General features: G+C 38.9%; 2 protein-coding genes and 2 pseudogenes across 3 annotated transcripts in view; 1 reads left to right on the top strand and 3 right to left on the bottom strand.

The window, feature by feature from the left end:
• Positions 1-21,217: 21,217 nt before the first annotated feature.
• LOC132152125 (protein Wiz-like) lies at positions 21,218-41,292 on the bottom strand. 2 transcript variants are annotated; one of them, XM_059560849.1, is made up of 18 exons: positions 41,034-41,292; positions 40,382-40,562; positions 39,376-39,553; positions 37,182-37,266; positions 36,893-37,047; positions 35,337-36,773; positions 33,363-33,824; positions 32,861-33,229; positions 30,497-30,640; positions 29,418-29,987; positions 28,794-29,255; positions 28,166-28,681; positions 27,660-28,066; positions 27,530-27,584; positions 26,964-27,175; positions 26,538-26,829; positions 26,279-26,441; positions 21,218-24,010 (listed from the first exon to the last, which is right to left on the bottom strand). In XM_059560849.1, the coding sequence occupies exons 2-18, from the start codon at positions 40,499-40,501 to the stop codon at positions 23,680-23,682; spliced, it is 5,958 nt and encodes a 1,985-aa protein (XP_059416832.1). In that variant the 5' UTR covers positions 40,502-40,562; positions 41,034-41,292; the 3' UTR covers positions 21,218-23,679. The 2 variants fall into 2 exon arrangements, with proteins under 2 accessions (XP_059416832.1, XP_059416823.1); XM_059560840.1 differs by having other exon boundaries at positions 27,530-28,066.
• An 856-nt stretch (positions 41,293-42,148) lies between these two features.
• Positions 42,149-44,806, bottom strand: LOC132141764 (N-acetylmuramoyl-L-alanine amidase-like; annotated as a pseudogene).
• A 16,925-nt stretch (positions 44,807-61,731) lies between these two features.
• Positions 61,732-63,614, top strand: LOC132152140 (N-acetylmuramoyl-L-alanine amidase-like; annotated as a pseudogene).
• A 4,272-nt stretch (positions 63,615-67,886) lies between these two features.
• LOC132152134 (N-acetylmuramoyl-L-alanine amidase-like) overlaps positions 67,887-72,089 on the bottom strand; it is a 5,567-nt gene continuing 1,364 nt past the window's right edge. Inside the window, exons 2-5 of the mRNA XM_059560864.1 lie at positions 71,302-72,089; positions 68,516-68,726; positions 68,140-68,434; positions 67,887-68,014 (exon numbers count right to left, since the gene is read on the bottom strand). The exon at positions 71,302-72,089 is cut by the window's right edge and continues 22 nt beyond it. Of these exons, the coding sequence (XP_059416847.1) occupies positions 68,000-68,014; positions 68,140-68,434; positions 68,516-68,726; positions 71,302-72,089 (1,309 nt within the window). The 3' untranslated portion in view covers positions 67,887-67,999. The remainder of the gene's footprint in view (positions 68,015-68,139; positions 68,435-68,515; positions 68,727-71,301) is intronic.

Raw genomic sequence — 72,089 nt, 5'->3', positions numbered from 1 at the left:
ATAACAATAATTTCCACACAATTCTATTACGCAGCAGCTGGAAACTTGGAAGGACAGGGCAATATTTGGATCAACTTTTGAACTAGATTTCCAAACAAACTCATAAGGCTTTATTTAGCATACGTCTAGAACACAGAAGTATTTCCTGTGATGTTCAGCTGTAGGTGTGTGGTGGAGTAGACAGACTGGGGTTTCTCTTAAACCAGGTCAAACCTGTTTGCATAGCTCTAGAGAGAGAAAGCAGATCTCTTATTACTCACTCAACACTCTAATTTTTCTACTCCCTGGAAACCAACATCAACACTGTGACTATTCAGCTGTGATTGAGATGACAGGCCAGATGTTGAAAGCATGAAAACAATGAAGTAGAGCTTTGGGAAAGATGTAATGATCTGAATTGCTTCGTTTTGCAATTTTTGCCTCTTATGTCAACCAAAAATAAATTCAATTTTCAAACAGGTTTTCCAAGTACTTCCCCATCTGCTAGGACTATCTGCAATCAGATAGTTCTGCCCTCAAACTCACATGATTGGTTAAGCTTTAAAAACAAATTTGAAAGCAGCACAGAGATGCAGATGTCTTTTTTTTATTTACGTTTTTAATGTTTTCACCAAGGCTGTATTAAAATACAGTAAAAACAGTAAAATTGAGAAATATTATTACAGTTTAAAATAACTGTTTTCTAATTTAATATATTTGAAAATGTAATTTATTCCTGTGATCAAAGCTGAATTTTCAGCATCATAACTCCAGTCTTCAGTGTCACATTATCCTTCAGAAATTATTTTAATATCCTGATTTGCTGCAATTATTATTGGAGCTCAAAATGTTAATAATGGTTCTTATTATTATAAAAAAAATAATAATTATTGCCTAATATTTTAGTAGAAACATGCTTTTTTTTTAGGATTGCTTGATAAATAGAAAGTTCAGTGAGCAGCATTTATTGAAAATAGCCATTTTTTGTAACATAAATGTTTTTACTCTGTCTTTTGATCAAGTTAATGTCCTAAATAGATAAATATGCATTCAGGACACCTAAAATTGATCTATATACAGATTATTTACCACAAATGTTTGAATGGTAGTATAATACATATATAGTATAACACTATTAAACAGCAAAAATTTTATTTTGTAACATTGGTTATAATATATCTTGAGTGAATCGAGTTAAACTGTTAACCATCAATTTCAAGATAAACAAAAGTTTTCAAAGCATGGAGACATTACATGATCCACCTAAACACTGAGCCGCTGGGGAAAGATTTTTTTTTTTTAGTTGCTGTTGCATCTTCTATTTTTGTCCTTATCTAGGGAACGTGCTTTATTGAGCACCACTCACATTAGTGCTTATCCTGAACATGAAGCACTCCAGTTCAAAAGCATCCCTGCTGTCCGGTCTGTTTCGGGTCGAGTACAGCTGATCCTCCCGTCTGCTGGTCTGCCAAACACAACAAATGCGCTCAATGTTAAGCTGTACAGAAATGAGCGTTTGTTATTATACTGTGGAATTATCACCCACCCTGCTAAATTCAGTCTTTGGTGTCTGCATACCAGGACTGGACATCTTCCTAAACAAACACAGTGGGATGGTCAACCTTATCTTGAAAGCTATCATCCCTATTTTCTCTTCTAGAAACAAGTAATTTTAGCTACAACCTTTCATTTACAACCATCTCAGTTCCTACAAAATCCCCTTTACCCAAGCGTCTGCCAACACAAACCTGGCAACACACTTGACCTTGGGATCACAAGAAGCCAGCCAACATCCTGAGCTTATTGTGACGCCTGCTATTGTATCTTGGTTCTTCCTCCCATGTTTGACTGTTCAGTTCAGTTTTGATGGCCTAATCGAAATAAAGCATCAGAGGTCATGTATTAAATAGATTTCACCACAGGCAAAAGCTAAAACACAACTGAGTCGCTAAAACCCCTGTTAACCGTGAGAAAATCACTGGAATGCACTGCATCAGGTGGCTTGTTGCATTTAAAAAAAATCAGCCATAGCAATATGTTTTGTTTTACATCACAGGATATAAGGTGATCACTTTTATATTACTATATTACTGTGCATATTTGACAGTCTGTATGTAGGTGAGACATGCATGACTCCCCGTTCCCCTTTCGTTTCCTAAAAAAATCACTGCACTTTCTTAATTTAACTAAAAAAAGAGACAAAAGCCTAAGAAATTTTATAAAAGATTAAATTACCTTAAAAAAAACCCCAAAAACTTTTGATCAAAAGAACTGAACTGATATCTGTTTCCAGCACAGAGATAAGTAGATAGATTTGATTAATTTAAAGGCCATTTTGTTTCCTATTTTGCCAAGTCATTGCAATCAGCCTTATAACACACACACACACACACACACACACACACACACACACACACACACACACACGCACACACACACACACACACACACACACACACACACACACACACACACACACACACACACACACACATATACACACACAGCTGGCTACATATCAACCCAACAGTTTGCACCGTGTTTTACCAGAAGCGAGAGAAAAAGGCCTGGTACATAAGAAAGTAAGATTCACTCACACCACCGCACACACAAATATCCTCAAGCCCACTCATTTAAGAGCTGCCAACACTTCCTGTAAAGCCTAATATAGTGGTTCCCAGTTTGGTTTGTAGAGCCTCGAGATGTCTGAGAGGAAACACCCGCGTGACTCTCTTTAATAAGCTAGTTTGAACTGTGCTCCCGTGTAATGAATTGAGCCAAGAGACGGTCCTTAAATTTAACCTGTCTCCCAAAAACCATATATTTAGAGGGAGACACGGTTCTTCAGGAACATTGGAGAATTTATGTTTTTGATCTTCTACTTTGGCTCCGGGATGAAGATGTGTCACTTCAGTCTGTTCGGAGGGAATTAATTGAGAGGTTCAGAAGAGAAAGTGCATTTTCCCTGTTATTATTTGTTTGTAATTTGATAGATGAAAGGTGGATATAGTAATGTGCAGAAACAAAGTCAGACTAGTTCCTTGCTTAGTGTTTCTTGTGAATTATACATTCTCCATTGGCGTTGCCCAACAGAATTGGAAGGGGTTTTTTTGTTTTTCTAGAGAAAAGATCAGTACTGTGATGCTTGGTTGGTTATCAGGTGTTACTGGGTTGTAAAGGTGTTCTGATTAGTCTAGCGTGTAAAGAACTGCATACAAAAGCTTGGTGAACTTTGACCTGTGAATCAGCATACCAAAAAAAGATGGCACTGTTGAGGTTTGTAGTGCAAAAAATTGGAAGACAACTAGCATTTTCAAGCCATGAGCCCTCTGGAAATTCCTGGATGTTTTTTTTTTTTTTTTTTTAAATGGGGATGTTCAATTTATGAGTTAAGATTATAATCATGGACACTTTGTTCTAAAACATAAATTACACATACCTCATATCTCAATCATGAGTTTTGAAGAGTTTGTCTTTTTTTTTTTTTTTACATCAACATCGTTCGGCCATCAAAATTTGCACAATGTTGTAGAATTTATGTTGTAGAACAAAACATCCATAAATCTGCAGGTAATGTCTACTAGACCTTATTTTAGTAATTAATTGAAAATGTCATTACAAAAACCCAAATTAAATTCCCTATGGATGCCAGTTGGATTTTACAAATTACCCTCAAGGCGTTAAAGCTCCACAGAGGATCTAAATGTTACAGACTGACCTATAGGCTCAAACAAAACAACAACAACAACACGTGTAACAGTAAAGCTGTGTTGTTTACAGTATCCAAAAAGCAAAGTGACTGCAACTGGGGTCATGATTATGGCCATGCACTTATATTACATTGCCTAAAAACATGTCTTAATAAAGTGCAGTATTGCTTGTCAAGAAAATCTAAAGAATGTTTAAATATATATTAGCTCAGAACGTATTTTAATAGTGATTAAAAACCAAGAGACAAAAATAATAATACAAATGATTTAAAGAAAAAAAAAAGACAATTTTCTTAATATGCTGTGCAAAAATTAATATATTTTGTAATACTACCATTAAAATTTTCTAGGAATGTTTAATCATGTGAAACTATTTTTCAGGTTAAAATATATTTACAGAAAAAAATTACACAATTTTTTTTTTAATAGTGTCTAAAAAAAGACAAAATAGAAGAAACCGCTGATTTAAATAATAATGATAATAAATAAATAGACAAAATACAGATTTTCCAGAAAAAAATAACAAAGAGACAAAATACCGATTAAAACAAAAAAATACAGAAAAACAATAAAAGATACTGGTTAAAATTTTCAATAACTATTACTTTGAATAATTAATTAATTCTTAAATATTTTTAATTAATAGTGGTTTAGTTTTTACAGAAACATGTAATAGTACACTTCAGGAGAGAGATTGAGGCTTTGAGTAGAGATAAATGCAAGTTTTATTCAGTCAGTCTGGTATATTACTCCACTACCTCTGTGTAAACATCCAAAAATACAGTGTTTCAGGCATTGAAACCGTAATCAAGCCTTTAGGCCTTTTGTTTGAATCTGTCCCTCCCTGTTTAAGGTCATGAAGCAGACATTTAGACTGGCAGTGGGTGTATTAGTTGTGATTATGTGTAAGCGATGCTTTAATATTCATAATCTCCACCATCTCTCGCCTCAGAGACTTGCAAATACAACTAGAGTTCATCTGCATGAGCGCACACTCTTTAAAGTGGTCTCATCACAGTATTAAATAAACATTAACCCATTTTACAAACATTAAACTCCTTTTTGGAAAGAGCTCTAAACCCTGAAGTGTCTCAGATCTTCTCTTATAAATCCCAGGTACCCATAACAATCCATACTGAGGATTTAAACAACACAGCAGGACTGAAACAGTAATGTAAAAATAAATAAGCATTCAATTATTAATGGCTATTTAAAAATACCCAGAGGAGAATTTTAATGCTCAAATATTGCTCTTTCAAATTAAACATCGATATGACAAAGCAACCTCTTTCTTAAAGTATATAAAGCTTTCCATATATGCAGTATATTGTTGTATATCTCATATCCACTATATTTTCTGCTGGCCCAAACAGTGCAGCCATGACACTGTCTTTCCCACGCAACATTTATGTCACTGGCTTCCAGTGCAAACATGCTGATTAAACTATAACTATAGCAGTAATATAGATTGACTCATTCAAAATGTGATGAGGAACAGATATTCATATGATATACTGATCTCTGCACTTAATGTCACAGATGCAATACAGGAAAAAAACTAGCGTGACAAGTGAGCTGTAACATACACATACATGAGAAGAGCCTTAGATGGACAGTGGCTGCTTGAGGAACTCAGATATCAGGAATGTTCTGCAGGAGGAATATGGAAATTGTGAATGTATCTGGCATCTGAACATGGAGTTCATTAACAGCAGACACACAGACAGAGGGAAAAAACACACATAAAGTGTAACCTGTCAAGAACAGGTCTGAGTCATATTTCACCCTATAATTGAAAGAAAGGTAAAGATATTTTGAACTTTTTAATTTATTACAATTAAACATTCTTAATACTGTATTGTTGACAAAAGTATTATAATAATAAAAATAAATAGAAAATAAAAATAATACAAAAATAAATATGAAATGAACATACAAAAAAATACAGATTAAATATGTATTTCTACATAAAAAGACAAAAGAGACAAAAATACTTATTCAAATTTATTTATGCAGAAAAAGACAAAATAGACAAAGTAAATAAAAAAATAGCTTTATTGGGGTTGAAAAATACAAAACATACAGATTAAAATGATTTTTAAAGAAAAAAGACAAAAATACTTAATTACTGATTAAAGTCAGAATTATGGTCATAATTTATATATTGCACTATGTATTATATAAACAAAAACACTAAAAATAAGTCAGTTAATAAAATAATACATATAACTTAAGAAATATAATGTGTAAATGTAAATAAATATAAAGACAATAATTTAAATGATTTTTTATTTATTGTGTAAGTACAATAATGACAAAATCTATTTAACTGTCTTTAAAATAATTTCATAGTTCTTTATAAAAAATCTAACAGGTCATTTCAATAAAAAAACCTTTTTTTCATTTGATCATGGGGTCTAATATGAACTTGACATGTTTTTGTCATATTCACTTGCATACAATGATACACACAAGGAATATATCTTCTTTTCTACCCCCCCCCCCCCCCCCCCCCTTGAAATCAAAGCTTTACAGATTACCTATGTTTAATTATTGCACATTTGTTAAGAATCTAAAACGCACTTTTACAGAACAGTAAACCTACTAGTAAAACTGCTAATCGCATATCTGCATATCCACAAATACCTGTGCTGACAGGTTCATAATTGAATCCATATTTAGCTCTGATGAGGAGGTTAGCAGATACGGGAATATTTCTGACGACACAATAGACACTAAAGTCTCCTAATGCACTAAACAAATCGATGCTCCATCAGAGCCAGGAAGAACGCTAGACTATAAATAAAAGATGCCACTTCATGCTTGTCTACCTCAGATGGCAATTAGACAGGATGCTGAACGGCAAAGGCAGAGGAAGGAAGGGTATTAGTGTCTAAGCCGGCATCACCAGGGGCTCTCAGAAAATCAAGAGAGGGGCTTTGTGACGTAATGGGGGCTGGATGTGGGGAGAAGGTCATACAGTGTTTGACATGCTTTTTTCTTTAGGATTGAACTCAGAATAGAAACAGAACATAAGCAGTACAGATACTTGACATTTGCCCCACTGACAGACACAAATTTTATTGTCAAAAACAACAAACAACTCTTTACTTTTGATCCTTAACATCTATAGATTATTGGAGTACACTTTACAATAAATTAATATTAAAATTTTTAGAGTTTTTTACTTCAAAATTTCATTTTGTTACTTTGCAATTGTATTGTGCTATGTGATATTGCATTTATACAACAGTTTGAAGGAAGAAGTGTGTAAATACATAAGAAAAGACAACGAAGTGTCTTTAATTTCCCTCTTTTGTGCAGACTACTTCCTTCCACCATGGATTCAAATCAAAATTTGACAGCTGAATAGCTGAGCCCAAGCCTCTGTTACTATTTCCAAAATGTCACTCAAGAACTAGAAATGAAGGAACATTGAGTTTCTTCATTAAAATCTTATTTTATCCATTTTAAAAGTAGTGTATTATGTACAATATTATGAGAAATAGATGGACTGAGAAAGTGTGATTACCTTCATCTGATGCAGCATTCATTCTTCAGATCAATCTCATATTCACAATAAAACATTAGTTTGCTGAGGAAAGCAATATCTTTGTCTTACTATCCTTTCATCTGTTAATGGTGATTTCTGATGACAGCACTGCTCAGTGGATTTGTTGGGTGCATCCTACAATATGTTGTTGAAACTAAAAATAACTTCCTTGTTAAAACCCTGTTTCAAGTCCCTTTCAAAATAAAAGTCTTTACTGCTGAGTCTATCATAACTCATCTCTTGTCACCATCTAACAGCAGAAATAATGTAACTAAAATTACCATCACAAACACACACTGTTTCCCAATACTGAATACTACCATTAATAAAATATCCATCCATCCATCATCTTCCGCTTATCCGGGGCCGGGTCACGAGGGCAACAGTCTAAGCAGAGACGCCCAGACTTCCCTCTCCCTAGCCACTTCTTCCAGCTCTTCCGGGGGGACCCCGAGGCGTTCCCAGGCCAGCCGGGAGACATAGTCCCTCCAGCGTGTCCTAGGTCTTCCCCGGGGCCTCCTCCCGGTGAGACGTGCCTGGAACTCCTACCTGGGAAGGCGTCCAGGAGGCATCCGAAATAGATGCCCAAGCCACCTCAGCTGGCTCCTCTCGATGTGGAGGAGCAACGGCTCTACTCTGAGCTCCTCACGAGTGACCGAGCTTCTCACCCTATCTCTATCTCTAAGGCCCAGCCACCCGACGGAGAAAGCTCATTTCGGCCACCTGTATCCGGGATCTTGTCCTTTCGGTCATGATCCACAGCTCATGACCATAGGTGAGAGTAGGAACGTTGATTGACCGGTAAATCGAGAGCTTTGCCTTACAGCTCAGCTCCTTCTTCACCACGACAGACCGATACAGCGACTGCATTACTGCAGAAGCTGCACCAATCCGTCTGTCAATCTCACGTTCCATCCTTCCCTCACTCGTGAACAAGACCCCAAGATACCTGAACTCCTCCACTTGAGGCAGGAACTCTCCACCAACCTGAAGTGGGCAATCCACCCTTTTCCGACTGAGAACCATGGCCTCGGACTTGGAGGTGCTGATTCTCATCCCAGCCGATTCACACTCGGCTGCAAACCGTCCCAATGCACACTGAAGGTCCTGGTCTGAGGAGGCCAACACGACAACATCATCTGCAAAAAGCAGCGACGAAATCGTATGGTCCCCAAACCGGACACTCTCCGGCCCTTGGCTGCGCCTAGAAATTCTGTCCATAAAAATTATGAACAGAACCGGTGACAAAGGGCAGCCCTGCCGGAGTCCAACATGCACCGGGAACAGGTCTGAATTACTGCCGGCAATGCGAACCAAGCTCCTGCTCCGGTCGTACAGGGACCGAACAGCCCTAAGTAGGGGGCCGCCGACCCCATACTCCCAGAGCACCCTCCACAGGATGTCACGAGGAACACGGTCGAATGCCTTCTCCAAATCCATAGACACATGTGGACTGGTTGGGCAAACTCATTAATAAAATATTAGTATTATAATTATAAAAATAACAGCCATCATAGCACATCATTCTAGCACTCTGGAATACATAAAATATAATGTGATGATATTTCCCCCCCAGCCAACAATATTTGCTCTGGAACAAATAATATTTTAATGAGACCAAAGACTGCCGTTAAATTTACACAAAATGAATTACATCTTATGTCTAACCACTATAGAAACATCAGAGCAAGCATAAATTCCAGAAGATCTGGCCACGGTGAGGAGCTCTCTAAAAACGTTGAAGCTAATTTTCAAATAGACGTTATCTTTATTAACAAAATGCATATTTGAAGTCTAAACAAGTACATTCTCACCTAAAGAAACTCTTAAAACTACATTCTGTGACACAAAAACAATATTATTTTAAAATTATAGTGGATTTGAGCATCTGCCATGACACTTGCTGTGAGAAATACAGCAAGCGGAGTGATACATGATACAAACAGTGAAAGTTCTGTTATCACTAGAATATAGTACTCTTATCAGCCAATCAGATTCGAGGACCAAAAAGAATTGTTGGATTAGTATATATATTTTATTGGTCTCTCAGCAAGGTGTCAGACTCTGTTCCATTATTTGTGTGTGTTCCTGCCCCCATTAGGGCTCCTGTTCCCCTGTCAATCCCAGGGAGGGCTCCAGGACCCTGTAAATTTCCCCAAGTATTTTTTTTTTGGGGGGGGGGTTGGTATTAAGGCTCAAACCGTAAAGGGAGACGCTGGGGCCGTGGCCTAGGAGTCTGTTCTGCCATGGTCTCCGTGGCCTCCTGAGTCCCCAGATCCGCCACGGCCTCCTGACTCCCTGGAGGCTCTGGAGGCCACTGTCCCGTGTGAAGGCTTTGTAACTTCTCTATAAATGTGATTTAAATGCAAAGGGGTGCAAACATTCCACATTCACATGGTTCTCTGACTTTATTTAATGGTGATGGTAACAAGACAAAACTTAGTCATTTTCCTACACCTGCACTTTGTCAATGTCAGATTCCTTGAAACTGATAAACTAAGATAAAGTAGTTACAGTTAACATAAAAAAACTTACATCTGGGAGGAAGAACAGGCCTAATCCACTCACAGCTGCACAACTATGACTGTCCACCAGGAAAACAAGCACATTCCATTGACAATATAAACCTAGGGCTTTTCACGCATGTACAAGAAGCTAATAGTTTAAGAGACAGCCAGTGGAAACTGGTTATCAAGGAAAGCAGCTTGCCTTGTCCCTTCATGATCAGGGCCAAACTATGAATCAGAGTTACGAGAAAGCAATTGCAACCTTGATGCACTCGCCCCAGAGAATGCTGAGAAACACTCCACAATTTCCATACAAATAAACGCATGTTTGTAGATGCAAACACTTGGTGCTAACATCCCACTTTCGCAAAATGCAGGCACAAAAGTGTCCCAGATGTCATAAACAAAGAAAAAATTAAAATGAGCATATTGACACATGCATATTCAGTGTGACCCATACAATCACATCAAAAAAAGACTGCTGCTTATTTAATCATATTTCATTTAGACTACCAGAGACCTCTGTCATCACATCTGGCTGCAAACCCAAGAGAAGGAAGAGAAAGTAGAGCAAATGGCATGATGTGGAAATAAACTGACAGAAAAACACTTCAGAAAGAGAAAGCCACAGGCACAGTCCCTTGAGACTGAATATTTGTTTGGAAGCTGTTTTTTTTTTCAGCGGAGACTCTCTATCTCTGTCAGATCTGTTTAGACACTGGCAGATCTTCTCTAAACACGTATTTTGCTCAGAAAAACACACTTTCCATCATGTTATCTGAACGACATTCAAATTGTAGCTCATGTCCAATATAAACACTAACCCACTTAGCAAGACTGTGAACTCAGAAAAGACAACACAACAAGCATGAGAAGATGAGAAAGATTATTATGATTTAAAACAACTACTTTCTATTTATATATATGTTAAAAGACACTTGGTAAAATTTCATCATCATGACTCCAGTCTTCAGTGTCACATGATCCTTCAGCAATCATTCTTTGGTGTTTAAGAAACATTTCAAATTATTATCAATGTTGAAAACTGTTGTGCTTCTTCATGTTTTTGTGGAAACCACAATGTATTTTTAGGATTTAAAAAAGAAATAAACTCCAGCATTTATTTGAAATAGAAATCTTTATGCATGCTTATACTGTGACTTTTTGGGAAAAAAAATTCTTGAGAAAAAAAAAAAACTACATAAAAAACAATCCTTTTCAGAGCAGTGTAACACAAAAGCAGATGTTTTTTCTTTTTTTTCTTTAAGCTGTTAAGCTCATATTGAACAAATAAAGCTAAATATATATCTCACAAAAGTAGTTACATTTTCTATTCTTCATACAGGTGCTGGTCATATAATTAGAATATCATCAAAATGTTGATTTATTTCACTAATTCCATTCAAAAAGTTAAACTTGTATAGTATATTCATTCATTACACACAGACTGATATATTTCAAATGTTTATTTATTTTCATTTTGATGATTATAACTGACAACTAAGGAAAATCCTAAATTCAGTATCTCAGAAAATTAGAATATTGTGAAAAGGTTCAATATTGAAGACACCTGGTGCCACACTTTAATCAGCTAATTATCTCAAAACACCTGCAAAGGCCTTTAAATGGTCTCTCAGTCTAGTTCTGTAGGCTACACAATCATGGGGAAGACTGATGACTTGACAGTTGTCCAAAAGACGACCATTGACACCTTGCACAAGGAGGGCAAGACACAAAAGGTCATTGCAAAAGAGGCTGGCTGTTCACAGAGCTCTGTGTCCAAGCACATTAATAGAGAGGCAAGGGAAGGAAAAGATGTGGTAGAAAAAAGGGTGCAAATAATAGGGATAACCGCACACTGGAGAGGATTGTGAAACAAAACCCATTCAAAAATGTGGGGGAGATTCACAAAGAGTGGACTGCAGCTGGAGTCAGTGCTTCAAGAACCACTACACACAGACGTTTGCAAGACATGCGTTTCAGATGTCACATTCCTTGTGTCAATCCACTCTTGAACAACAGACAGCGTCAGAAGCATCCCGCCTGGGCTAAAGACAAAGAGGACTGGACTGCTGCTGAGTGGTCCAAAGTTATGTTCTCTGATGAAAGTAAATTTTGCATTTACTTTGAAAATCGTGGTCCCAGAGTCTGGAGGAAGAGAGGAGAGGCACACAATCCACGTTTCTTGAGGTCCAGTGTAAAGTTTCCACAGTCAGTAATGGTTTGCAGTGCCATGTCATCTGCTGGTGTTGGTCCACTGTGTTTTCTGAAGTCCAAGGTCAATGCAGTCATTTACATTTTTCTGATTTCCTTTTTCAACAGGACTTGGCACCTGCACAGAGTGCCAAAGGACCGTGGTATCCCTGTTCTTAATTGGTCAGCAAACTCGCCTGACCTTAACCCCATAGAAAATCTATGAAGTATTGTGAAGAGGAAGATGTGATATGCCAGACCCAAGAATGCAGAAGAGCTGAAGGCCACTATCATAGCAACCTGGGCTCTCATAACACCTGAGCAGTGCCACAGACTGATCGACGCCGCATTGCTGCAGTAATTCAGGCAAAAAGGAGATCCAACTAAGTATTGAGTGCTGTACATGCTCATACTTTTATGTTCATACTTTTTAGTTGGCCAAGATTTCTAAAAATACTTTCTTTGTATTGGTCTAAAGTAATATTCTAATTTTGAGATACTGAATTTGGGATTTTCTTTAGTTGTCGGTTATAATCATTAAAATGAAAAGAAATAAACATTTGAAATATATCAGTCTGTGTGTAATGAATGAATATAATATATAATTTTCACTTTTTGAATGAAATTAGTGAAATAAATCAACTTTTTGATTATATTCTATTTATATAACCAGCACCTGCATAAATCTATCATATGACTTCTGAATACTTGGAATATAGTTTTTGTAAAGTTTTCTTTTTTCCTGATAATGATTAAATGTCACTTGATGGCAAAAGCTGTATTTACAGTGGTCCAGTAGTGCATAACACAATGAAATGACCAAAACACAATAGAAACAAGCCACAACATAATGGACACAAGTTGCAACATAAAAGAAACAAGCTGCAACATAACGAAATTAGCACAACACATTGGAAACAAGCCACAACACAGTGAAATTTGCCCTGTGCCATGAGTTGTGGAGGCCACTGTATGTATTATATACTAATGCTCAAAAATGAAAACTTGTGTTCCACAGGGAAAAAAATAACAATAACATACTGCTATAAAAGGACATGACAAAAAATGTATTTTTAAGTGTACTGTCCCTTTAATTTTGAAATTGTTACCCCAGTCCTGAATATGTGGTTACTTCTTTGCTAGATGAGCTGCTGTTCTTCTAACACAGCTGCGTTTTGTGTATTTTGGAAGGAAAGTTTGTCTCTAAGGTCCCATATGCAGGAAGAGGAATGTCTGTTCTGTAAAGGGTTTCTGTCCTTGGCTTTCATCCTTTATCACCTTCAGCAAGACATTGATCCTCAAAGGCCCATGTAGTAAAACATGCTGTGCTTTACATCAGTACCATGGTGAACAAACATAACATCCATTTAATGAGAGCAAAACAAAGTTTCTTTGACTGAAACCCTCATGACTTTATTTTTTATCTGGAACACAAAAAGACATTTTAGCGTATGTTCATAATACAGTGAAGGGCTGTCAAGCTCCAAGAACTACATAAACATGCTATGGATGTAACAATAGTTTATATAATTCATGCACTATACTGCAAGTCTTCTGAAACAGTATGATTTATTCGAGGAACAGAGCTAAATTTACAATATTATTAATTGAAAAGCTCCCTTAGCATATTTATTGAAAAGGCCAGCATAAACATTTAAGAAAGTCACAGTTTGACACGACATGAATTAATACGTTGGCAAGTATAATACTTTTAACATTGTGAAAGAACATTGTGTAAGTGGATGAGTAAGACTGAGTTGGTGTGTGTTTTAACAAAGGAGGTGTAAATGCAAGATACTCCAATTCATCAAAGCGATGATAAAACTGATAAATACACAGTTTCCTCCGCTGTTGGATGTGCTCCTGTTCTTTGTTTAAACTTTGAATTACATCTGTGTATGAATAACACTGGCGTGGATTCTAGTTCGGAGTCTGAGCTTCACAGGCTCATGGGTGACCAAGAAACAGTCATCGCCTTCATATTACAATGAGTTATCTTGGAAATATCTATTCCGCAATGAGGGAATCCTGGTTAAAACAAGAGCTGGACAGTCACCATAAGCTGGATCGGTTTTATTCACATTTTATGCAGTTTATAGCTTGATGGGTATCAAAAATGTGTTAATGAGTAGAGGTTTGCTGGGGAAAATATGTCTCTTATAAAGTAGACTGGAAGCATGAGCATCAATCAACTGTGAAACAGAGGCATAAACAGTAATTGCAGGTTGGTGGCTATGTTTGGGAAAGCATACTACAATAGTACTTATTCTACATTATATGTAGTATCCTATGAACAAAGAGTTATTTTTTTTTTTTTTTTAATTTTGCTGAACTGATTAACTGTGTAAACTCCAAGAAAAATACAATGCGTCCGTTGTTCCATACATTTCCTGGTTGACAAATAAACCAGACTTGATGTCAGCCTTGATACAATACATTTACTTGGTATCTAAAGGCCAGTTCCCAATGTCCATTGCACGCATGGTATTCTTTCTTTTTTTCTCATTACCTTAATGTTTGTCATTTTTTATGTTATGATTCTTTCAACATCTGGCCAAATGATTACATCTGAAAATTAGCCAGTTGGCTAATACTGCATGTGTATTGTTAAAAAATAAAGGCTTATGTACTCATTGTCTGATCAGTTTAAAATGTAAAATGTTAAGACATTTTTTGACAGCAAATACAAAAACACACAAACATACTCAAAGCATAAAACAATGGAGGCACTGAGCTTTCGTGCTGTTTTGCTATGGCATACTCCCAGGGAATTAACCTGCATCCTTACTGAAAAAAAAGAAAGAAATAGAGCTAAATATGGCTCTACAAACACACAACTCTCATCCTGTATCAAGCTAAACTACACAGAAAAACAACCTGAGCTCATGTAGAGTCTTGATTTTCAAATGTGGGTAACTAACTGGACACAGAAAACAGAAACAATGAGCCTGACTAGTTGAGTTTACAGTATGTGAAGTCATGGAAGAGGATCTCGTCCAGCTGCTGAGTGAAGGATGAAAGAGCTCGGAAAGCTGGAAACACAGAAGATGCTTTGTTGTGTAAAAAACCTGCACTTCACTTCAATGCAATATGACAGATTTCTTCATGAAGGCTTCCTGACCACAATTTATGTCAGTCAATTTGGGACTTCTGGAAAGAAACAAATGCCAAACTGTGTTATGTGGTCTTGGACACCAGCAAAAGTTGATTTATGAAATCGTTTGAGTGTTGGGATTTTGAAAAATGACTGTGAATCAATGCATCAATGTCAAACAAATAAAACAAATATAAAATATTGTGGCTTAGAGAAGGGAACTGGTATACATGTATGTATTACTACAAAAATTGCCAGGATTTAACAGTAATATCTTACAAAAAAATCACTCTAGACATCAGCACATACAAATCAGCAGCAGAGAGGAAATATCTCAATGTTTTCTTCACCAAAGACACTTATAGTTCACCCAAAAATGGAAATTTCTTTCAACCCCAGGCCCCCCAAAAGTTTGTTTCTTCATTGGAATGGATTTATTAAAATTTAGCATGACGTCACTAATTCACCAATGGATCCTCTGCAGTGAATGGGTGCCGCCAGAATGAGAGTCCAAACAGCTGATAAAAACATCACAGTAATCCATACCACTACTTTCATTCACTTGTTTGGACTCATATTCTGACGGCACCCATTCACTGCAGAGGATCCACTGGTGAGCAAGTTATGCAATGATACATTTCTCCACATCTGTTCAGATGAAGAAACAAACTCATCCACACCTTGGATGGCCTGAGACATTTTCAGCAACTTTTCATTTTTGAGTGAACAATTCCTTTAAGTGTTTTAACAAACATTAGACAACAAACTGGCGAACAAACACTGAAAGATTTTCTCTCTGCCCTTTAAGCTTTCTATTTTAATGCATCTTTTGAAATAGTTGAACATGACTCACTCAGCAGTTACGTCACTGTGTTCAGAGAATGACATCTGCAATAAACATCACTCTTGCAGTTAGCAATCATAGCATAACAAAAGCTTTAGGCCATTAACATACTGTATGTTAAATGGATGGTCAAATGCAATTATGAATTATTGATACTAAACAAATGTGTGCTGATGATGACGGCAGAAGTTTAACACCAGTTTTAGAGACACATCAGAGTCACAGATCAGTGCATGTTTCTTTTGCATTAAGCCTTGGCGTTTATGTCGGTGACATATTTTTGAAACTTTTCTATTCATTCTATCATTAATATTACAAAAAGTTAAAGGGATAGTTTACCAAAAGTAAAAACTGAAGGGTTTAGAAATGTTGTTCTAAACCTGTTTGAGTTTCTCTCTTATGTTTAACACAAAATTTTGAAGAATGTTTTGAAGAACCAAACAGCTGATGATAGCAATTGACAATGACAGCCATTTATTAAGTTATTTTATACTGCTATAAAAATCTTACTGACCCCAAACCTTTGAACGGTGGTGACTTTAATTAAAAACAGTCTTACCACAAAGATTACACTGTAGATTGACATTACAGTGTAAAAAACATTACATTTTATAAATGTTAACTAACAGCTCACACCAACACAAATACCGTCTTTTGGTGTTAAAATAGTACTGTCAGGATTTATACCAAAGACACGCAGTGAAGAATTAGTGATGAAAAGACGTGGAGACAGTCATTTTTGAGCCTGACCTTACAGAATATGCATTTGTAGGAGTTTCCCTTTCAGACGCAAAATTTATGGGAGGAAAAGATTAAAATGAATCACGCAACGTGATTCACTAATATTTGCACTTTTCAAATTACTGGTATCTGTGTCATTAGTTAAAAGTGACTAAAATCAAATGTTCCTTACAACATTGTAGTAGTTTGATTTTTACCCAAAATAACATTATGTTAAATGTTTATTTGTAGTATTCTAATGGCCCATTAACGCAGAACTCGTTTTCCAATTCCAATGAACTACTTTTTTTTCATTGTTTGTCTATGTAAACATGCTAGATGGATGTGTATGACCGTTGCGCTCGACATTTACATAACTTGAGAATCTTCCCTGTTAGTGATTTAAACTAAGTCTGTGTGGATCTGAACCATCAGAGCTTCACCTCATCATGACCGTATACTAAACAATATAAAGCTGAAAGCCCAATACTAACATCTAAATCAGATCTGGCAACAAAAACAATCTGGGATTGACGGTAATGTCCGTCTGCATGCAGAACAACAGCTCAATCTTAATAGGACGGTTCAAATATGAGGCATAGATGGGCAATCTAGTGGATCAATGCAAACTTCATCTTTGAAGATGTCTAGAATCTCTCTGCACGTCTCATGAGGGAATCACTATCAGCTCAGTGAGATCTCCAGAGACCTCTGTTCTGATGCAGATAAATGTTGAGGATTAGACAAAGATGGAGAGAAACATGGCCCGCTGCCCCTAGAGAGAACACATGATGGCTTATTGGAAACACTTAGAGCAGCTTGTCCACTCATCCCTCATCTCTATGAAGGAAAACATAACCTAATCAGCCTTAAAGTTTGATATATATTATAGAATATTTTGATGATAAATACATTATATGTATACATTAACAAAATAACTGTAACTGTATTTATAACCTTATAGCATATATTATAGTAATTTTATCTAATTTGAAAACATGACTTCTACAGTTTTATAAAAAGTCTGTTACAAAAAGTTTCTTGTGGATTAAAAAAAATTACATTTTTGGAATTGCATGACCATACCAATTCTCAAAAATAGGCTGCACATTCCCAAAAAGAAACATTTGTGACCTATAACACTTTGCCAAAGAAGTTGCTAAAAATGTATGAGTCAATATTCTGTGACAGTTGTGGGGCACACTTGAGTTGTGTAAAACCTGTGGTACATCTGTACGCCAGGCCGCTCTTTCATAAGACATATAATGACAGGAAATCACCAAGCTTGAAGAAAGAGTTAGTGTTTTTCAGTAGTAAAACTAATCTGTACCATTAGAAACCATCATAAAGAAGCACTAAAGTACTCAAAAAAAAAAAATCAATATGAATACTTGAATGCTGAAAAAAAATGAAATGTACAACCTGTAAGACTGAACTTTTCATGCAAGAATACGTTTTATGGGAGATTACATCAAAAGTTGTATTATCCACATGCCAAATGATCTTCTATACTGTATACAAAATAAACAGTACTATAATAGAAATGTTTTCATGAAACTTCATAAATTCAAAAGATGACTATTTGATATTCAGTCACTAATTAATGGTAAACTGATATTTTGCAGACATCAACAGAAGTGTTAGTTGCTTCTTACATCAATTCCAGAATACGGACAAACTTCATAAACATTTTTGGTTTGCAATATTTGTCTAAAACAAGTGATTTGCATCAGTTTCATTTTAGTATAAGAAAATGAATATAATGCTGATACACTGTAAAAACAATGCAGTAAATCAACTGCATATATATATATATATATATATATATATATATATATATATATATATATATATATATATATATATATATATATATATATATACTGTAAACTATGTACATTATATATATTGCAATCACCATTGATCATTTTAAAATAAATAAAATACATTAAAATCAGTCGATCTATTATATAATAAATGAAGAGACACAACTGTCATTTAGTCATTTAGCAGACATTCTATATAAGAATAGAGAGTGCTAGAGTTAGAGGGTTGAAAAAAAATGAAAGAGATGTGTTTTTAGCCTATTCTTGAAGATTCTTATTGACTATTGGTAGTTTTCATTGTTAGTTCATGTTATCAAATGTAGTTAACTAATCCAAACAAACAGAACCTTAATTTATAGTTTTACCAAGTTGCTATACTTTGAGAAGATGAAAAAAAAAGTACACAAAAATAGGCCTTGTGGCTCTATGATCCTGAGAATGTCTTTGATCAGATTTAGCTTTTTCAGGACTGGTATTTTTCTAGAGACACAAGTGTGTCGGTGTAGTTTATGTCTGAGCTATTTCCCCATCCTGTCAGACACAGATCTCACATAGCATCTCCCCATGTTTCCGCCCCTTTGCTCAGATCTGGAATAGTTTGGCTTTTACGTCTGCATTCATGTTAGAGTTTGACATATTCACCCCCATTCACAGTAGCTTGTTTATCTTTCCATTTAACACCAAGGTTCCTGCGAAGTGTCTGCATCTTCCTTTTGTGCAAATGTCCTAGGATTATTCACACTGTATTATTATTATGCATATAATACATCAGACAGCTCACACTCAGAGTACAACAATAAACTCCTTTTTTGTTTGAATAAGTCTTTTGCAAATGTATTGATTTTGACAAACTGAGAGGTTCATGAATACATATGTTTATCTGAAGAGACGGTCAGCAGGACTGCTCATTTTATCAGTTCTGTCCGAGAATGTCAATTGCACAAAATCACTGAACAAGGAATGCTTCCCATACTTCCTGTCATCAAAAGCTTCTGTGTGCATCCAACCATGACGAGAGACTACAGTAATACTATCATAAAAAATACAAATATAGCAGATGGGTTAAGATATGGGTTTAAAACAGTTAAAGAAAATTGAGAATGATTATACATGAAATACAGTGCAGTCATTTTGGACATTAAACCATTCAATAAACGCGCACAATCTCTTCTGGGGGACATAATAAATAAATAATAATAGTTATTTAATAATAATAATAATAATAATAAATAGTTTTGTGTGAACCTTCGATCCAAATGATCTTAGTGGTCTGTTAGGTTTATAATCAGTAAAATATGTATTTACTATTATTATAACAAAAAATTAAGCATAATAACATGCAAGTAGCCCAAAGCCAAATCCTAATCCTAACCATATAGTGAGTACTACATATCTAATTACTCAGTACTTAAGAGTAAAATTACACTGTAACAAGGACACCATAGAATAAAGTGCCACTGATATTTCTGTAGTGGCCGTGATTCATAATGTTATGCTCTGTAGCTCAATAGCGCCCTCGTTTGGTGTTTGTTTGTAATATGTTCTACATTTATTTCTCATAAATATCGTCTGAAATAATCTGAGACTCTTTTTAAAAATGCTAAAAAATATATATCATCTTTCTTTTGTTAGAAGGAGGACAAACTATACGAGGGGTTTTATTTGATATGGTATGAGAGTATATCCAAATCATTTTTAAAGAAGTATGCAATGCAATACAATAAAATTAAATAAAAAGTTAATTTAGCATAAATTAAACTGCCACTCAATATAGCCTATTATTCAGGACTAAATATTGGTTCACAATATTTATAGACTTGACAAAAACATACTTCACCTTAAAAATACTTCAAAGTAAAATAAACCAGTAATAACAGAAGAATTTGTCTTTACACCATTAGTCAATTAAGGAGTATTAACCGATACAACTTCTGATTATAATAATGTTGAAATATAATAATGTTGATTATAATAATGTTGAAACAGATTAATAAAGGCTTTCAAACTATTTTTCATTGTTAGTTCATGTACTTAACTAATGTCAACAAACAGAACCTTATTGTTAAGTGATGCCAAAATGGCCATACTGTGCAAAACAAAATAAGATAAAGTAAGATTAAATAAGGCCTACTAAAATAAAATACACCAGAATAGGTAACTGGGTCAAAGGTTTAGCTTACATTAAACTAGCCTAGCTAGTTCAGGACTAAATGCTGGTTCATAATAGACTTGGCAAATCGATAAAATCACCTTTCTCTGGTAACAGATTGAAACGGTTTTGAGTTTGACAAATGTCAACACAACAAATGGTGTATTATTGAGTGTAAATCATGTTGCTTTTGCAATTTTTACTTTAGCTAATTTTATCACCATAAAATGAATAATGTAATTTTAACTGCAGCATAGTTAAGGTCAAGACCACTGAGACTGGACAAACCAAATCACCATGTTGATTTTGGCCTATATCCTGGGTACACTGTGCTCAAAAATACTTTTCATGGCAAGCTAGTTTAACAAAATTCACAGATAGGATTTGTGCCCTATTCATAAAAAGCAACATGCATTTTACAAATATAGTACAGCATTCAGGAAGCTTGTTATCACTGTGTTCCCATCGCGTCCACTTTAACCATTTACCAGCTGTTTTTGTTTGCTATTCTGTTTACAACAGTCCCAGCGCTGATAAGACATATGCAAAGGAATGTTGTTGTATTCTGTCGAGTGAAATTACAGTGCTGTTGATCATCCTCCTGTGTTATGAATAAAAAAAAAAATGACATGCACAACTCGCTGAGATTTCAGATCACATTTAATGATTTTCATTCAAGAGCAGATTCACACGAATCTTCCTCTGGTTAACACTTCGATGGCATTTCTCTCTTTCAGTCACAAAAAGTATTTTTGTCTCTCTCATACACACGAATACTTGTACAGACACCGCAGTCTAAACCAGCTGAGGAGATCTTTAGGAGAACGCACACCATCAGCTGTAAAGCACATGCCAACTGGGCAACAGTCACAAAAAGACCTAACTAACCAAGAACATAATGTACAGAGCAGTTGAATTTAAGACACACGTTTTTAGAGTCCTTGCGCAAGGACTTGACAATCTCCCTTTGGAACAATCTTCAATTAAAAATCCATTCACATCCATGAGCACCAATGTCCTGTATCTTAAAAGAGAAACTGACAGAATAAAAAATAAAACGCTGATCTATTCCACTGGTATGTAACTGCAAGTAAAGGAACGCACGTCTCATTAAAAAATACACAGCATTAGAAATCAAAATAAATTCACAATGATCAAGACCACATTTGAAGTGTTAAACTGTTAAAATCTTCTTCTCGTCTATACATGTGTTAGGTTAGATATATCAATAATATTCCCTTTTGGAATACTAAAAGCCTAACAGTCAAGAGTTAAGTCGTGAAAGCTGCAACAAACATCCATAGCGGACCGGTTTGTTATTGCTTTCCTGTGTAGATATGGAAATGTGATCCAAAGCACTCGTATGTTTGGGAGGCAGTCACCGTAGTTGCGGTAAAAAAATCGTCATTGTCAATTCCTGGCATCACGAGTATGGTGTACTTGTATAGTATACTCACATAGTATAACTCAATTGTCAGTTTCTATGTATATATATTTTTTTTCTAGCAAATCCACAGCAGCAAATCTGCTGCTACCATCAACTGCTCAAAGACAAAACGACAGACTTGCAAAAAACTTGCAAAAGCTAAAGCTACAGAGACGTGTGACGTTCTCTTTGGCACATTCTGTCACTGGGAAATTTCTACAGTTTACGTTTTTGTGAAAATGCCTTTAAATTGGTACAGGAAAAAACATTAAGAAAAAAGTCTCAGACTTAGCACTTTACGATCAGAAAAACTAAAAAGATATACGTTTTATATATACACGAACACTCCCTACTTCTTTGCAGATAAAAGTGCGTTAACCTTTTACTCTAGTGAAACATTCAAATGTAGTGTAGCCAAAAAGTTAAGCTCGTTCAACATTCAGATGAGCCATAATTAGGGTTCTCTTGAAATGCATCTGGGGGAAAAAAGGTGACTTTTATGAGCATAAAATACTTCGGGCCATCGACTTGTTCCAAGGCAATTTCTCAGAAAGCTTCATTGTTTAAAAAGTAACAAAGAAGTCTTTTAGACAGCTGCGTCGACCGTTTCATTTAGAGTTTACTTTGTGCCAAGCACAGAATTAAATGGAGAGAAAAAGGAGCGATCTAGGATCGGATTCATCAAAGCATGAAGCTTGTGCAAACTTGCTACAAAACAATGTGCCATACAAAAAAGCAACAAAGGCATAAATACGTATGGTTGAATACAACTGGAAGGCATGACAGAATTTACATGCTCATTTTGTTGGTCATGTGCTAAAACGATGCATTTAACTAAGTGTGCTTAGCTTATTTAAATATTTAGCAGCAATCGGTTCCAGACAAATTTGATCAACTAAGTCGCAAGATTCAAATGACATTATCAAGGTCTAGATTGCAGTGGGACTGCAGAAAAGAAAAGGCATGTCTTGTCAGGACACAAACCCATCTTTGTCTGCTTAAAACAAACATCGTATCTTTTGATAGCTACATGGCAGTACAGCCTTGAAGTCAATTATCACAGCTAAAGCAGTTAACACAAACTTTTAAAAGTTAACACAAACGGTTAACTTGTATAAGCTAGAAACAGATAAGCTTTGTTTAAAAGGGTCAAGGCCTTTTGTTTAAGTGCTTCATAGTGAAACCATTTAAGGGTGAGCTTTATATCTGTGCCTTTTTGATTGTAATTCTCTGCTTTGTTGACAATTTAAGAATACGTTTGGTAAGCTAAAGAGTTTTGAGAGATATTTGAAAAAAACAAATATTAGTCATTGGGCATAAGGGCCAAATAGCTTACAGAACTGAACTCACCACATACTCATTTTGCTTTTCAAAGCAATCAAAGCTTATCCACAAAACAAATGTAATTTGTATTATATTGTGACTTTTTCTTGTTCATAAATAACGGCAGACAAAAGGGAGATGAGAACTGTCATGGCAACACACCTACCTTACGCCTGAATCATAACAGATGCTCGCGATGTAGGTCAGGGTAAGTGGGTCGCTAGCTGAGATTTTTCGAAAAATCTCTCCCTTTGATCAGATTGAAATAATCAAAGATGAGTAATACAGAAACAAATCATGTAAATGACTGCCGAAGATGATGGAATCTCATACATATGTAGGAAGGACACATGGCCTAATTAGCAGGAGAAGGATCTGGCTCTGCTGTAGCCGGCCGCCCCGCTGAAGCTTGGCTGGGGGCAGGTGTAGGTGTGGAGGCTGATGTGGGTATGGTTGTGGGCTTTGGGGAGGGTGTGGACGGGGTCGTGGAGGGAGCTGTGGTCGTAGTTGATGTGGAGGTAGCAGCTGAGACTAGGGGCTTGGGATCAGGTGTGTCACTTTGAGCGGGAGTGTCGTTTGCAGGTGAAGCAGTCTTGTTGTAGTTAAGATTGAGGATGTGCTGCTGTAGGTGCCTGATCCAGTCCTCCTGTACCGAGAGAGGGCCGTGAAACTCCACGTCACAGAACCTAAAAGAAAGGAATTACAAATAAATGACAATTGGTTCTGAGGGCTTACACATTTACAGCTATTTTAATCATAATATCTAGAAGCCATGTCTAGTTATCTAGTTGAAAGATATGCCGATTATAAATATAATTTTACTTAGCAAAACATATCAATAAATATAAAAATATATATATATATATATATATTAGCTAAAAATAGAATTAATAAAAAATATAAATCTTCATGCTTTAAGGTCATGTTTTTGCAATTAGGGAACCATTAACTGTGACTTTTGACTCCAATAGCTCCTCATTTGCCGATTATTAATAGTAAAAAGTTTAGGTATGATGTAGGATTAAGGAATCTAAAATATAGTGTATTAATATGTGTTTTACAAGTACTAAAAAGCCAATATTCATGTTAGTTAATAGCGAGATCTGGTCCTTAACATAAAGTGTTACTATAACAGTTCATTATAACACCATAAATTTTAAAACCAAAAATTTAGTATTCGGTACAGATACCAGTGAAAATCCATGGTTCTCTGTACCAATTTTGGCACCAAATCAAAACAAAAACATGCTAATTATTTTTTTTTATTTAATCCAAATTATGTACATATTACATTTTAAAGGGCTTTTGAATTTTAAAGCCAAGAATAACAACTAGGTTAGCTGGAAAAAAAAACTGCTTTTCTGACTGATATGACATAAACAATATTAACCATTTGTACATTCTCTAACATGCATATTTTAGATTCAAAATTAATTTAAAAGCATCTGCTGTTTAAAAATCTAAAATAGTAAATATCTTAATGTCCACCTGTTTTTTGACCATGATAAAAGTTATAGGAGCATTAAATAGTTAATAAATAAACTTAATTCTAATAGCCATTATATTAGTGTTAGCCGCGCTTATGCTAACGATGAACCACTCTAATACCATTGTTAATTTCAATCTGACATCAAAATTAAAAATATTTCATAATAATCATAACTTATGTTTCCCACAGCCTGGCACTCTATTTGTGGCAGCATATATATGCAAATTCACCAGCAGAGGGCGCTTGTAGAGTGCAAGAGAAAGGTTTCTCTGGTAACGGCTGTAATCAAACAAGCACTGAGCCTGCGCTCACAAACGCTGCAGGCATTACAGGCAAGATGAAATTAAAGTGACATTCATAATTTTTTGAAGACAGTCAGTTTCCTTCAGAAATACAGTGATATAAAAACACCCGTGCCGTTTTTTGACTTTGACACTTGCAGTGCTCATATTTATTTAACTAAGTCAAAGCCTTTTGGAAAATCTATTTGTACCGGTCAGTTTTGATATTGTGGCGGATGCCAGACATTTTTTTAATGGGAAACACAAAACTAACTTGCTAGAAGTCTTTAATTTAATTTGTCGCCACGTCTCACTGCTTTTATTAAGAGAGTGCATCTATGCACCTTTCCTATAGTGCATCAAGAACCGGGTTGACAAGATACTCTGTACTACTGATACTTAAAAAAACCTGGTACCGTAACATTTACATTTTTTAGTACCGACTTGGTACCTAAGTACCGGGTCTTTTGACAACATTAGAGCAATATTTGTTTTTATGCTTAATAGAGCAAGTATAGCAACACAATAACATCAAATGAGAGCTGAGTGAATGTAAGAAAACTGCTTGTTGCCACATGGAGATGCTACAATTGTAAATTAGGCAATTATAAATATTTTACTAAACGGAGAAAAGTATCAAAACAAATATGTTGAACTATTTGAACTATTACCAGTACTTATGTGTATTATGCAGTCTTTATATTTATTGCCATATCATGTTATTAGCTTAGCATCATGCTAGCTAACTGGAATTACGCTACGTTTACACTAGTGCTTTTTGTTTTAAAATACATACCTTTTTGCTACAGTTACGTCTGTTCTTTACACTACTCCAGCATTTTCGACCCTTGAAAACGGAGACTTTCAAAAATGCAGCAGACCCCATTTTCGTTTGAAGACTCTGGGGTGGCATTTCAGTGTAAACAGACCAAAACAGAAACCTTTGAAAACAATGGCCTGGCTGCCCACATTTGCACTACTGTAAACATAGCCTTAGTTGTAAGCTGGGCCTGTAAGAAGTGCTGTTTGTTAGCACATGGAATTTCTTCCATTCTAGTTCTAAAACAAAACACTTACAAGGTTCCATTTTGTTTAGCATGTTAGTAGGCAGTCAAAATATCAAGGCAGCTCACTAGGTACATTAGATCTTATATCCAAGTACAGATCTAATAAATGCAACTCACCGGCACTTAAGTGAGTAAATTTTACCCACAAGTTTAACCAGTGGAGTGGAGGGGGGCTTTGGCACAAGGGCAGGAACGGTACTGGAGCGAGGTTTAGGGGTGCCACTCTCTCCCACCCCTCCTTCAGCATGTGATGGATGTTTAAGTGGGCGTCTCTCAGATCCTGAAGAGAAAAGAGAAATTGTTAGATTAAGTTTGATTTTCTAGGCAGATTGGGGAAAAGGGATATGGAGAGATTAAGGTGAAGCTGTGCTCAGACCTCGTGGCAAACGCACGTTGAGTTCACTATGCGCCACCTGCACATGTGGAAGTGCATTATTGGAATGATGAGTGCCAGGCTGTGGAATAAGGCCATGCTGAGTGGAACTTCCACTCCTGCTTTTTGCGTCAGTTCCCCGTGATGACAACCCCCAGGGACAACTTTTGACATCCCGCCCAATTGCTCTCTTTTGAGGCAAAGTGAGAGATGCCCATTTGGCCACAGTGGGCTTTTGGGAAACAGGAGTTGTAGAGTCAGAGTCACGGGATGGTGAGAGAGCGGAACTGCACCTCTGCAAAAGATTACAGCCATTTTAATTTATATTAAAAAGCAGGCTTTTCAAACTTCAAAGCAAGTACACCACAGAATTGCAATGACTAGGCAGGGAAGTAAAGAATCACAAAATTGTTCCAGTTGCTTTCATACTTTCTTTTGGGCATAGCGGGCTCCTTGAACATAACTTTTCTGCATCTCTGCTGCCTTCTGTGGACGGCTGCGTATCCAGGCACTCAGCGTCTCGATAGGCGAACCATTTACACACCACTCTGTCACTCCAAACTGACGTAAATGTGCTCGAGCATGACTGGCCAGTGCTTTCCGGTTCTCAAAGTAAAATCCACAGAGTTCACAACTGGCATCTGGAAATGAAAGACAAAAATATGAAGTCACATTGTTCTTGAGACTATTCACACAGCAATGAAACCAATAAATATTTTGCCAAACATGCAAACAATGAGTACTTCACAATAGGACCAGAAACATCTAAAGATAGGGCCAGTTTTTATATCATTTTTTTTTTTTTTTTTTTACTTTTAACCACCAATATGATAATCTATTTTAAGTCTTGGAATTCTCCACTTGGGTCTTATATTTATTTGAGAGTCATTCTTTTGCAAACATGGAAGCAAAACAGGCACAGCACTACAATTTTATTTTCAAACAATGTCATGGAAAAGAACCAAATAAGGAGACAGCCAAAAATATAACCTTACCCATGTGGCCTACCCCATGTTTCTCCACTGAGGCTTTACCCCTAAAGGAATAGTCCTGTGGGGGAGGTGAGAAATTTTTAGATTGAATGAGCACTGCTTTCTCTCCTGGCTGTCCCTCCTCCACCAGTACCTTCTTCTTCATAGGAGGCACTCCAAAAATCTTCCCCACAGGTGAGGTGGAGGACAAGGAAACGCTTCCCAGCCCATGCTTATGAAGACGCGAGCCAGAGTGGAGCAGGTTAAGAGGGGACTTTCGGGACAGGGCAGAGGACTGATAGCCTGGACTGTTTAATGAAATCACACTATCCTGTCCTGGTTCCTCCTTTATGCCAAAGGCAACAGATGCAGGGGTAGTGCCTTGTCTCCTCATGACTTCCCAAAGTGTGTCAATGGGAGAGCCGTTCACAGACCACTCTGTGATACCCATATGCCTCAAGTGTGAACGTGCATGGCTTGAGAGGCCTTTGCGGTTTTCAAAGAATTCACCACAGAATTCACAGCGTATATCACGGGAAGGTTCCTTCTCCTGAGTCATAACTGAAGGAGAAAAACAGCAAAAAGACAACAGATTGAGCTAGGAAAGATTCAGCCATCCTTTATCTTTGAAAAGGCTAATAGTAAAAAAAAAAAACATACCCAAGTTGACTGGATAAACATTATCTGAAGTGTCTAAACTGGATTGTAGTGGCTCTGGGTTGTAGCTTTCATTTACTCCCATGTCTGATCCTTTCATGGTAACCTCCACAATTTCAGGCTCTGGTTTCGGTTTAATGAGCTCTACGTTTGGGGAAGAACTGGCAGTAGATGTCGAAGGAGACATTTTGCGTGTAGTAGGCTGGTCGTGGCTGGGAGTTTGGGCAAAATGGAAAGGCGGGCGCCCAAGCACATTCCCTGGTGGGGAAGAGGACTGGACTGTGGTCCGAGGCAGCCCAGGAATTGGAGAAGAAGAGGGGGATTTGGGGGACTTCAGAGGTTTGATGGATGGCAGGCCTCGACGGACTATAATATCTTTTAGTGTGTCAATTGGTGAGCCATTCACAGACCATTCTGTGATCCCAAGTTGGCGCAAATGGGAGCGAGCGTGACTGGAGAGGCCTTTGCGGTTCTCAAAAAGTTCTCCGCAGAATTCACAGCCCACGTCTTTCATTGGCTCTGGTAGAGAACAATTTATCATACTTTAGTCAGTTTTGGTGTGTAAATTACCTAACATAATAAAGGAAGCAAATGATAGACAAAACATGCAAAAACATATAAAGGTTGTTACCTATAGGAAAGGACATCACTTCTCCACTACTGAAACGAAGTACTTGTAATGAAGAGGCTTTCAGCTTCTTTGGGGGTGGGCCCAATAAAGGGTGGGAAGAACTTGAGGTAGCTTTAGAGCCAATTGTTGTCCTCAAAGTAGTGGTTGCTGTTTTATATAGGACAGGGCTGGAGGGAAGTGATCTTTTAGGTGAAGTGGAAGTGGAGGGTAAGAGGGACGTCATGCTGGTCTTCTGGGACCTCAGGTCTTCTGGACCATCTGATAGAAAAGAATTTGCTCTGTGCTTAAAGTCATCAGTCAAGATGAACCGGTTGAGTAAATCAATGGGGGAACCCTTAGATTCTGAGTACTCAATCCCAAAATGGCGCAAATGGGCACGAGCATGACTAGAGAGGCCTTTTCTTGTTTCAAACCACGCACCACACAACTGGCAAATAATATCTTTAGAGTCCATATCCATCGCTGGAAAGTGTGAGCGGAAGAGAAAAGTTAAAGAGATAGTAAGAACAACAGACAATAAACAAGCAAAAGCAACAAACTGAAGACCACAGGACAACAAAAACAAATCACAAACAAATTATTGAAATTCTTTATTAGTATGTAGTACATTAAATAATTTCTTACTAAGATTCAATGGGGCATCCGTATCTTGCGGCGCCCAGAATGGTTTGTTCGGACTAGAGAGGTTGGTAGGCTGGTTCTTTCGTAAAGTCTTATGCTCCTGGGATCGCAATGGGGAAGACACGGGTAGTAGGGAAGATATGGGAGCTTTTCTCAGCACTGGGGAAGGGGACCGAGACTTTACAAATGGAGAGGATGGCAGGGAGCCAGCTTCAGAGTGAGTAGTTGGTGAAGAGGAAACTTTAATAGCGGAAGCCGCAATAGAGAATGGGACAGGGGGCTTGGTGTCCAGCAGTCCTTCTTCAGTTTCAACATCTTTTGTAGGGCTAGGTATAGGAACAATAGGGGCATGGTGCTGGAGCTTTTTGGGAGATTCCACAGTAGGGGAGGTGCCAGTAAAGTGTGTGTCAATGGAGCGTTCCTTTGTGATCTGGTAGAGGAGATCAATGGGTGCACCACTGTTCTCTGACATGCCGATGCCAAGCTGGCGTAGGTGAGAGCGGGCATGGCTAGACAAACCACGACGTGTCTCAAAGGCAGCACCACAAAAATCACATTTCAACAGGTTAGAACCTGGAAAACAGAGAAATGGTGATTCAGGACTTATGCATTTTGATAGATGGGACTGCTAACCAATTTATTTCCATTTGTTCACCAAGCAGAGTTAATAGACCTTAATAGACCTAGACTACTGACTCTCCATTGTGAAAATCAAAATTAATTTTTCTAAAATGTTGTAAAGAGACCGAGAATCAAGGTAACAGACCAGACTAATAAGGACAAATATATGTAACATAACATCCCATCAGCTCAAAATGAATGTTAATGCAATTACCAGTAGCAAATTCAGATTTTTCTAAAAGTATTACTTCATCCATAAATAACCATTTCTGTCCATTTTTACTCACTATCACGTTATTCTAAACCTGTATGAATTTCTGTGGAACACAAAAGTTGATTTTTTTAAAGAATATTCTCAGATTTGAAACAACATCATAATGTGTGTAAATTATGATGAGGCTTTCATTTTTGGGTGAGCTATTATTTTGAAAAGTAGATTAAAATACTTAAATTCATATTACCCATTGTGTCTATCTCTTTGGAATCAGTGCTCTGCTCCTCTATAGAGAACAGGGTCTTTTCTTCTGGGCTTGCAGCCAACTTATCTGTAACAGGCATTTGGACCTCCTCTTCTTCTTCTTCCCCATCTTCTGCCTCCTCCCCATCTGTATATGCATAGAGCAAACATTTTTTTTAAAATTAGCTAATTGTATAGGTAAAGCCACCAAATTCTCAAATGAATGTTGCCTTTAAACTGTAACTAGCTTTACCTTCATCTAATGCACAGAATAAATAACATAAAATAAAAAAATAATTATAATGAATGTATGCTTAATTACCTGACCAGGTGATTCTGTAAGATTATCCGTTAAAAGTCACCTGCTAAATATTTTCCTTATTATGGGGTCAGTTATTAAGGCAATCACAAAATATATAGATTGATGTCAATTTCAGCAAAGGAATTTAAAAAAATGATTTCATCCTTCTAATAAGCCTTAAAATTCACATTTTTTTTCCCCCTTTGAGATTATACACTGTACAATTTCCAATCATATTTTGGTCAAATCATGACATCACATTCTCCCAATTATTTTGCCATAAATGTAACAAATTCATCTGTGACTAAAGAACTATTTCTACCTAATTTGTCTCTCTCTCGCTCTCTCTCTCTCAAGCAACATATTGCACAGAGAAATTGTTAAAGTGGGGAATAGCCCACCCCAGCACCCTGCTAAGTCTTGCCCTTCACACAACTTTCACAGCTCTTTGATTGCAATTACTGGCAACCAAATAAATTATATAACAACAGGTCTGTCTGACTTAAAGTTGTTTAATTTTGATTTCTAAAGACTAACTTTTAGATGAACATACTGACTGAGATGTTAATCACTCCAGGGGTAAATTCAGCAAGTCTACATTCAAGCAGCACAAACTGATTTTCTTTTGAAGCTCCTGCTGGTCTTGCTCTTCTCAGCATATTCAATATAATAAGCTGAGAACGCGTTCCTGCGGTGGGCGTTTCTGTTCTGTCATTTGATCTGTCCTAGACACAATTCTAGCAACATCAGCCCTTTTTCTGCTCAGACTGAAAATGAAAATTGAAATAAACAGACAATAAAGAGAAAAAATACATTAAATGCAAAAAGTTAAACACGAAAACCAACCGTTTAATAACTTATTCAGGACAGCGTAAAAGAAAACAAGCGCTTACATTTTCTTAAAAAATGTTTGTTTGTTTTTTTGTGTGAAAGTGCGCGGAAAAATAAATAAGAACCAAGAGGAAAAAAAGAGCTGGCGCGCTCCATTTCAACATTAAAAAAGCACCTCAAGTAAAATGGCGAAGACTCAGCCTAATTTCAAGAATCATAAAGACATATGCATTGAATAAAGAAGCCGTCATTTTGATAGGACATCAAAAACTGCCTTTATGAGCGCAAAATGTCACATATCAAGACTTTTTAGATCGAAAACTGTTCAGGCAGTAGGGGAATGAGTCGCTTTCGTACGTGCACTCTTGTCTGTCTCACTGGACCATAGCATCAGTGATTTAAAACGCACATCGGGTATAACAGGACCTTGTCTTAAATGTTAACACGATTGCATGCCATGAAAGCTATAAAAGTGGCGAAGCTCCGATCATATGCATCTCTCACGCATCCCCATGCACGGCGCGGAAGTGCATGCACTCACCATCCAGAGGCTGCAGCGCATCGGACTTATTACAGCACCTACAGTCAGACAATTTTTCCGCTATTGTTTGTGTCTGCGGGGAGGTGGAAGCAGCCATTTTGCCCTGCACACATGCACTAACGCACCAAGGCGTGACGAATCGAATAAAGGCGGAGACTAGGCAAAATATTAAATGCCAGACATCAATTACATTAATAAAGATTTCATTAAGAAATTAACAAGTGTTCTGCACCATATAAAAATCTTTACATCTGCTTTCACAACTGCCCCTGACAGCATTACAAAAATCCCAAGCCATGCACAAGCTTTCTTAAGTTTTATTTTAGTTTATTTTGGACTTCTGACTACAGTGCAGATGAGGTAAAGTCTATTTATTTAATAGAAAAGTAACCTGAGTAAATGATACACACTTAATGTATTGCCTCGTTAACCTTTGAAAAGCCAGTTAAAACATTTAAACATCAAGAAAAAATAACTAGGAAACAAAAAGGTGATCAAAAGTAAAACAACTATATAGTGAAATTAGCTGAGCCCACTTGCATTTGAGTAGTGACAAAAAAAAATGTAATGTAAATAATATTGATTAAAAAAAAAAAAGAAAAAAAAACTTTCCAAGTAAGAACTATGACATTACTCGTGGCTGAATTTTACAAAGTTTTTGAGAAATCAAGCAGAAGTAAAACCCATCCACTTACCCTCTAGTTTACTTATACTGTGCCCTTCCTTCCGGCACCGTTTTGGAGAGTCAGAAGAAAGAGTGGTGGGTTCTGCTGTCATGTTCTCCTCATCCTTCATGTCTTTCCAGCACTGTTGCTCCTCGTCAGAATTTTGTTCTTGACTTGACTGGAGATTATTTGTGGGTGCAGTGGGTAGAACAAGATCTGGATGCTTGGCAAAAAGCTCTCTGAGAATATTAATGGGAGAAACCGTGACTTCCCAGTTGGTGATGCCAAAGTCTCTGAGATGGGCTCGGGCATGACTGGAGAGACCAGCTCTGGTGTCAAAGCCAGCACTGCAGAACTCGCATCTCATTATGCTGAAGGTCGAAGGGTCAAAGTTGGCAACTAGAGGTAGCAATGGAGAGATGAGCATCAAAACAAGCCTCTGGTTCTGTGTGGTAGGCAACTAAACTTTGAGACATCAAGTTAATAAACATTAACAACAGTAGGCTACATTTACATTTAAAAGCATCCTCACCTTTTTTCTTCTTCTTCTGGTATGAGAATTTCTTTTCAATGGCATTGACCTCTTCTGGAGAAATGAAATGCCTAACATTGTAACTGACACCCACTCTGTTAAGGTGACCCCTAACATGATTGGCTAGTCCGATGCCATTATGGAATCGATCTGGACAATAAGGGCATTTTCTTTCCACACTTGTCAACAACCCCTCTCTATCATCATCTTCATCATCTTCCTCAGTTAATGCATCAATAAGATGACTAACAACATCCTCTTCATCTTCGTCATCATCTATATAATCATCATCATCTTCCTCTAGTTTTGCAGTAACGAGTGTTTCTTCTTCAACCTTCTCCTGACTATCAGATTTGTCTTCTTTGAGTTTGGGTGGTTCCTCCTGTGCTTCAAGCTTTTTGCTGTTCTTTGGTGAGGAGGAGTTGGCTTTGAGATCTGGATCATTAGCAGTTAGCTCCGTCTCTGAGGTGGGGTGGGGTTAATGTGGATTGTTACATAGTGTTCAACAGTTATAAAAAGAAAAATACATTCAAGACCAGTATTGTACAATTTAATGGTCAAATGCAAACAAAATGTATGTGGGATGCAATGAGTATGGTGACAAGCTGAGTTACTGGAATAGTTGACCTAAATGGAAAGTCTGTCATCTTTTTTCACCCTCACATACTCCCAAACCACTTTTGTCCATGCTACTTTTTTCTATACAACAAAAGTTGCTCCAAAAAAAAAAAAAAAGTAAAAAGCATTGTGAATGTCTGTCAGAATTTCTCCTTTTGTGTTCCATGGAAGAAAGATTGTCATATGGGTTTGGAACATGATGGTAAGTAAATGATGACATAATTCTCATTTCTGGGCTCATTTTATACAAAAGGAACAGCTTGGCCTGGCTACTCTGCAACCGATTACGATTTCTGTGGCTCTGCTCATCACTCACCCATCACCCTGCTGTATGAGAGGGGAGTTTGGAGGTCAGAGATGAGAGACTCTATGAGGATGAGGGGTAACTCGTTTCTTAGCTGGGCTTGCTGCCCCTCAAGCAACCCCAGCCTCTCTGCTGCCCCTCGGAGGCTGCCTGAGAAGCTGCTCTTCAGCTGAAAGGCCAAGGCAGGTATCTCCACAGAGTCTGCAGGGGAAGGGACCAGGTTCAGACCAGGGTGAAACCTGGGATTTCCCTTTATGTTTATGCTTAAGTTTATGGCCAAGCATGACTCAAGTGAACTTCTAGAATTTCAAGGCTTGCCATTTGCCCGACATTAAAGTATTGGTCCTTCCTGACTATTGCCACAGACTGGGTAAACCGTTTGGGAAAGGTTCTTCTTCTACAATAAAAATTAAGGAAAGAAAGTCAGTACACCACCAGCAGTGGCTAATAGTGAGCATCCGCCAATGGAACAGGAAGTAACACCTCACAATTATAACCGCCCAATGGAATTCATTACACTCCTTTAACCAGTGGCCAATCAAACAGGGAGTTGCAGTACACAAATTTTGGTTCAAGGATGGCTCTAAATAACACAATACTTATAGTGCACAGACACATATACATACTTCACTACAAGACAAAAGATGGTACAGGTAATGTATTTATTCAGATTTGACTATTTGTAATTGGAGATGTGAAGGAAAATTCTCATTGTTCTACTGTGGTGGTTAATGACAGTATTATTTCATGTGACAATGTTATAAAGAGATGGTGAGAAATTGATGAAAAATACAGACTTTTCTGAAAATACATCAACAATTTTGTAGTAAATATTTCATTATTTTTGAATGAAATTTTACAGCCTCTCTTTTTCAGTATGTAAATGTTACACTGGTAAGTATAATGTATCTGAGCAGTTTTTAGGGCATTCAGGTTTTGTACGGATACTGTTCCCTGAGCACTTAAGTCTCGCCATTGTTACCACCTTGCCAGTTTAGCTACAAGGCTACTCACTGACTGGCCTTGGTATAATAAACTTGTAATTGACTTACCTGTTTTGGAGTCTTGTTTTGGATCATGTTCTGGTTCAGGTGTTGGAATGTCTTCTTTCTGGCACTTATCTTTGGACTGGTTTGAGATTTGGGCTTGTTTTTTCATAACGGGATTAAGAGTGGATTTAGGATCCAGTCTTGTACTCACTCTTGTGCGCCCCAGTTTACCCCTCGCGGCCCGGACTGATCGTTTATTCCCTATACTCTTGAATGCCACATCCTTACGCCGCAGAGCAGCTCTCAGGTTTGGAGGAGATGACACGAGATGCTGAGGCTGTAGAACATTCTCTTCCACAGGGTCTGTATTTTCATGCAGAGTTGTATCATCAGGTTGCTCTGCGGCCTCTCCTGGGGTTGCAGAAGTACTTTGACAAGACAACAAACTAAAGTCCACCTGTGAAGTGCCACTTTCGGGCTGTGTTTCTTTCAATTTTTTGGATGCCCGGATGGGGTACCTCTTGTTAAGAGGTGATGTGACAAGAGTTGATGTAACATCTGCAGAGGGCTGAACTTGTCCTTTCTTGCAGGACTTCTGTTGAAAGCGGGGTGAGGTTCGAAAGACACCAGCTCTTGTTCGAGTGTTGTGCGTCTTGGAATGCTCAGCAAGTTCTTGAGGCAAATCAGAGCTAAAGTTGCACTTAAGACACACAAACTGGCTTACATCTGTTGACTCTTGGTTGACTGGCTCTGATGCCTTACTGCAACTGGCTTGCTCTGCCACCCGCTTATCCTTCTCTTTTAATTTTCTGATCTCTTTAAGGATTTTCTGCCGTGACTCCTCATGGCATCGCTGATGATCTAACAGGAGTACCTTGTCTACAAACTCCAGACCACACTCTATACATTCAAAAGGTTTTTTATTAAGATGTCCACTCCAAGAGGTTTTTTCTCTACACTGCCATTTCTTCCCAGATCTACCAACCTGGCTATGCTCTTGCATGTGTTCACGTAGATGGGTGCGTTTTTTGAAATAAATGCTACATTCTACACATGTAAAAATCTCTTGGGAGAGGTCTCCATCCAGTTGATGCTCTACTACTGACCTCTGTCTTCCCCGTACCTTCTCTTCCTTTTCCTCTTTCAATTTGAACATCCCTTCCCCAACCCTTGTGGTTTTCCTATGCTCCTTTGCTCCAGAGGGTTTTCCTCTGGTCTTCCTGCCAGCTCCCGTTGTGTGCTGCCAAGTGTCTAAGCCAGAGAAAGGCCTCAATATGGCCCTCTTTTTTCTTCGGCGTTGGATGAAGGTGCAGTGCGCCCAGGGTCCAGGTGGTGGACTTTCTGGTTCAGAGTCTCCTGGGAAGGTGTATACATCTGGCTCTTTGGGCATCTTCTCTTCCCGCCCTCTACTATTAAGCATTTTCTGCTCCTCTTTCTTGTCTTTTTGGCATCCCTCTTCTGGTGTAGCATCTGGTAGATGGCTCACTTTGTCTTGCTCAACTGCAAGTAAACCACAAAAGTCTTTGTTGATTTAATATATGACATGATTTTTTTTTATATATGACAGGATGTTATTGACAATCAAAACATGTGTTGAGGTACTCTAAGCTTTCTTTTACATGCTGTTCTACGTTTAGGTAGGCTGGAGTCTGTAGTTTTCATCTCATTGTATGTAACATCTCCTTGATTCTCCACCTCCAGGGGGGCAAGTGGGATCTTCTCAAGAAATAAGTGCTTGGTTTCCACAGGTTCTTGGCACAGATCAAGGTCCAATCTGCAAGAATAAGGATAAAACTGGATGAATAGGTTACAACTTAATATTTATTTCCATCAAACCCCCTTCAAATGTAAACAAAAAAAAAACTTGATGAATACACTTTTCTATAAACCAGTTTTTCTGTATCTCACCTGTGGTCTTGTTGTCCAGAGGTGGGACTTCCTGGGCTGTGAGCAGCCAGACCATGAGGGTTAGAAAAGTGCTGAAGTTCTTCCTCTGACATAAACCATTGGAATCCATGCAGAAACACAAACAATATACTAGAGCTGAAACAATGAATCGATTTAATCGATAAAAATCGATTATTAAAATAGTTGTCAACTAATTTAGTCATCGATTCGTTGCTAAATAACTTTTATTTGCCGTAAGCGGCTCATTTCATGCATATTTCAAATCTGCGGTGACCAAAGTGTGGCAGTAATGAGCCACCGGAGGTTTTACTCAGCCAGTACAGCAGGAGAAGTAGCGAATAGCCAATAGCTGGCCTCGTTTTATGTCACGTGCTTCCCGAACAGCGTCTCTGCAGCATTTAGCGGGATGTGGGAGACTGGGAGTACTTTACTTTGAGCCTTCAAAAAAGAAGAGTAACCTGTAAACTCTGCACTACTGAACTGTTTAAGGGGACGTTCACATATCGCATCTTTTGCGCGCTCAAGTTCGTTATTTCCAACACCGCACCGCATCGAGTTAAAAACATCTCAACTTTTCAGAATGCTGCAAGCGCATCGCGGGTCATGTGACAAGAACTAACCAATCAGCTTCATCCTTTCCCGTAACAACGTTGAAAGCTCAGCTAAGATGAGGGAACAGCTGATCATAGCTGTATATTGATTTCCATTTTGAAATAAATTTAGTAGCAGAGCTACTGCAAGCGATTTTTTGAGCTGCAAATCCATTTATCATTTGCTGAAATTTCCGCGTCTTCAAGGAGAGAGCACGTCATGGTTGCTTAGCAAAGGCAGATGCCTCAGGGGCGCTTCTGCCCGAGCGCTTTAGAAAGAAGGAGAAAGCGGCGCGCCTAGCGTTTTCCACGCGTTTTTAGGCACGATATGTGAACGGCCCCTAAGACTTTTATTTGTGCAGATTCTCCAGTACAATGTTGTTTGCAAATGTTTAGTCGTAAAAGCTGATAACATTGCTTTTTAACAGTTAACATTTAAAGCTTTACAAACATGTTCTGTGATCAGTTTGTCGTTTACCAGTTCAAAATTCAGTCGTGCAGCCTAATTATGACTGAATGAGAGAGGTAAATGTTTAAAGATATTTGAAATGCCCTTTTTTTCTAAGTATTCACTGCTCTTTTTCACACAGCAGGTTTTTTGTGTGTGACTGTCCAATTTTTTTTTCTGGACAACCTTCTGATGGATTTTACTTTAAATTGTGAGTTCCATTCAGGTTTCATGCCACTGGCACTTTATTCGAAGGATTGTTTACAATTTCACAGCATAAGCTATAAAGCTGTTTCCCAGTAAATAATAAAATACAATGCACTGCAATTTTATTCTGTTTTATCCTTATTCTTCGTGTAAATATGTTCTGAAAGATTCCTTAATAAGCTTCGTTCGGGATGTTAAACTACTTTAGGAGCTCTAAGGACTGCCATGGTGAAAACATTATTTTAAATCTCCTTGTGAAATTTGCTAGAGTATGGGTCAGTGTTCTGATTGCAGAAGAGTTCGACAAAGGATTACTAACACAATAAAACAACTCTAGGTATATTTTTGATTAGGATATGACAGTGCAAAATGGTTAAAATCTCTTAAAAATCTATGCTGAAGGATAAAGACCATTTATTAATAATTTACTTAGGGGGGAAAAATGGAAAAAACTAAAATATAGGTACATAAACCGATTAATCGATTAATCGTAAAAATAATCGACAGATTAATCGATTATCAAAATAATCGTTAGTTGCAGCCCTACAATATACACATGACTTAACAGTAATCAGTAGACTCACATTTATATCTACAGCATGTACACAAACAAAACCATTAACACTGTTCACAGAGAAACAGGTTTTACAGTACAAACACAGATTAGTTCAGACTGAAACTAGCTGAATCATTCCAGTTTCTCATTTCTAGTCTGTCTGAGTTTCTTACACTTTTAGTAAAATAGGTACAAAAGCTTTAAAGAGTGCATATTGCTACCTTAAAGGTACATATTAGTTCATAAAGTGTACATATTAGTACCTAAAATGATCAAACGTGTACCTGCCACAGAAAATTTTGTACCTTTTGTACCTTTTTTTCTGAGAGTGTATGATTCAGACATGCATTTTTCACTGACTTGAAAGTAAGAATGAACCAAAGAGACCATTACCGTCCAAGGTTTCTTTCTCCGAGTCTGAGTCCCATGTGAGAGATGAGGGGAAGGCTGAAGATCGTGGACTTCTTTGTACTTTACCACAATGCTCCAGTGTGGGGAAAAAGCCTTTTGGACCATCTGAATCTCCATTTCCATCACCCTTCTCCATGTCATCACAATGCAATAACCCTCCCTGTGAGTTCAGAGGGTTGAAACAAGTCCAGCATTACATAGTTGTGTTTAGGGAAGAAATAAAATGTTGATCACACAGGTGTACACTGATTGTTAAAAGACAGGAATCACAAATGTATATAATCACTGTAAAATATAATAAAGGTTTTAAACTGCATCAAAGCAATGTCTCCCAAAAATTATATTTTTTTATTCATAGAGTAACAGTTTATTTTCTATTTTATAGTTGTATGTTATATTTATATTATAGTATTGTTTATTTTCTGTAATTATTTTCTTTTATCATAAAAAGTTAAAAAGTCAAAAAAAAGTCAAAAAAAAAAAAGAAAAAAAACCTTGGCATATATGCAAGACAGAGTAAACTATAGATGTTAAGATAAATGGGTTTGAGTGAATAATAATATTTGAACTTAATGAAAAAAATATGTATGTAATGTTATGCACATTACGGTATATTTAATCTGCAACAATATTGTGAACTTTAATCAAGATGTATTTGGTTATAGCTTTTAAATGTGTCATTATGCAAACACATGAGAGCGCTCAGCACAACAGAACTGCGGCTGGCAGATCACCATGCTGCTTCGTTTATAATATGGTAGGAAATTAAATGAAACTTAATGTGGAGGAATTCAAATGTGAGAAGATGACTGACAGGGCAGTTTAAACAGTGATAGGATGCAAGTAACACAACTATGATGACCTAGTATGTCAGAAAGTGTCTACTCTTATGCTACATGCTCAAAAGTATGTATTTTTCTTTACAAGAAGAAAACATATTTTTGGGGCACAGAATAAGTAGGTGAGTTGGTAGATGCCTTGACTATACCAGGAAGGTGCAGCTGAGTAAGGAGGTGGATGTTGAAGGCAGTAGCCCTTGGCTGGACATCAGAACTTGGGTGTCCCTGGTCAAGAGATCCTCCTCAGGCTCCATGGTCCCCTGGTGCATTAGCCTGGGTTCAACTACTGTCCACTTCTCCTGTCCAACATTATGAAGAGCAATTCCATTTCTGGACAAAAAAAAAAAACACTAAGATGCAATCTGACCATATTCAAACATATACATGTACCTGAAGCCTCAAAAGTATTTTTTTAAGAAAACCTAGAAAAGAAAAAAAAAAATACAAGGTGTCTATAAACTCAAGAGGTTCATTTGGTGATTAATTAGCTTTAGTGGTCAGTGCTGTCTAACCTCTGAAAGAGTGCATTTGAATATCTAAATCTTTGTGCTAGATTTGTGAGCTTGACCTATTTTATCATGCCTCATTTCCTATGCTGATACTATCGAAGGAGGCCGTTTTTTACTGGAAAAAAATATATACAGCCCTTAAATAAAAGGGCTCGTCTATGCAGTTTGCATGCGTTTATAACTTGCGATGTCAAAACTGAACTGTCAGCAAACGCCGTCCTTTTCCAGGAACACGATCTGTCAACCATCTCTCTGGATGTTTGCGGCGAGGATGGGGTTGTGAAACACTCACGGAAAGCGGCCTGTCTTTGGAATCTTCTGCGTCCAATGAATCACATCGCGCTCTCCATGTCCTTTATGGATTCAAGTGGCACAAACGCACTGACGCTTATAGAGCATGTGTGCGTCGCGCTTTATGCGTCCCGGAGCGTCGCCGCCTTCCCTCGGGAGCACCGGGAAAAGCATATAGGTTTAGCAAACGCTGGAGACCGCCTTTGCACTCTAAACACCGGACTCCATGTTGTTAGTTTCGGAGGGATGGTGACGTTGGTGGGGAGGGGAAAGCAGTTTGTGTGTGAGCCACGCTGTAACTCTTTCACAGCAGGTTGAGAGATGAACGGTACCTGATCAGAGCGCTAACAGCGGCGCTGCTGCGTGCGCGGTGCGGAGCGCGGACTACTTCAGCACACTAATGTGCGTGGATGACAAAATGACATTAATTTTAAGCTTAAAAAGAAAAAAAAAAAGGTTCAACTTCAAAACTGTAAAATAATGTAATAATTTGAAATACACATGAAACATATATAAAATTGTAAAATAGAAAATATTTTATGTAAACATTTTGTATTTATACATAAAATATGTTTTTATACGATTTTTAAAAGTCAGCTGTTATAATTCTGCTATATGAATGTGTAAAGTCTGTCACTTTAATGACACAGTAGGCTAATATAGCCTAATACATCCGTCTATATATCTCTATGTACGTTTAGTAATGTAGATAGATGAATAAGCAAATAGTAAAACTCATATTTTCGCGTTGCAATTATTTATATAAAGCTTAGACATATTAAAAATATATATATAAGTAAAATCAAGCTGCATTTAAGGTGAATTGATTAAAAACACTGTTTTAACTTTAACGCAGTTAGTAAGTTTTGTAAACAACCAAAATCATTTTAGCTAGATTTGCTGATTTTATTTTATTCTTACAATGTAAAAATATTCAATGTGATCAAAATAATGTACTTCTATGGTAGGCCTATCATTTTGTTAAAGAACTTTTCTTTTGACCACAATAATTCAAGGTAAATTAGATTTTGTCAGTTTGCCTTAAATAACATTGAATTAATTCATTTCTCATGACATGTGCAGGAAAAAAATAAATACAACACGAACCAATAGATATGATTTTTACTATGCATTTATTATGAGTGAAGTACTGTTTTCCAGTGACACAATTAGTTGTTCATTGTTGATGTCACAGTCATCAAGGCAAATAACTCTGTAGAGAAAAGCAGAGAAACACACACAGACACACAGTTATGGTCTGAACTGTGACCACAATCTATTTGGAGAAGTCAGAACTTCATAAATACAATAAATCCTAAGAATCAGCAATCTTTTTACCTCCCAATGAGACCAGTTCTGGATTTCACGGTAGAGGGAGTTTCCAGGGCATTCTGTGGAATCGGCTTGTCTGTGTCCGTACAAGCTGTAATATGAGGACAGTCGGCCTCCGTTCACAGCGCAGCTTGTGAAGTCGTACCTCACCATGTCCAGTGCACTCCTGATGGGGAGCGTGGAGGTATAATCTCCAATGAAACAGACACCATAGCTTATGGAGTTGTATCCGTAAGCATGGGCACCGACCCAATTCCAGCCTCGGCCTTCATACAGGTTTCCATCAGAACCTGCAACAAAACTACAAACAAACAAACAATACTGATAGGATATTATACTAATTCTGTACAGCACATGAAATAGAGTTAAAGGGCTTTATGGTGGAGAATGTTGTCTAACAAACCAGGACTTTCCTAACCTGTATCCAATGTCAGACCATCCATTGGTTTGCTGGTGGTAGCGCTGCATGGAGCGCATGTCACTGGCACATTGATCGAAGGTGGTGCAAGGCTTCGAGGGTTGATATGTGTGGTGGATGAAAAGGTACGGCACAGGGAGAGACAGATACGAGGGAGAACCAATGAAAGCTGCAGCTCCCCATTGAGACCGCGTGATGATCTTGGGACAGACTGTTTTTAGGAGGAAAAGAATGAGTAAAAGATGAGTAAAATAATGGAAATAGCCACAGTTTTAAATTTCAAAATAATAGAGTCATCATAAAAAATAATATAAAAATCTATTTATATCCGTATACAATATATTATTAAAATATTTTATAAGTAATAAGTAAATATATATATATTAACATTAAAAGAATGTAAAAAAAAAAGTTTTTCAGTCAGTTTAATGTTTGGTTTCTTCTATTTATTATTATTTTTATTACTTATTTATTGCTAAGAAAATACTAAATTAAAAGTAAATATTGTTAAATAAAGGTGATGTATTTAAATAAATACATTAAAAAATATATAAAATAATAAATTGATCAAATAATAAATAAACTGGATTATTTACCAGCATACACATGGACAAACTGGTCAAAGCCTTCATTCATTATATCATCCAGCCTCTTCCTCTCAGACTCGTTTAAGTTGCGGTGAACTGTTAGAGCCTGGACCATCTGGCTTTTCAGCGAAGAGAAGCTGACAAGCTTTTTGAAGTTCATCCTTCGTTTCTGACTGATCAGACGGGGCGATGTGTCGAACCCTGCGGCGTCAGGCTGGTGACTGTAGTAACTCTTCAGCAGGTCACTCAGTGATCGCTCATGATCATTAGACGTGGAAACTTCTGACCCGAGAATGAACCCGTCTATACCTCCGATTATTAGGGCGTCTGTGGCCAAGGAGGGCAAATCAGAGAGACTGTAGACATTTGGGGATGAAATGCTATCCCAGAACCCTTTAGTGCCAAAAGGAAGAGTGGTTTGTTCATTGAGGACGTGATGTAGAAATGAAGCGACCAGGTTGTGGGTCAAGGTTAAAGGATAAAGGCCTTGGACGGTGGACTTCAGCCCAGCCTCAAGTCCAAGGAGCATTGGGGCCAATGCCACATTTGAACCATCTAACGTGAGAACCACACCTTTCTCCTTACCCAACTCTGAAAGGCTGTGATTAATGACCTCGCTTACATAAGAAGTGACTGATGGATCTGACACAAGGTCATGTGCATCACTGAGGTCACCTAGGTATCGCTTGATGAGGTCTGTTTCAAAGCCAGCAGTCTTACGTAGACCTTTCACCACATCGAGCATCTGAAGACCTGGATTCACAGCTTCAATGCTCTCCACAGCTCTGATGAAGTCATTCATGTGCTTTGTGGTGGTGGCTGATGGAAAATCAGAGGGAAAAACACAGAAAACAAGAACATTTACATTTCTACTCAACCACAGACATTAAAGGAATCATTTATGAGTCAATCCAAAAAAAAAAATTAAAATCCTATATATTTTTATAGAAACCAAGCAGTACAATCGACCCATGAGAATTTGAAATCTCACTTCTAATAAATTAATTTATTAAGACAAAACATAAACTTCACTGATGTCAATGATTGTAAAATGTTGCGGGTTCTTATATTTTGCCATTAATGTAAAAGCGGAGTTGGAAATCAAGAGTCACATAAATTACTTTTATTATTTTCATGGTGATTATTTTATATTTTTTACCCTATTGAAAAAAGAGTGCTGCAGACATTCTTCAAAGTCTTGTTCATGGCCAAAGAAGCCATCTGTGTTTGAAATGACACGAAGTGTGAAATAATTACATAAGTGTTCTTAAAACTTCTGAGGGAACAAATTTTTTTTTACTTTGGTAACATATCTAGCGCTTGCACACATAAATAAATGAGTAATTATTCAGCATAGTGACTAGAAAACTGAATATGTGACTTACCTTCAGCAAACACCACAAGCAAAGACAGAAGCAGACACAAATGCCAATCCATGATGACAGAACTCGAGAACACTGAAGAGTCTCTGTTCACTCAGTCCGGTTATGCATCTATCCTGCACCTCATACGCCTTATAAATACATGCTAACACTTATGTAAACACATGCTGATAAACGAGTGTGTTCCATGATATAAAAATATAACTTTGAGAAAGTGACAGATGCTTTCAATCTGTCTTAAATAAACCTGCAGTTGAATAAACCACCCATGATACTAATGAATATGTCAAGAATCTTCCATTCTTGCATCACATTAAAGTCTATTGTATTCTGTAAAAGTGTAAGTGAATTATGGTAAAGGGGAAAACTACACTTCATTTGAACTATTCGTAACACTTTACAATAAGGTCCTAATAAATACATTAATTAACATTACCAATGTTAACATTTAAAAGATTAAGAAACTGTTTAGACATATTTTTCATGCTAGCTAATGCAGTTAGCTAATGTTAACAAATGGAACCATATTGTAAAGTGTTAACATTTACATAATGTTTACATTTATACTTTCAGATTATTCAAAGAGACTTAAAAAATTTGAAATATTATAACAATCAATTTCAAACCTTTCCTTTTTATGTTATCGTAGAGTTAAGGGTTTTCTTATTGCTAGTAATCAGATTTTTTAAAATTAGTTCAGAAAAATAACAGTATTAGTTCTTCTTGTGAATAGGTGGAAACTGTTGGTTGATAAAGCTTCTTATTTTTTTCTTATCAACCTTCGATACACTTCATCACGAGCTTAAACAACATTACAAATAGAAAAATGGCTAGATTTTTTCATGGACATTTGTTAAATTTTGAATCATGAAGCAGAGCTTGATTTAAACAACATTAGCCATTTCATTTTTATTTTCATTATATTTATAGATGTAAATATATGTGACCTTGGAGCACAAAACCAGTCATGAGTGGCATGGGTATAATTGTAGCAATAGCCAAAAATAAATTTTATGGGTCACAATTACTGATTTTCCAATTATGCCAAAAATCATAGGTTTATTGAGCAAAGATCATGTTCCGTGAAGATATTTGTACATTTGTAAAAAAGAAGGCACGTGACGCTGTAATCCAAGTGATGATAGCAGTATACGTAGAGAAGTGAGATGACTTTCTTTTAGCCTATTTTTTATTGTACCATTACAATAGAACATTATTGTATGTTTTGTAATGTATTAATTATCTTGGACTGTAATAAAAAACAAATAGCAAATTTTTGCTTTTCAGATAAAAGTGTGGTCTTGTCACGTTCGGTGATACAAAAAACGAAGAGAGATCCAAATGCAGGTGTGAGATTTATTAAAAGGGCAAATCCAAAGGGGTAAACAGTCTAGGCAGGGTCAAAACCAAAAAATCCAATAAACATGAACACAAAACAAGAACACACGGCAAGAGCAGACTATGAACTGTATCACACATAAGACGAGGACTCCGTGACAAAGACTCAGACAGACCGGGTATAAATACACAGAAGGATAATGGGGAAACAGGAGAAAGGTGGGGAACAATGAATTAACTAGAACAAGGAGGAAGGTGACCAAATAAGGGAACAGCAAGTGATAATATGATAGACACCGTGGGAACTGAGGACACCTAGTGGAAACCCAGGGAACACAACCCAGACACTGTGACAGACCCCCCCCCTCTACGGAGCGGCTTCCAGACGCTCCACGATAGACAAAACAGAGACCAGGAGGGAGGCGGACAGGTGGAGGCTCAGGGGGAGGGACGGAGGGCCAGAAAAGAAAAACATGGGGAACAGGCACCAGAATGTAAACACAAAACAGGAAGACCAGGAGGGAGGAGGAACCGGAGGAGGTTCAGAGGGAGGGACGGAGGGCCAGACTAACAGAAAGGAACGGGGACAGAAGTGAACAAAAAAAAAAACAAAAGGCAAAAACAACAACATGAAGCCCCCCGGGGTGAAGCAGAAGACCACCACATCCTTGTGGTCGACGCCAGAGTCCTCCAGGGCGGAGCGGAAGACCACCACAACCGTGTAGTCAGGGCAAGCGCACCCCAGGGCGGAGCAGAAGACCACCATGTCCGTGTGGTCAGAGCGGAAGCCCCCCAGGGCGGAGCAGAGGACCACCACGTCCTTGTGGTCGACGCCAGAGTCCTCCAGGGCGGAGCAGATGACCACCACGTCCTCGTGGTCGACGTCGGAGTCACCCAGGGCCAGTGTTGGGAAGGTTACTTTGGAAATGTAATAGGTTACAGATTACAAGTTACCCTGTTTAAAATGTAATAGTAGTGTAACTTTTTCAATTACTTTATTAAAGTAATGTAACTAATTACTTTTGAGTACTTTTTGATTACTTTTCTAAATTTGTGAAAATTAAAGAATAATAAATAAAAGCATATACATCAACTTAAATACAGTTATCTTATAAGCATGTGACGTATTCTGTGTAATAAACTCCTGAAACATTGATGTTTTTTTGAAACTGCTGTCTCTGTATATGATGATAGTTTTCTCAAAATAAGTAAAATGCACATGAAGTGACACAGAGCAGTTCTAGAAATTATGTTTATGTGCTCATGTACTTCTATATTGAGACAGCAGAGATTGAAAACACTAGTAGGCCTATGTGTAGAAAATGAAACCATGTCTTTGCCATTAATTTACAGGAGGGGCGGACTGGGAAAAAAAATCAGACTGGAAAATTCAAACTCATACAAACAAATTCATGGACAAAACTATTTTTTATCTATTTTAAATCTTTAATTTGGGGACATGCAAAATAATTAAAAGTTCTCTCCTAAACTGCACCTTCACTTCCATTTTTCTCTTCAGTCTCTTTATTTTGCCCTGTTATCCATTTCTCTCATGACTTTAATACTCAAGATTGAACAAAACTATACTTTACAATACAATACTCTACAATACTACAATATCTTTATAGAAAAATCCTAATACTGTACACGAGTCATATTTTTCCCTTACAAAAATTAACCATGCTTTTATTAGCCTATATAAAAGTCAAATAACCTTGTTTAATTTTTTTTTTTTTTTTTTTGCAAATGGATTTGTATTTATTTTTAAATAAATACATTTGTAAAATAATTTTACATTTTTGGTTATCACTGTTAAACAATAGTAACCATTTTCTCTGGATTTATAGTTAAAGATTAAAATGTTAATTTCCGTAAGGGTTGTGTTGTTGTCTGTCGTAGCTCCCCCTAAACCTATAAAAAAAAATCGGAATTTTCAGCTAAATTACTACTGTAACATTACAACAGATAATAATGATGTCCTTTATATAGTATTTTGAGTGATGACTGGTGAGCAACGTGCTGCTGCTTGATTAAATAAATAAAAAACAAAGACAAAAAAGCATCTTTACAGATGAAACTGACCTGAAACCCTGAACAGGAGTTCTGCTTCTCTGCTCCAGCTGTGCGCTTCCACAGTCCACTCTCTCTCTCTCTCTCTCTCTCTGTCTCTCTCTCTCTGTCTCTCTCTCCCTCTCTCTCTCTCTCTCTCTCTCTCTCTCTGTCTCTCTCTCTCTCTCTCTCTCTCTCTCTCTCTCTCTCTCTCTCTCTCGCATTGATTACTCGGAGTCTGATCCAAACCGTTTGGCGGAGGCGCGGAGAGCGCGCGAGTCATGACTAACACTTCATGATTTATTAGAGATTTAATTATCAAATGGCGGATTCGCAAATGATTGCTTTAGTACATTCGGCAGGCAATTATACAATAATGATATTAAATAATGGGGCAAAATCGGCTGCGAGGTCACCGGGAATTGTCCCGGTTCTCCCGGTGTCCAGTCCGCGCCTGATTTCCACAGACACGCAGAATGTGCAAGTCATATATTGCATTTTTGGGGGTTAATATTCACAGACACTAGTCTATGTCATGTTTTGATTCAAGTGTACTGACCTACTTTTGATTTAGTCATCCAAAATGTGGCATATTCCGTCGCTTATAGGCATTCCGTTTTTATGACTGTATTTCCGCATCCTGGAAATTTTAGGGCGGTATGTCTCAGAATAGTCAGTGCAATTTGGGAAATAAATCAGTTAAAACTGTATGTGGATCTGTGTAAACATTCAAATGTAATCCCCTTTGTAATCGTTAAAAATTTCATAAGTAACTGTAATTTAATTACTAATTTTTTCGTAGTAACTGTAACTAATTACAGTTACAATAATTTTGTAATTAAATTACGTAACGCCGTTACATGTAACTAGTTACTCCCCAACACTGCCCAGGGCGGAGCAGATGACCACCACGCCCCTGTGGTCGATGCCGGAGTCCAACAGGGCGGAGCAGAAGGCCACCCAGTGACTTGACTTGACTCAGAAAGTTCAACGGTGACCAGCCTTGTCTCTGGACAGTCCATGGTACCTAGCCCTGGCTCTGGAAGGTCATCAGTGACTAGCCCTGACTCAGGAAGATCATCAGTGACTTGACCTGACTCTGAAAGGTCCACGATGACTAGCCTTGTCTCTGGAAAGTCCATGGTACCTAGCCCTGACTCTGGAGGGTCATCGGTGACTAGCCCTGACTCTGGAGGGTCATCGGTGACTAGCCCTGACTCTGGAGGGTCATCGGTGACTAGCCCTGACTCTGGAGGGTCATCGGTGACTAGCCCTGACTCTGGAGGGTCATCGGTGACTAGCCCTGACTCTGGAGGGTCATCGGTGACTAGCCCTGATTCTGGAGGGTCATCAGTGACTAGCCCTGACTCTGGAAGGTAAACGGTGACTAACCCTGAATCTGGAGGGTCCACAAGCACCTGACTAGACTCTGGAAGGTCAACCGGAACCTCACTCAACTCTGAAAATTCAACAGTCACCTGACTCGACTCTGGAAGGTCAACAGGAACTTGACTCGACTCTGGAGGGTCAACAGGAACATGACTTGATTCAAGAGGAACAACTGGAACATGACTCGACTCTGGATGATCAACAGGAGCTAGCCCTAACTCTAGAGGGTCAACGGTAACTATCCCCTCGGCATCGACCACCACCTCGGCCTCCGGAACAGCATCGGGCACTGCCTCGGCCTCCGGAACAGCATCGGTCACTGCCTTGGGGACGGCGACGGCCTGCTCGGGAACGTCCTCCTGGACAGCAGCGGCCCACTCGGGAACGTCCTCCTGGACGACAGCGGGCTGCTCGGGAAGGTCCTCCGGGCTTTGAGGAATGGTAGACGCCTGTCTCCTACTCCTCCGCCCTCTATGATGGCGAGCCGGTGGCACCTTAACGGAAGACTCAGGCGTTGAGTCAGCCATCTTGTCTAGCAACACAGGTGTAGATTCTGTCAGGGTTTGGCAAGGGAGGACCCAGATGCAGAATTAACAGGGGAAACAGTTTATTAACAAGTGTGGAACACAGATGATGCACTAAGACAGTCCACAATAGGGCAGGGCTCACAACAGGAGAACAGGCGGATCAGAAGGAGATGGCTCCAGACTCTGTGGCAAAAGGAGACCTTGTAGCAACTCAAGTAGGAAGGGCCTGACCCGGTTGAAGGAACCCCTTGTAGCGCCCCAATGTCTGTCAGGTCAGAAGAACCAGCGACCAGGGAGGATTCAGGAAGCAGGGCAGGAACCAACACAGACACAAAGACAAAACAGGGGAGACAAGAATTTGACAGATAAAAGTAAACTTGCAAACCAATGCCTAGGGAGAAAAGAAAACTAAAAAGGAAAAACAAAAAGTAATACTAGAAATAACTGGAATTAACTGAAAACAAAAAGGATAACAATTGGAAAAAGCTAGGAATAATTAACTAGAACTACAAACCAAAATAAAGAAAACAGCAACCTTGCTGAAAACTAGAAAGAAAAATAAAAAAGGTGGGAAAAACCCCAAAAGGTTAAAGAACAAAAACACTAAACTACAAAGACTAGAACTAGACTACACATGGGAACAAATGAAAACTAAAAAATAAGAGGGAACCAAATAAGATGCAAAATACTGATTAAAGAGTTCTAACAAGACTAAATATCCAAGCTAGAGACTGTACACAAGGCACACACAAAAACGAACCAGCAAGGACCAGAGGGAAATGAGCACAATATAAAGGGAGCAGATCACACAAGGATCAGGTGAACAATTAGACAAACAAAGGACTAAACAAGGGGGCGTGGTGATTAGAAACAAGGAGGCAGGACAAGGGGAGCACACGGCCAACATAAACAAAGACACAACCATGTGCTCAGGCACAAAATGAACAGAGACACATTAAACAAAGATAGGACAGACAAGACTGTCAGGGCAGGATCCTGACAGATTCGGCCATCCTGTGCAATGGTGCTGGGCTGACGGCCATCTTGTGCTGTGGTGCTGGGCTGGCGGCAGTCTTGTCTGGAGACTCAGGTGTGGTTGCTGCATCCCACTGAGCACGATGGCGCAGGTAATGGGTAAACCCCCAAAAGTCCAGGATCTCCAACCCCTTCATCTCCCATTGAGGCAAAGGGTCATCCAGGCAATCATTAAACAAGTCTTTCAGTGCTGCGTCATTATACCCTAACCCGACTGCCATGGTCCAAAACAATTGTGCCAGGCCACCCACCTCACTCCCCCTTTGACGAAGGGTGGTTAAGTTCCGGAATCTCCCCCTCCATTCCTCCATGGTGGCTGGGGAACAGATTCGAAATCCCACACCGCTGGATCTAGGAAGGACGGAGTCCTTCTGTCACGTTCGGTGATACAAAAAACGAGGAGAGATCCAAATGCAGGTGTGAGATTTATGAAAAGGGCATAAAAGGGCATTAAAAAGGGTCTAGTTTAATATGTTGCAGGCTCAATTATTGGTAATAAATAATTGATAAATAAAATTGATGATACGAAATTATCAAAAAATATTGGGCTTGTTTTTGAAGCTGCGCATATTTCTCTTGTGAGAGTTGGCAAAAGTACAAGCGAGACGTCTGCATTTAGAGAGCACTGAGGGCAAGCATCAAGGGAGCAAGCTACTGAAACGTTGCACGCACAAAAAAGAATGTATGCACACATACAAAAACTTATTTTAAATTCAAAATGTATTTTTGTGCACTCAAAATAATTTCTTTTTCACAAAACAAACATTTTCTCCACAAAACTCATTTCGTGCATGTGCAAATCGCAGATTTGTGGCAGAGATCTAATCCCATAGAGGAGGAGGGGGAAAGGACTCTCTCCAATATCTTTTTCATTCGCTGCAATACCAATTTCAGCCGCTAGCTGTCTATATTACACACTTCACCTTTACAGTGACAGTGTAATCACATGCATCATAATCATCATCACATGCACTATTCCTTTAACCTAGAACAGCTTGCATTAGTACATATTTATTTTAAATCTATAATTTAATTTAAAAGATGTAGGCCTAATATGAGGTGTAATGAATAAACACCTTGTATAATAACAGAATTGACTTATTATACAAACCATACACATTCATAATCAAATGTTAACTGCTTTTAAACGTTTCAAAAGCATCTCCTGCAGAAAGGAAAAAATTGTTAAATATTTTTAAGTCATTACGAAATGTTGATTTTGACCCATTTTACTTCCAAAATGTAATAGGCCTGGTATGTGAAGCAGAAAATTCAGTTAATATGCTTAAATTAATCTGAAACTGGCTGACTTTAGGACTAATTCAAGCCTCCCATCAAGTTGATTTCTGATTAGAAAACATTTGAGCTGCAAAATTCAGCAGAATGAAAACACCTGAAAATATTTTTATAATTTTTTTTTTTACACCTTTACATTATTAGAAATATCCTCTTTGGCGGTGCTGATGGTCCATGAAGATCCATTTTTCTCCAGCACCCACTCCACGAAAGCGGCAAAATCCTCTCGGGGACCGTTCGCTGGTAGGTGTGACTTACACCGCTCGCTCAGGCCGGTGTAGAAGAAGTTTGAGAGCGAGCGGTCGGGGAAGTGGGTAAGGCACACCAGATCTAAAAAGTCCCTGGTATGGTCCTCCAGCGAACGGTCCAGTTGCTCCAGTCATAGGAGACGGACTGCTGGGATAGCCATTCCGGGAGAGGGAGGAAAACAAAAATAAAAACCAAAAAGAAAGAAAAACGCAGCTAAAATCAAAACAAACATTTTCTCCACAAAACTCAGTTCGCGCATGTGCAAATCGCAGATTTGTGGCAGAGATCTAATCCCATAGAGGAGGAGGGGGAAAGGACTCTCTCCAATATCTTTTTCATTTGCTGCAATACCCATTTCAGCCGCTAGCTGTCAATATTACACACTTCACCTTTACAGTGACAGTAATCACATGCATCATAAGCCCTATTCGGACGGGATTAGTTTAACATAGGGACGTGGGGTAAAGCAATTTTTATCAGAGCTTCTCTGTGATTTTAGTCCCGTCCGAATGCTCCATGTCAGTAATCATTACGGACAATGTCAGTAAAGATTACGGCGACTTTTACCTTCTGTAAAAAGGTTCGGAGAAATTACCTCAGGTAATACTAGTCCCGTGCGAATAGACCATCTGAAAAAATACACGGTAGTATTTCATCATTGCCTGTAATTTTTTTTAAAATATGGAAGCGCTTGAAGAAGCATTCACTTGCTTTCTAGGCGGTGGAACAAATCAATGGCAAACCTCAAGTTTATCCTGCATACGACGACACAGACCATTAAAGAAAAGGTCACAAGCAGTTCTCAGAAGCACGGAACTTCTGTTTGTATTAAGTTAATTTCCAATTACCAACAGAATCCAATCATCAGAATGTAATGAATTGCATTAATAAATCGTTTAACTGGACCCAAATCTTTGTTTATATATCTTTATTAATATTATATAATATATATATATCTATTATTATTATTATATAATGTATAATTTACGTGTGTGTGTTGGGCTAGTTTTTAATGACCATTGGGCTGGTTTGGTTACGCGGATCTGGCAACCAGAGCAGCGCACACAAGTGTAGGTGCGTGTTTGAGACGAGGGAGGTGACTGCGCTGCGTAATCGTGTTACCCCTCCCACTTCTGACTGTTTTACTGAGACTTTCTAATCCAGTCCGAATAGGACATCAATATTACAGACGTCCTGTGGTAAAGTTATATTACTCCATCTACCCCCGTAAAACGAATCCCGTCCGAATAGGGCTATAATCATCATCACATGCACTATTCCTTTAACCTAGAACAGCTTGCATTAGTACATATTTATTTTAAATCTATAATTTAATTTAAAAGATGTAGGCCTAATATGAGGTGTAATGAATAAACACCTTGTATAATAACAGAATTGACTTATTATACAAACCATACACATTCATAATCAAATGTTAACTGCTTGTAAATGTTTCAAAAGCATCTCCTGCAGAAAGGAAAAATTGTTAAATATTTTTAAGTCATTACGAAATGTTGATTTTGACCCATTTTACTTCCAAAATGTGTTAGGCCTGGTATGTGAAGCAGAAAATTCAGTTAATATGCTTAAATTAATCTGAAACTGGCTGACTTTAGGACTAATTCAAGCCTCCCATCAAGTTGATTTCTGATTAGAAAACATTTGAGCTGCAAAATTCAGCAGAATGAAAACACCTGAAAATATTTTTATAATTTTTTTTTTCACCTTTACATTATTAGAAATATCCATGATTTTGTACTTAAATATTGAAATGAAACACCCACAATTTGAATTTTTGGACCTGCTATTTTAGTATTGTCCTAAGTTTTTAGGAATCCTTTCTAATTATGTAGTTGAAGAAAATATAATAAGATAGAATAAAATAGAAAAGAGCCATAGTTTTGATCCTTTGATTCATATAGGACTTTGAATTGGGCCGTGTTTCAGGATTTTCTTTTCTTTTTCTTTTTTTTTTGTATGCAAATAAACAGACTGTCACTTTTCTATTTTTGTGATTTGGTTATGTTGTTTACCTTGTGATAAACCATATCGCAAGGTAAATTACCTTGTGATGAAGCCTATCATAGGCTGATATAGAGTAAGGAAAAAAATAGAAGCTTTATCTATCAACAGTTTCCACTTATTCACAAGAAGAATTAATAAAAAATATTTTATCTTTGGTGTAACTTAATATATCTGAAAGATTATTAGCAATAAGAAAACACTTTCTGTAAGAATGGTTTGAAATGGGTGTTGTAGTATAAATTCAAACATAAATCAGTAATGCTTTACAATATACATTTGTTAATTTTAGTTACATTTTAAACATTTACTAATACATTTTTAAAATCAAAAGTTGTATCTGTTAGTTTAGAGCTAATTTATTCTAACAACTGTCACATTAATGAACTTTTTTTCCCTTATTTGGTCACCTTCCTTTTCTTGTTTTAGTTAATTGATTGATCCCCACCTGTCTCCAGTTCCCTCTTTACCATCTGTGTGTTTAAATACCCAGTCTGTTCAGTTCTCTCCTGTCCGTGATTGAATATATGTGTAAATGTGTCAAAGCTGTATGAGAGTGTTAATCTGATATCGTATCGTATCGTATCGTATCGTATTCTATGTGAATGTGTATAGTATATTGTCTGTTATTCTCCTTCGTTTTCTTTAGTAAACTCCTCATTTGTTCCATATCCTCCTCGAGCACTTAGTCTTTCGTTTAGCACTACTTCATTTGTAACAGAATCACGGACCAAAACAGTATAGTTTATTTTAGCAGCGTTTTTCTTTCTTTTTGGTTTTTATTTTTGTTTTCCTCCCTCTCCCGGAATGGCCATCCCAGCAGTCCGTCTCCTATGCCTGGAGCAACTGGACCGTTCGCTGGAGGACCATACCAGGGACTTTTTAGATCTGGCGTGCCTTACCCACTTCCCCGACCGCTCGCTCTCAAACTTCTTCTACACCGGCCTGAGCGAGCGGTGTAAGTCACGCCTACCAGCGAACGGTCCCCGAGAGGATTTTGCCGCTTTCGTGGAGTGGGTGCTGGAGAAAAATGGATCTTCATGGACCATCAGCACCGCCGAAGAGGATATCTCCAGCCCCACTCCCGACCCAGTGACCAGCCAGCCACCATCAAGCCGCACGGAGCCAGAGCCCACCGCAGCTGCAGAGCCCGAGCCAATGCAGGACCTCAAGAGCGCGACTGACCAGGTGTGTGAGCCGGCAACACCGTGCATCGTGGGAGTCTTAGTGGAGATCGAGGGCGTGGAGGAACGCCCTGCCCACACTTCCGTGACTGAGGGTGAGCTGTTTTCGGTCTCGGGAAAGGATATGGAGCAACTTATAGATCTTATGGACTGGTCTATGGAGGTAATTCCTGAATTTTCTGTTTCTCCGCTGGTTCCGTCCAGCCCTGTTCCCCCTGTATACCCTCTCAGTCTCCCATTCCCACCTCCTCCAGTCAGTTCCTCTGCTCCATTTCCGCTGGTTCCGCCCAGCCCTGAATTTTCTGTTCGTCCGCTGGTTTCGCCCAGCTATGAATTTTCTGTTTCTCTGCTGGTTCCGCCCAGCCCTGAATTTTCTGTTCCTCCGCTGATTCCGCCCAGCTCTGAATTTCCTGTGTCTCCGCTGGTTCCGCCCAGCCTTGAATCTCCTGTGTTCCCTCCCAGCCTCCCTCTCCCACCTCCTCCTAGACCTGCCAGTCCCTCTGCTCCTCCTCCGCTGGTTCCGTCCAGCCCTGATCCTCCTGTGTCTCCTCCCACCCTTCCTCTCTCCTCCTCCTAGACCAGCCAGTTCCTCGACGTCATCTCTGCTGGTGCCAGTCAGTCCCGCAGCTCACCCTCAGTCCGCGCCATCTGGGCGCGATGGTTCGCCGCTGGACTGCCAGTCTCCAGCTCCGCCTTGGCATGTTAAGGCCCTGTCTCCGCCTCCAGCCTCCGAGCCCTGGACTCCTCTTCGGTCCTTCGACCCAGCGGCTCCGCCTTGGCTCTTAGCTCCCTCATCTCCACCGTGGCCTGCCATCCCACCTGCTCCACCGGGCTACCTCGTCCCTCCAGCTCCACCTTGGTCAGTCGTCGACCATCCGCCGCCTCGGGACTCCATTCCTCTGGCTTCGCCTCGTCACTCCATCCCTACGATTCTGTCAGGCTCCTCCTTCCCTCTGGTTCCACCATCATCCTCAGTCACTCTGGCTCCACAGCGGTCTTCCAGGACCCTGCCTCCGCCTTGGTCGCCTGAGCCTTCTGTTCCACCTAGGCCCTCCGGATCCTCGACGTCACCCTGACTCTGCGGCTGTGCTGCTCCATCTTGGGCTCCTCACCCACCGGTGCAGTCTCCGCCTGTCGGCCCCCTGGTGTCGTCGGCCCCTTCTCCACCATGGCTCCTCCCGCAGTCGACTCCACCTTGGATCTCCGTCCTGGCTGGTCTCTGGAGGACCATCTGGCTCCTCCTGCTCCGGGCTCCTCCCTGGCTTCTCCCTCCATCCACTCTGCCCTCGTCCCTACCTCCATGCTTCCTCTTCACCTGCTCCTTGCCTGCTCCTCGCCCGCCTCCAGAACCCCCACCCTCCCTCCGCTGGTATTGCTCTTGCGGTGCGAGGACGCACCGTTCCGGGAGGGGGCGAACTGTCACGTTAATGAACTTTTGTTCGTAACGTGTTTGTTTTTTTGTGATTGAATATATGTGTAAATGTGTCAAAGCTGTATGTGAGTGTTAATCTGATATTGTATGTGTATAGTATATTGTCTGTTGTTCTCCTTCGTTTTCTTTAGTAAACTCCTCATTTGTTCCATATCCTCCTCGAGCACTTAGTCTTTCGTTTAGCACTACTTCATTTGTAACAACTGTACTATTTATTAATACTGTAACAAATGTATTGCTCACTGTAAATGTTGGTTAGTGCATTAACTGATGTTAACTAATGGGACTTTATTATAAAGTATTATGCATAATTCAAATGAAGTGTAGTTTTTCCCTTTAACAAATCACTTACACTTTTACAGAATACAATAGACTTTAATGTGATGCAAGAATGGAAGATTCTTGACATATTCATTAGTATCATGGGTGGTTTATTCAACTGCAAGTTTAAGACCGATTGAAAGCATCTGTCACTTTCTCAAAGCTATATTTTTATATCATGGAACACACTCGTTTATCAGCATGTGTTTACATAAGTGTTAGCATGTATTTATAAGGCGTATGAGGTGCAGGATAGATGCATAACCGGACTGAGTGAACAGAGACTCTTCAGTGTTCTCGAGTTCTGTCATCATGGATTGGCATTTGTGTCTGCTTCTTTCTTTGCTTGTGGTGTTTGCTGAAGGTAAGTCAGATATTCAGTTTTCTAGTCACTATGCTGAATAATTACTGGTTTATTTATGTGTGCACTAGATAGATATGTTAAAGTTTTTCTTCACTCAGAAATTTTAAGAACATTTATTTTTTTTGTAAATCATTTAACCTTTCGTGTCATTTCAAAAACAGATGTCTTCTTTGGCCATGAACAAAACCTTGAATGTCTACAGCACTCTTTTTTTCAATGGGTTCAAAAATATCAAATAAATCACCATGAAAATGTAATAAAATTTATGTGACTCTTGATTTCCAACTCCGCTTTTACATTAATGGCAAAATGTAAGAACCTGCAACATTTTACAATCATTGACATCAGGTAGAATAAAATAGAAAAGAGCCATAGTTTTAATCCTTTGATACATATAGGTCTTTGAATTGGGCCGTGTTTCAGGATTTTCTTTTCTTTTTCTTTTTTTTTGTATGCAAATAAACAGACTGTCACTTTTCTATTTTTGTGATTTGGTTATGTTGTTTACCTTGTGATAAACCATATCGCAAGGTAAATTACCTTGTGATGAAGCCTATCATAGGCTGATATAGAGTAAGGAAAAAAATAGAAGCTTTATCTATCAACAGTTTCCACTTATTCACAAGAAGAATTAATAAAAAATATTTTATCTTTGCTGTAACTTAATATATCTGAAAGATGATTAGCAATAAGAAAACACTTTCTGTAAGAATGGTTTGAAATGGGTGTTGTAGTATAAATTTAAACATAAATCAGTAATGCTTTACAATATACATTTGTTAATTTTAGTTACATTTTAAACATTTACTAATACATTTTTAAAATCAAAAGTTGTATCTGTTAGTTTAGAGCTAATTTATTCTAACAACTGTCACATTAATGAACTTTTGTTCCCTTATTTGGTAACCTTCCTTTTCTTGTTTTAGTTAATTGATTGATCCCCACCTGTCTCCAGTTCCCTCTTTACCATCTGTGTGTTTAAATACCCAGTCTGTTCAGTTCTCCCCTGTCCGTGATTGAATATATGTGTAAATGTGTCAAAGCTGTATGAGAGTGTTAATCTGATATCGTATCGTATCGTATCGTATCGTATCATATCGTATCGTATCGTATCGTATCGCAACGCATCGCATCGCATCGTATCGTATCGTATTCTATGTGAATGTGTATAGTATATTGTCTGTTATTCTCCTTCGTTTTCTTTAGTAAACTCCTCATTTGTTCCATATCCTCCTCGAGCACTTAGTCTTTCGTTTAGCACTACTTCATTTGTAACAGAATCATGGACCAAAACAGTATAGTTATATTTTAGCAGCGTTTTTCTTTCTTTTTGGTTTTTATTTTTGTTTTCCTCCCTCTCCCGGAATGGCCATCCCAGCAGTCCGTCTCCTATGCCTGGAGCAACTGGACCGTTCGCTGGAGGACCATACCAGGGACTTTTTAGATCTGGCGTGCCTTACCCACTTCCCCGACCGCTCGCTCTCAAACTTCTTCTACACCGGCCTGAGCGAGCGGTGTAAGTCACGCCTACCAGCGAACGGTCCCCGAGAGGATTTTGCCGCTTTCGTGGAGTGGGTGCTGGAGAAAAATGGATCTTCATGGACCATCAGCACCGCCGAAGAGGATATCTCCAGCCCCACTCCCGACCCAGTGACCAGCCAGCCACCATCAAGCCGCACGGAGCCAGAGCCCACCGCAGCTGCAGAGCCCGAGCCAATGCAGGACCTCAAGAGCGCGACTGACCAGGTGTGTGAGCCGGCAACACCGTGCATCGTGGGAGTCTTAGTGGAGATCGAGGGCGTGGAGGAACGCCCTGCCCACACTTCCGTGACTGAGGGTGAGCTGTTTTCGGTCTCGGGAAAGGATATGGAGCAACTTATAGATCTTATGGACTGGTCTATGGAGGTAATTCCTGAATTTTCTGTTTCTCCGCTGGTTCCGTCCAGCCCTGTTCCCCCTGTATACCCTCTCAGTCTCCCATTCCCACCTCCTCCAGTCAGTTCCTCTGCTCCATTTCTGCTGGTTCCGCCCAGCCCTGAATTTTCTGTTCCTCCGCTGGTTCCGCCCAGCTATGAATTTTCTGTTTCTCTGCTGGTTCCGCCCAGCCCTGAATTTTCTGTTCCTCCGCTGATTCCGCCCAGCTCTGAATTTCCTGTGTCTCCGCTGGTTCCGCCCAGCCTTGAATCTCCTGTGTTCCCTCCCAGCCTCCCTCTCCCACCTCCTCCTAGTCCTGCCAGTCCCTCTGCTCCTCCTCCGCTGGTTCCGTCCAGCCCTGATCCTCCTGTGTCTCCTCCCACCCTTCCTCTCTCCTCCTCCTAGACCAGCCAGTTCCTCGACGTCATCTCTGCTGGTGCCAGTCAGTCCCGCAGCTCACCCTCAGTCCGCGCCATCTGGGCGCGATGGTTCGCCGCTGGACTGCCAGTCTCCAGCTCCGCCTTGGCATGTTAAGGCCCTGTCTCCACCTCCAGCCTCCGAGCCCTGGACTCCTCCTCGGTCCTTCGACCCAGCGGCTCCGCCTTGGCTCTTAGCTCCCTCGTCTCCACCGTGGCCTGCCATCCCACCTGCTCCACCGGGCTCCCTCGTCCCTCCAGCTCCACCTTGGTCAGTCGTCGACCATCCACCGCCTCGGGACTCCATTCCTCTGGCTTCACCTCGTCACTCCATCCCTACGGTTCTGTCAGGCTCCTCCTTCCCTCTGGTTCCACCATCATCCTCAGTCACTCTGGCTCCACAGCGGTCTTCCAGGACCCCGCCTCCGCCTTGGTCGCCTGAGCCTTCTGCTCCACCTAGGCCCTCCAGATCCTCGACGTCACCCTGACTCTGCGGCTGTGCTGCTCCATCTTGGGCTCCTCACCCACTGGTGCAGTCTCCGCCTGTCGGCCCCCTGGTGTCGTCGGCCCTTTCTCCACCATGGCTCCTCCCGCAGTTGACTCCACCTTGGATCTCCATCCTGGCTGGTCTCTGGAGGACCATCTGGCTCCTCCTGCTCCGGGCTCCTCCCTGGCTCCTCCCTCCATCCACTCCGCCCTCGTCCCTACCTCCATGCTTCCTCTTCACCTGCTCCTTGCCTGCTCCTCGCCCGCCTCCAGAACCCCCACCCTCCCTCCGCTGGTATTGCTCTTGCAGTGCGAGGACGCACCGTTCCGGGAGGGGGCGAACTGTCACGTTAATGAACTTTTGTTCGTAACGTGTTTGTTTTTTTTGTGATTGAATATATGTGTAAATGTGTCAAAGCTGTATGTGAGTGTTAATCTGATATTGTATGTGTATAGTATATTGTCTGTTGTTCTCCTTCGTTTTCTTTAGTAAACTCCTCATTTGTTCCATATCCTCCTCGAGCACTTAGTCTTTCGTTTAGCACTACTTCATTTGTAACAACTGTACTATTTATTAATACTGTAACAAATGTATTGCTCACTGTAAATGTTGGTTAGTGCATTAACTGATGTTAACTAATGGGACTTTATTATAAAGTATTATGCATAATTCAAATGAAGTGTAGTTTTTCCCTTTAACAAATCACTTACACTTTTACAGAATACAATAGACTTTAATGTGATGCAAGAATGGAAGATTCTTGACATATTCATTAGTATCATGGGTGGTTTATTCAACTGCAAGTTTAAGACCGATTGAAAGCATCTGTCACTTTCTCAAAGTTATATTTTTATATCATGGAACACACTCGTTTATCAGCAGGTGTTTACATAAGTGTTAGCATGTATTTATAAGGCGTATGAGGTGCAGGATAGATGCATAACCGGACTGAGTGAACAGAGACTCTTCAGTGTTCTCGAGTTCTGTCATCATGGATTGGCATTTGTGTCTGCTTCTTTCTTTGCTTGTGGTGTTTGCTGAAGGTAAGTCAGATATTCAGTTTTTAGATTTTAAATTTATTGTACTGCTTGGTTTCTTTAAAAATATTTTTTGTGGTATGATAATGATTCCTTTAATGTCTGTGGTTGAGTAGAAATGTAAATGTTCGTTTTCTGTGATTTCCCTCTGGTTTTCCATCAGCCACCACCACAAAGCACATGAATGACTTCATCAGAGCTGTGGAGAGCATTGAAGCTGTGAATCCAGGTCTTCAGATGCTCGATGTGGTGAAAGGTCTACGTAAGGCTGCTGGCTTTGAAACCGACCTCATCAAGCGATACCTAGGTGACCTCAGTGATGCACATGACCTTGTGTCAGATCCATCAGTCACTTCTTATGTAAGCGAGGTCATTAATCACAGCCTTTCAGAGTTGGGTAAGGAGAAAGGTGTGGTTCTCACGTTAGATGGTTCAAATGTGGCATTGGCCCCAATGCTCCTTGGACTTGAGGCTGGGCTGAAGTCCACCGTCCAAGGCCTTTATCCTTTAACCTTGACCCACAACCTGGTCGCTTCATTTCTACATCACGTCCTCAATGAACAAACCACTCTTCCTTTTGGCACTAAAGGGTTCTGAGATAGCATTTCATCCCCAAATGTCTACAGTCTCTCTGATTTGCCCTCCTTGGCCACAGACGCCCTAATAATCGGAGGTATAGACGGGTTCATTCTCGGGTCAGAAGTTTCCACGTCTAATGATCATGAGCGATCACTGAGTGACCTGCTGAAGAGTTACTACAGTCACCAGCCTGACGCCGCAGGGTTCGACACATCGCCCCGTCTGATCAGTCAGAAACGAAGGATGAACTTCAAAAAGCTTGTCAGCTTCTCTTCGCTGAAAAGCCAGATGGTCCAGGCTCTAACAGTTCACCGCAACTTAAACGAGTCTGAGAGGAAGAGACTGGATGATATAATGAATGAAGGCTTTGACCAGTTTGTCCATGTGTATGCTGGTGTATTCTATGGTGACTCTGTTATTTTGAAACGTAAAACTGTGGCTATTTCCATTATTTTACTCATCTTTTACTCATTCTTTTCCTCCTAAAAACAGTCTGTCCCAAGACATGACATGCGCTCCATGCAGCGCTACCACCAGCAAACCAATGGATGGTCTGACATTGGATACAGGTTAGGAAAGTCCTGGTTTGTTAGACAACATTCTCCACCATAAAGCCCTTTAACTCTATTTCATGTGCTGTACAGAATTAGTATAATATCTTATCACTATTGTTTGTTTGTTTGTAGTTTTGTTGCAGGTTCTGATGGAAACCTGTATGAAGGCCGAGGCTGGAATTGGGTCGGTGCCCATGCTTACGGGTACAACTCCATAAGCTATGGTGTCTGTTTCATTGGAGATTATACCTCCACGCTCCCCATCAGGAGTGCACTGGACATGGTGAGGTACGACTTCACAAGCTGCGCTGTGAACGGAGGCCGACTGTCCTCATATTACAGCTTGTACGGACACAGACAAGCCGATTCCACAGAATGCCCTGGAAACTCCCTCTACCGTGAAATCCAGAACTGGTCTCATTGGGAGGTAAAAAGATTGCTGATTCTTAGGATTTATTGTATTTATGAAGTTCTGACTTCTCCAAATAGATTGTGGTCACAGTTCAGACCATAACTGTGTGTCTGTGTGTGTTTCTCTGCTTTTCTCTACAGAGTTATTTGCCTTGATGACTGTGACATCAACAATGAACAACTAATTGTGTCACTGGAAAACCGTACATGTGCTACATGTATCACTTATAATAAATGCATAATAAAAATCATATCTATTGGTTCTTGTTTTTCTTTCACGTGACATTAGAAATGAATCTAGTCAAATAATTTAACCCCTTAACTGTCACCCCGTCCCGAATACGGGACGCCTAGGTTTACTTCACTATATTACAATCAAATCTAATTTAATCTTGACAAACTATATATCGTTGGAAAGGTGTAATATATATTTACACCTCCCAAATATATATTTTACCAATGTTTTTTGCTAAAAATTATGTAGGAAAATGAATAGATCAATTTATGACAAGAGTGCACCCTCAAAAATCTCAATTATAACAGGAGTTTTGACCTTTGTTTTAAAAAAAGACTTCTCCGTTGCCTTTTTCTCTATCACATTTTAGAAATCATCAGAAGTTATATATCAACTGAAAACTTAAAATTTCAAAATTCATCCTTTAAAACCCATTTTAAAATCAGACATTGCATTACCATGTAAATGGTACATCAATATCATGTTACAAAATGTTTTCAGTCATGAATTATAAAAATTTAGGTTAGTATCATGCACATTCAAGTCTATCTTCAAAAACGTGAGTGACAGTTAATTAAGACAAACTGGCAAAAATATAACTTGCCTTGAATACTTTTGGTCGAAAGCAAAGTTCTTTTACAAAAGTGATCATTTTCATGTACATTATTTTGATCAGACCTTAAACCTTATTTTTACATTGTTAGAATGTAATAAAAATCAGAAAATGTAGCTAATATGAATTTTGTATATTTACAAATCTAACTATGCTGTGGTAGAATAAAATAATTAAATATCTTTTTGATAGCAAATACAATAGACTGTTTGTGTATAGTGCTGTGGAAAAGTGTTTGTGTCTTGAAATCATCTTGTGTTATTAAAAAACACAGAACACAGTTAACAGAGAGAGAGAGACAACCAGGGAAGACCACTGGAACAGCCTTGGACATCCACTGGCAGAATATCAGTAGAGGAAGCAGCAAGACCGAGAGAACCGAGAAAGGCACCATAGATCTGAGATTAGATACTTGTTGACTGCAGACTCTGAAGGGGATCAGGTTCCAGGCAAGGGGAACCAGTGGCAGGAACTTACGGGAACAGGTCTGGATGTGAACTCTAAAAACAGGAGAAGGCACCACAGGAACACAATGGAAGGCAGGGGGATAGAAAAATAAAAAAGCAAAAGAACCGATAAAAAGAAAAAAAAAAGAAATAATTAAATTTACCAACACAAATAACAAAATAGAAATAAATAAAAATATCAAACAAAAATGCAAACAGAAGCAAAGAGATAAAAATGGACCAAATCCAAAAACAAATAGAAGGACAAGAACAAAGAATTATTACAAACTATAAAAAAAACTATAAAAAGGACAAAAAAAAACAGGTGCACACAATTAGACCAGCAAGGACTAGACAAGGGCTAACAAGGGGGTCTAGTGGCTGTCAAACAACAACAACAACAACAACAAAGCCATGTGCTGACACAAGACAACAGAGACTCAAGAAACAAAGATAAGACAAAAGGGTGTAAGGACAGAACCCTAACACATACACGTCAATGAAACAGTTATTACTCAGCACAGTGACTAAAACACTGAATATATGGCTTTACCTTCAGCAGCAAACACCACAGGCCAAGAAAGAAGCAGACACAAATGCCAGTCCATGAGGACAGAACTTGAGAGCACTGAAAAGTCTCTGTTCACTCAGTCCGGTAATGCATCTATCCTGCACCTTATATGTCAGGATCCTGCCCTGACAGCCCTGTCCATATTGTCACAGTGTCTGGGTTGTGTCCCTGGGTTTCCACTAGATGTCCCCCTTTCTCACGGTGTCTGTCACCTTATCACTTCCTGTTCCCTTATTTGGTCACCTTCCTCCTTGTTGAGTAATTGATTGTTCCCCACCTGTCTCCTGTTCCCTCATTATCCTTCTGTGTATTTATACCCGGTCTGTCTGAGTCTGTGTTACGGAGTCCTTGTTTAATGTTGATGTTAATTCATGTCCGTCATCTTGCCTTGCCTTGTCTTCGTGTTTTGTTTATGTTTGGATATGTTGGATATCAACCCCTGCCTGGACTGTTTATTCTTTGGATTGCCCCTTTAATAAATACATACCCGCAATTGGTTCTCTCTCCTGTGTGTTCTGTAACACCGATCGTGACACATATTTTCTCCGTTCTATGTTTCTTTGTTTGTTTTGTGTCTAAGCACATGGTTCTGTCTTTGTTCGTGTCTGCCCACGTGCACCTCTTGTCCCACCTCCTTGTTACCCCTGGTCATGCCCCCTTTGTTTAGCCTTTGTCTGCTTGATTGTTTTCACCTGATCCTCATGTGTACTGCTCTATATATTGGGTTCTCTTTCCTTGTGTCTCTGCTGGTTCATTTTTGGTGTTTACCTGTTTCTTGGCCCAGAATTTATCTTTTTGATCTTGCTCAAGTTATTTTTTTGATCTCGTGTAGTTGTTCTATATCCTCGGTTCCTTTTTGGCCTTCTAGTTCTATCTAGTTCTTGTTTTTTGATTGTGCGCATCCTAATCTAGTTTTTGTTTTTTTCTTTTTGGTTTAGGTTTTCATTTACTCGCTTTTTGAGTTTGCAGTTGCTTTTTTGGATCCTGGCTTTGTTTTTACACTCGGATTTATTTCTTTGGATAGTTTTGGTTATTTTAGCCTTTTTGTTCACCGTTTTCAATTGTCTGTCGTTTTGAGTCTCGTCTTGTTTTCGTGTATTGTCCTGTCTTGCCCACTCTCAGATTTCCTGGCTACTGAACACCACTGCCTGGAAGCAGCTCACCTCTCTCACGTGTCAAGTCTCTGGTCTCGTGAATCTCTACCTGGTGACTAGACTGGTGACATTTGAGTTTAACTTGAAGCTACGGGTTTCCTGTGTCTGCCTGGCCCTTCCTCTGGAGCTGCCTCCTCTGTGCTGGAGCCCGTGGTCATTTTGGACTGTCTCGGTGGTCATCCCTCCTGCCCGTATTGTTGTCTGCCCTGCCCATCTGTTTGAACTTTCACTGCAAATTCCACCAGCTGTTTCAGTCTATGTTTTGTTAAAATACCCTTGTCTGCTCATTCTGCATTTGGGTTCCCTTTCTTGCAGATCCCTGACATAAGCCTTATAAAAACATGCTAACAAATATTATAAAAACATTATTAAAAGTGAAATATAGTGCGTTCAACTAATAAAAATAACAGTTTTAAAAATCTAGTTGTGACATCTTTAGCAGCAATAACTATTGTTCCTTCTATGTTTCCTTGAATCTTTTGTGACTTCCTGGATGAGTCATTGCTGTGTTTTTAAAAGTTTTGGAAGGTTGGCCACTTCTACAGCAAGGTTTGCTACTGCGCCAAGTTTTATTCATTTGAAGATATTGGCTCTCACCATGATTCTTTCGAGCCCAACAGCTTTTGGAAAAGCTCTGTAACCAATCCCAGCAGTGATGTCTGATTCATGAAAAATTCATTCTTTTGAGGTAATAATCAGCAATATTTATTTACACATGCCAATTTGAATGTTTCAGTATGATCATACTATGAATATTAAATGTTAGAAATATACATGCAATTGATGTCATTATGTGATTATATTATGCGATACATTTACATTTTTGCATATGAAACATCCAAAAGAACTGGTTCATGAAAATGAATAAGACTTCCCATGTATTTCAATTAGCGGAAGTTGTATCTTTTTGTCTGTGGAAAGACACTAATATCATAGCTTGTGAACAATATGTAATTTAACGTTGTATGTACGTCAGAAAACTTTATTCAACGTTCACAGTTCTTTAGTTAGCATAAAAAACACTAAAGAGGAGCTTCTTTACTTTTAATTGTATATGTATTATAAAATAAATCTGGCATGAAGACAGGTGTTTATGGAATAAATTGTATACAGATATTTCAGTTTTTGAGTGTAATATTTATGTCTGAAAAAAGCAGTTAAATATAATTCTGTGGTTAATTTTAACCTGTAATATTATAGTAATAAAATAATATAACATGTAATATTATAATATTGTAGTTCTCTGTATAATTTACAGCGTTAGTTAGGAGAGACTTTTTTTGTCCTTAAGAAAATCAAACTATCTGTGTCAGCTTTTGGTGCATCTCTAGTAAATAAGGGTGCCGATGTGTCTGATCAAAATAATGTACTTGGACATTAGCAATTTGTAAAGGTACTTTACTTTTGAATAGTTAAGGGCAAATTAGATTTTGCCAATTGGCCTTGATTAATGACTACTTGACTAGATTAATTTTTATTGTAATGTAGAATTACAAATAATAATAATCAATATGATTTTCAAAAGGAATTTATTATGCATTTTTTTATGACCGATACATGTAATACATGTACTGATTTTCAGAGACACAATTAGGTGATTGCATTCATTGTTGATTCCACAATCCTCAAGGCAAATAACTCTGTAGAGCAAAGTAGACAAACATAAAGACACAGTTAAGGTCTGAACTGCTATTGCAATACATTCTGCAAAGTCAGAACCAAGTAAGTATAATAAATCCCATTTATCATTTGTTTATCTTTATACCTGGTAATGCTCCCATGTCTGGATTTCACGGTAGAAGGAGTTTCCTGGGCAGTCAGTGGAAGTAGCTTGCCTGTGTCCGTATAAGGAGTAAGATGAAGACAATCGACCACCGTTCACAGCGCAGCTTGTGAAGTCATACCTCACCATGTCCATCGCACTCTTGATGGGGAGGGTGGAGGTATAATCTCCAATAAAGCTGACACCATAGCCTTTGGAGTTGTACCCGTAAGTGTGGGCACCAACCCAATTCCAGCCTCGGCCTTCATACAGGTTTCCATCAGAACCTGCAACAAAACTATAGGGGGACGAATAATTATAATTATAAGAAATGTTACTGCATAATGGTCTTTATGGTCCAAATTGGGGCTTTTCTAACCTGTATCCAATGTCAGACCATCCATTGGTTTGCTGGTGGTAGCGCTGCATGGAGCGCATGTCACTGGCACATTGATCGAAGGTGGTGCAAGGCTTGGAGGGTTGATATGTGTGGTGGATGAAAAGATACGGCACAGGGAGAGACAGATTGGAGGGAGAACCAATGAAAGCTGCAGCTCCCCATTGAGACCTTGTGATGATGTTTGGACAGACTTGAGAGGGAAAAACACAATGTGAGAATCCAATATTGCTACTGACAGATTGCAAATTTGTCACAAATAAAGTGGGCTAATTTGTAGTGCTTAAATTATATTACTTAACAGTAAAAATATATAAAATGTATTTTAAATACAGCAAAAAATTAAAGGTGCCGTATGTAATTTTGAAAGCCAGCAGTTTAAATGGGTACTGAAGTCCATATTCAATATATTGGAGAGAGTTGTTTCTCCCTTCCCCTCCTTCTCAGACTCACCTGGGTTGCCAGATTGAGGACATGCAAACGTTGCCTTTGCTATGATAAAGACCATTTGCATTGCTGTTTTCATGTGGGTGTGTAGTGCTGCTTGCACTATTCTTCTTAAATACGTCCAAATTGCTGCCATTCATATACTTTCAATCATAGTCAACATTACAGACCAGCGTGCAATGCAGCTCAAAGTCCCTGAATGTGTATGAGTTGTATGTTGAACTCAGGACAAGTTTTCTTGTGCACACCCATTTTTAACGAGTTGACTGTCATACTGTATGACATTAATGACAACTGAGATCCCACAGTGTGACATGATCATCATGTTCATACAGTCTGACAAGTACAATCCTAAAGGACTGTTGAAAATCCCAGTGTGAGCCCAGCTTTACTGTGTTTTCCTGCGTGAGTTTTGAATTAAACACTGTTCTCTTGGATTATTTGTCTTTGAGGTTTACTTATACTACGGCTTCCCATGACAGAAAACAGGACCCATACAGTTTGAATTTTGCAGTATTTTGCCCTTGGTCCCTTGAGCCACCAGCTCCACCATGGCCCTCCAGGCCTGCAGTGTGACCCTGGCTCCATGTCTTCTTGGCCAACGAGGTCAACGAGCAGACTGATGCAGAGGCTTTTAGGACATGTAGAATCTGCAATCTCTGATCAAATGCATTTGCTGTCTTTCATGACTACAATATGCTGTGTTTTCCGACAGCTGGCAATCCAGGGTCCTGAAATACTACTGGGTAAATTAACAGCTGGCAGAATCCCACAAACCAAAACAAAGACACATTCCAACATGGAATGTGCATTTCAAAGTTTTTCAAAAAACAAGTATGTGTACTTAGCATGTTTTTTAAAACTCTGCAAACAAATCATTTATTGAAAATTCATTTATTTCAGTAATTCAACTAAAATTGCGAAAACTTGTGTATTAAATAAATTCAATGGACACAGACTGAAGTAGTTTAAGGTTCTTTTCACTGTGATGATTTTGGCTCACATTTAACATAAACCCACCAATTCACTATCTCAACAAATTAGAACATGATATCATGCCAATCAGCTAATGAACTCAAAACACCTGCAAAAGTTTCATGAGCCTTCAAAATGGTCTCTCAGTTTGGTTCACTAGGCTACACAATCATGGGGAAGACTGCTGATCTGACAGTTGTCCAGAAGATAATCACTGACACCCTACACAAGGAGGGTAAGCCTCAAACATACATTGCCAAAGAAGCTGGCTGTTCACAGAGTGCTGTATCCGAGCATGTTAACAGATAGTTGAGTGGAAGGAAAAAGTGTGGAAGAAAAAGATGAACAACCAACTGAGAGAACCACAGCCTTATGAGGATGGTTAAGCAAAATCAATTCAAGAACCTGAGTGAACTTCACAAGGAATGGACTGAGGCTGGGGTCAAGGCATCAAGAGCCACCACACACAGACATGTCAAGGAATTTGGCAGTTGTCGTATTCTTCTTGTTAAGCCACTCCTGAACCAAAGACAACATCAGAGGCGTCTTACCTGGGCTGAGGAGAAGAAGAACTGGACAGTTGCCCAGTTTTGCATTTCATTTGGAAACCAAGGTCCTAGAGTCTGGAGGAAGGGTGGAGAAGCTCATAGCCAAGAGTTGGTTAAATGACCATGGTTTTGGTGTGCTTGACTGGCCAGCAAACTCACCAGATCTGAACTCTATGGAGAATTTATGGGGTATTGTCAAGAAGAAAATGAGAAACAAGAGACCAAAAAATGCAGATGAGCTGAAGGCCACTGTCAAAGAAACCTGATCACCTCCATGCCACACTGAATTGAGGCAGTAATTAAAGCAAAAGAATCCCCTACCAAGTATTGAGTACATGTACAGGAAATGAATATACTTTCCAGAAGGCCAACAATTCACTAAAAATGTTTTGTTATTATTATTATTATTGTTCTTATGAAGTATTGTAGTTTGTTGAAATATTGAATTGTTTTTTTTGATAAATGTGAGCCAAAATCATCACAATTAAAAAAACCAAAGACTTAAACTAATTTAGTCTGTGTGCACTGAATTTATTTAATACACGAGTTTCACAATTTGAGTTGAATTGCTGAATAAATGAACTTTTCTACGACATTTTAATTTATGGTGCCCAGCAGGGGACATGGTCGGTTCACTTAGTTTTGTCATGGGAACGTGATAATATGTCGTGGCCACTGCAAATCTAAGTAAACTGACCATTTCTTCTCCTGAGCACCATACTAATTTATTGAGATGCACCTGTATATTTAAAATATTTGTATCAGTATAAAATGGAAAACATAATTATGTTTAATTACCTGCATATACATGGACAAACTGGTCAAAGCCTTCGTTCATTATATCATCCAGTCTCTTCCTCTCAGACTCGTTTAAGTTGCGGTGAACTGTTAGAGCCTGGACCATCTGGCTTTTCAGCGAAGAGAAGCTGACAAGCCTTTTGAAGTTCATCCTTCGTTTCTGACTGATCAGATGGGACGATGCGTTGAACCCTGCGGCGTCAGGCTGGTGACTGTAGTAACTCTTCAGCAGGTCACTCAGTGATCGCTCATGATCATTAGACGTGGAAACTTCTGACCCGAGAATGAACCCGTCTATACCTCCGATTATTAGGGCATCAGTGGCCAAGGAGGGCAAATCAGAGAGACTGTAGACATTTGGGGATGAAATGCTATCCCAGAACCCTTTAGTGCCAAAAGGAAGAGTGGTTTGTTCATTGAGGACGTGATGTAGAAATGAAGCGACCAGGTTGTGGGTCAAGGATAAAGGATAAAGGCCTTGGACGGTGGACTGCAGCCCAGCCTCAAGTCCAAGGAGCATTGGGGCCAATGCCACATTTGAACCATCTAACGTGAGAACCACACCTTTCTCCTTACCCAACTCTGAAAGGCTGTGATTAATGACCTCGCTTACATAAGAAGTGACTGATGGACCTGACACAAGGTCATGTGCATCACTGAGGTCACCTAGGTATCGCTTGATGAGGTCGGTTTCAAAGCCAGCAGCCTTACGTAGACCTTTCACCACATCGAGCATCTGAAGACCTGGATTCACAGCTTCAATGCTCTCCACAGCTCTGATGAAGTCA

Source organism: Carassius carassius, chromosome 1 (genome assembly GCF_963082965.1).
Source record: "Carassius carassius chromosome 1, fCarCar2.1, whole genome shotgun sequence".
Taxonomy (NCBI): Eukaryota; Metazoa; Chordata; class Actinopteri; order Cypriniformes; family Cyprinidae; genus Carassius; species Carassius carassius.
The sequence above is the reverse complement of the archived record's forward strand: the minus strand, read 5'-3'. Positions and strand labels throughout refer to the sequence as shown.

Bases quoted from the DNA above. Each gene is read 5' to 3' on its own strand.
- LOC132152125 (XM_059560840.1), bottom strand. From the start codon at position 40,501: ATGCACCAGGGGACCATGGAGCCTGAGGAGGATCTCTTGACCAGGGAC. The intron at 30,641-32,860 runs GTAAGTGGATGG...ATGCATATACAG, and splicing joins CAGTATAAGTAAACTAGAGG to ATGGGGAGGAGGCAGAAGAT. The intron at 26,442-26,537 runs GTCTGAGCACAG...TTTTCTCTTCAG, and splicing joins CAACGTGCGTTTGCCACGAG to GATCTGAGAGACGCCCACTT.